The following is a 72,089-nucleotide window of genomic DNA, read 5'->3' on the forward strand; positions in this document are numbered from 1 at the left end:
TTGATTAACTCATAACATAGATTAAAACATTGTCGTATGACTTTTCTAAGTTTTTGTTAATCATCACATCTACCATTCTTCATGTTGAGTACAAACCCATAGTTGATGGAATAACATTTTCTTACTAATGTGATGAAACAAGTTTATATGAATTGATGAAGTACTTTTAAAAATCATTAAAAACAAAGTGAAAAATGAGTTGGTTTTTTTTTTTTTAAAAAAAATTAAAGGAATGCACATTTTTGTTAAACTAAATTTTTAAAATTTGTTTAAAAAAATTATAAATGAAAATTTAGTTTAATTTATTTTTATAAAATATTACATTAGGTATTTTATCCTTGATAATTATGGTCAAAATCAAAGGTTAGACATCCACATAGAAATTTAAAACATATTAAGATTAATTGAGATAAATCAAGACACACTGGTAACTATAATTAAAGGAGAGCAAAGTACCATATAAAGTGAAACTAATGAACCACACATAATGCGTACAAAAATCACACCAAAGAACAAAAAAGTGAAGGAAAAATAAAACAGAAAAATGTGTAATTGCAAGCTTCTCAAGCATAATTGGTTCTGATGAAGACAATATGGACATCAAGATTTCATAAAGGATGTGCAAAAAGAATTTCAAGTACTAAGCAAAAATACATCATTTCAAAGTCTTGAAGAAACAATAAAGATTCAAGGATCGAGCTAAAACGTCAAAGGTACAAACAATACTCACTTTGACATATAATTGTTCACAAATATATTTTCATTCATATCATAAACATAATACAAAGTGTCATCCCTCAAAAGTTCATTTAAAACCTCTTTCAAAGTTAAAATCCAAAATAAAGGTTTTAGGAACCGGGTTGTCCCTATGGGGGAACCGGTTCCCAGCATTCTACATTTTCAGCATTTTGTGTTTTACTACCAGGAACCGGGTTGTCCCTAGGTGGGAACCGGTTCCTCAGTTCAAAATTCAAATATTTCTGCTGTAACGTTCAGCAGGAACCGGGTTGTCCCAGGCAGGAACCGGTTCCTACTGAACCAGCAGTGTGTTTTTCCATTGTATGATTTCATTCAAACGAATTTGTTTTCATACCACTTAATCATTGCATTGCTTCATGGAAAAATAACCATTCAAAGAGGTGTTTAACACATTATAAATACTACATCTTTCATAATCATTAATCACCTTCTTCATTAACAATTCATAAACTATATATTCTTCATCTTTCAATATTTCCAAGTGTTCATCAAATACTCTTTCTCCAGTGAAACTTTCTATACACATTTTCATTGAAAATTCATTCAAAGTTTCATGCATACATTGTGAACACTTATATCCATTTTGAGAATTGTTTATTTGAAGAAGAAGATCAATCCAAGATTGATATTGCTATACAAACTTCATCCAAAAACTCTTGTAAAAATATTGTTTCCTTACTATCTAGGATTGTTGGAAGTAAGTGGTGTGTTTGAAGAGGATTGTTCTTCATCCACATTAGTGTTGATTGATCTTAAAGGTGTTAAGAACCTTTGATCACCCTATAGGTTAGATAGTAGGCATAGGCTTGTACAATAATTCTAACTATAGTGAAATCTCTTTCGTGTTTGAAAGGGGACTGGAGTACTCTCGGATTGTGAGGGGAACTAGTATATATCGTTGTGTTCTTTATCTTTTCGCTTTTATTGCTTTCATCACCATTACCAAGAAAAGAAAAGAACCTCTCAACAACCTTCATACATTCAACCAAAAATTATTAGAAATATTCTCATAAAACCGATAAAATTTTTGAAGGCCTAATTCACCCCCCCTCTTAGGCATATCTGATACTTACATTTGACATCAGAGCAAGTTATAGGTAACTTGTTCCTAAAGATCTAGAATGGCTTCCGCAAATCAAAATCCAGTTTTCAAAGATGGTGGTTCCAACAACAAGCCTCCATTGTTTTGTGGTGAATATTTTGACTTTTGGAAAATCCGAATGAAGGCTCATCTAGAAGCACAAGGAGAAGAAGTTTGGGAGGCTGTCCTACAAGGTCCTCATGTCCCTATAACGGTCGTTAATGGTGTTGGATCGGAGAAACCTAAAGCGTCATGGGATGATAATGATAGAAAAAGGGTTCTTGCTGACAAAAAGGCGGTCAATCTTCTTCAAGGTGCTCTTAGTATGGATGAATTTTTCCGAGTATCGGCATGTATAACATCAAAGGAAATTTGGGATACTCTTGTAGAAACTCATGAAGGTACTATTGAAGTTAAAAGATCAAGATTGAATACTTTAATCCAAGAGTACGAACTGTTTAGAATGAAGCCCGGAGAAACTATTCTCGATTTGCAAAAACGATTCGTACATTTGACAAATTACTTGAAGGCACTTGGTAAGACTCTTACTACCGAAGAACTTAATCTTAAAGTGCTCAGATCTTTGACAAGGGAGTGGCAACCAAAAGTGACGACGATATCCGAAAAGAAAAATTTATCAAAATTTACTTCTGCAACACTATTTGGAAAACTTCAATAATATGAGACGGAACTTGGAAGATTGGAAAAGCATGAGAACTTAGAGAAGAAATCCAAAGGCATTGCATTAAAGGTAGATTCAAAAGAAAGCAAAATGAAAGATGCATCGGATGAAGATGAAAACTTCTTGCTTCTTGTAAAAAGGTTAGGCAAATTTTTTGGTAATAAAAATAATATTGATAATACTAACTATGTCAAAAGAAAGAAATTCTCAAAGCATAAAGATAAAGAAGCATCCACTTCATCACAAGAAGTCACATGCTATGAATGTGGGAAACAAGGACACATAAAGCCGGAATGTCCAAAGCTTTCGAAGAAGAATGGATTCAAAGGCAAAAAGGAGTTCAAAAATAAAAAGGCCTACATAGCATGGGAAGATAATGAAGTAAGTTCCTCATCGGACTCTGATAGTGACGAAAGTGCAAACCTAGCACTAATGGCATTACACCACTCCGACGATGAAGAAGGCGAGGTTAGTTATGATGATTCTCTTTTTGATAATGGTGCACAAGGTGCAATAGATGAATTATTAAAAGAATGCAAAATTCTCTATAAAACTATCTCATCTCAAAAGAAAATCATACTATCTTTAGAAGAGAAGGTTAAGATAAGTGAAGTAGAACATAAAGATGACAAAGAAAAAATAATTAGTGTTCAAGAAGATAATGTTGCATGCAAGAATTGTGAATCACTTTCCTTCCAAATTGTCCAATTAAAACGTGTTTTAGAAAGATATGAAAAAGGGCAAATTGGATTGGAAAATGTTCTTAGCACACAAAGATACTCCAATGATAAGAGCGGACTTGGTTTCTCTAAATTTGATAAACCAAGATCCAACAAGACTATCTTTGTCAAGGCTAGTAACCAACTAATTCAAGAGAAAGTGATCAAGCCTAAAGTAATGCAACATTATCCTAAAAGGAAGAACTTTGTTAAGAAGAAATCTTTTCCTCCTAGATATAGAAGTAACTTTGAACCTACTTGTTTTTATTGTGGTATTATTGGTCACACACCCGATGCTTGTTATGTAAGGAACTTTAGTGTTCCTAGTGGACATTATGTATGGGTGAAGAAAGGAACTAACTATGATGGACCCAAAGCCACTTGGGTACCTAACAAAACTTAATTTGTTTTGTAGGCATGCTTGAAGACCACCTCAAACCTATGGTATCTAGATAGTGGTTGTTCAAAGCATATGACAGGTGACTTAAACCAATTTTCAGATCCAAGGTTAAAGGCCAAGGGTTTTTTCACTTATGGAGACAACAATAAGGGGAGAATTCTTGGCAAAGGCAAAGTTGGTGCACCACCTTTCACATCCATTGAAGATGTTCTTTATGTTGAAGGATTAAAGCATAATCTTCTAAGCATTAGCCAACTTTGTGACAAAGGCTTCAAGATCAAATTCACTAAGGAGGAATGCTTGATCATCGATGAAGTCACCAATGAGGTAAAACTCAAAGGTACAAGAATTAATAACATTTTTATGATTTCTTTAAATGATTTATCTTTGAAAGTAAAATGTCTTTTGGTAAACAATAATAATGATTCATGGTTATGGCATAAAAGAGCAGCCCATATTCATATGGATCATTTAAATAAGTTAACCAAACATGATCTTGTTATTGGCTTACCTAAGATAAAGTTTGTCAAAGATAAATTATGTGACGCATGTCAAAAGGGAAAGCAAACCAAATCATCTTTCAAACCAAAGAATGTGGTGACTACAACAAGACCACTTCAATTGTTACATATGGATCTATTTGGTCCATCAAGGACAAGAAGCTTCGAAGGTAATGTATACGCCTTAGTTATTGTTGATGATTATTCTAGATATTCTTGGACTTTGTTTCTTGTGCAAAAAAGTGATGCTTTTAAAGCCTTTAAGAAGTATGCAAAACAAATCCAAAATGAAAAGTCATTAAAGATTGTATCCATAAAAAGTGATCTTGGTGGAGAGTTTCAAAATGCATCATTTGAAGAATTTTGTGAAGAACATGGTATCTCTCATAATTTTTCAGCACCAAGAACTCCACAACAAAATGGAGTAGTTGAAAGGAAAAATAGGTTTCTAGTGGAACTTGCAAGAACAAAGCTTAGTGATGCAAATCTTCCTAAGTACTTTTGGGCGGATGCTGTTAGTACGGCTTGTTATGTTGGAAATCGAGTAATCATTAGACCTATCTTAAAGAAGACTCCATATGAACTCTTCAGAGGAAGAAAGCCAAACATTGCTCACTTTCACATTTTTGGATGCAAGTGCTTTGTTCTCAACAATGACAAAGACAATCTTGGTAAGTTTGATGAGAAATCCGACGAAGGTATATTTCTTGGTTATTCTCTTTCTAGTAAAGCATATAGAATTTATAATAAAAGAATTTTAACTATTGAAGAATCCATGCATGTATCTTTTGATGAGACTAACACCTCCAAAGAGGAAATAGTTGTTTGTGATGATGATGATCCTTTAGATTTACCCCCGGAAGAACTTTCAAATGATATAATTGTGAAGGCACCGGAAGTTCAACCAGAAAGTGTTCAACAAGAAAGTGTACAACAAGAATCAAACACCAATGATCTACCAAAAGAATGGAGAACTCATAGAGATCATCCTATTGATAAAGTTATTGGTGATATTAGCCAAGGAGTTGCAACAAGATTAAATCTCAAAGATGCTTGCTTACACATGTGTAGCAACCTGCCTAAAATTTAAACTTAGAGAGTCGCCACCTATTCTACTAAGGCGAATAGGAAATCTTTAATGGTTACGAGATTCAAGGTAAGATACTATATTCGGGTTAAGGGAAGGTATTAGGAACCCAAAACCCTTTCCTAAAGGTTAACATTCAAAGATTAGGGTTATGGCGAAAAACATAAAGAAAGGTGACAAATAGTTAATAGGGTTAAAGGCTAATTATTTGAACATGATTAGAATTTGGAAGAGGGGGACTCGCCTTGTTGCCAAGTGCCTACGTACCTCCTTAGGGAGGATCAGAGTCTACGTAGTTCGGGGAAGGGTTGTACGCCCTTATATTTGTAATTTGATTTGATATGGTTTTTAGAGGCTTTTTGAATGGCCTATCGTAGTTTGATAATTTGTAATTTTGAATGGATTTGAGAAGTATTTTAAGGTTTGGGCGTACAACCCTGATTTTGTACTATTAACCGCAATGATCAATAGATTTGATCACCGTAGTTAAAAGATTTGAAATTGCATCACTACCAATTTTAATCGATTGATTCGATTATCACTAATAATGAATTAAGGTATTTTTTAATAATTTTATAGTTTAGTTTATATCATTACCCCTCGCAATCGATTAATTTGATTAAAAAGAATAAAGAATTTGAAGAAAAGATTAATCATCACAACCAATAGGATAGTTGCAACCATTTAATCGAATATAATTTAATTTGCATTTTAATTAAATAGCATTTTAATTAAAAACATTGTTGACCATAGCGATTAATCGATTTAATCGGCACGAACAACAAATTGAAATTTTTAATATAAATATTATAAATTTATTCTATTTATGAAATAATTATTATTTAATTAATTATATTAAAAAGTATTCACATTAAAACAAACAAATAATTAAAATTTATTAAGTTTTATTAAGGTTTTGATTAGGTGTGGTTATTATTAGGGTGCATATCATGGGGAAACAGGCTGGGGCGTTAGATCTAAGGCTAGTGGGGATTAATGGTCAGATCTGAGGGATGCATGGTGTTCTATACACAGGCGCATGTATTGGATCAAGAAGTAAGTTTTTTCCAGAAAAATAATGAAGGAGGGAGGGCTCGAACCTGCGACTCTCCACTTCCAAACGCACTCACTAACCACTCCAACCAAACAACACTTTTGAAAATAAAATGCGCTCAGATCAATACATACGCAACTAAATGGGTGACTGGAAACGCGCGCTAAAATTCAAATGGACGAACCAAACGTTGACACGCCATCGTCTTCCTCCCCAGACCTGCAAAAACCTGTAAATATTGCTCCGATTTTGCTACGAAACCGTTCGTAGCAAACCCCCCCTACGAAAATAGCGATTAGGGCCTGCACGCCTATAAATCGTTCGCACCACCTGAAATCCTCTCATTTAGACCATGCGAAATCAGTCACGTATTCAATTTCCCTCAATTTTAATCCTAATAAAAACCCCCAAACTAAAACCCTAGAACTCGAATAGGGCTCTAATGGCAAAACATGTTTAAGGCACATAAACTTCAAACAAACGATTCAGACACGATCAGAGCATCAACACAAATCAGAACATATGATCAAAACATCATGAGGATGCATATAATGTGCTAATCGAATCAAGATGCAGAGCGACTTACTTTGACTTAATGGAGAAAAATCTGGGGGTGTTGATGCTATGCTATTGTCCAGACACGCTCCAGATTCCTCAGTGAACCTTTTTCCACCTTCAATTCTTGTTAAAAGCCTCACAATCGCCAAGTCCGAATCTGAGTTTCTTTGATGATTTTTTGGTTCCTTGCAAGTCTGCCTCTCTCTCAATTTTCGTCCCCTAATCCTATGCTTTAGGTTCAGTACTTATAGGGGAATGAATTAGGTTTAGAAAAAGGGTCCAAAAACCTTTGAATCCAATCTTGCCATGTTTGAGAAATTTGATTTTGTTCTTGAATCATAAGCTACTATATTTGGCCAAAATCTAATTATCACGAAAATTGCAATATATTTTATCATTAATATTGATTGGAATCAATCAATATATCTTCCTTACCAAAATATTTGATTTTTATTTTAATTAAATCATTAAAATGAAATAAAAAAATCATATTAAATCAAATATAATGCTAAATTTCGTGGCAAGTGATTTTAGGCATGCTAATGACTTGTGGACCAAGTTTGTATCATAAAACCATAGGCCCATTTGCAAAATTTTCAATTTGAACCTTCTTTTTTCACATTTGGTCCTCCAAAATCAACCAACTTTGATCAAGCATATCTCACTCAATTTTTAGGCTATGAGGGAGTTATAATACTTTTTGGAAACCTCAAAGTGTCCTCTACAAGCCACTTTGGAACATATTTTTCATTTGGAGCTTTTATCTTGATCATATTCTTTTTGACAAAAAACTGCTTTTGAAGGATGCTTGAAAAGGACCTGTAATCTTTTGCATCATACCTCTTAAATGAAGCATTTCTAGCCCTGGCTTGTGAGAGACAAAGTTGTAGAGAATCCCATTTTCTTCAAAATAGGCTTTGAGTGGGGAATTTTTGATGTTCCATGTGAAAGTTATGCCCAGTCAAAGTTGGGTTGACTTTTTCCTAGAGAAACCCTAATTTGAACCTTTTTGTACTTGTTCATTTCTGAGTTTCTACGGATGGAATCATGATCAAGCTTTGATCAAATGATGGATATACACCTCTATACTTGTTGTTTGATCAATGATCTTAGGTTTGAATCATGCTTTGATTATAGTTGACCTTTAGGTTTGGATCAGTTGATTGTGGATCTTGGGATTATTTGAGCAGGTAACCTTTGGAGTTGTGCCTTGACTTTTGCCATGGAGTTGCATTAGATCACTATAAATCATATACCTTTGATTGAGAGCCCTATCTTATTGATTCTCCTAAGAGAATCTCAAACCCTAGCTTTAGGGACCTTTGCTCAAGAGAATGACTTGATGAATCTCCTGAGCTTTTGAATAATTATGACTGAACTATGTAAGGAAAATTTTGGGGTATGACAACATGGCTTTTGTTTCTCAAATTGAACCTTCCAAAGTTGATGAAGCCTTAGGAGACGATCAATGGATAAATGCAATGCAAGAAGAATTAAATCAATTCGAGAGAAATCAAGTTTGGGAACTTGTTCCTAGACCAAGTAATAAACACATCATAGGTACTCGATAGGTGTTTAAGAACAAACTTGATGAAAATGGTATAATTGTTCGAAACAAAGCAAGATTGGTGGCCCAAGGTTACAATCAAGAAGAAGGAATTGACTTTGAAGAAACATTTGCTCCGGTTGCAAGGTTAGAAGCTATTCGTCTTTTACTTGCTTATGCATGTTCATTAAATTTTCAGCTTTATCAAATGGACGTCAAGAGCGCATTCTTGAATGGCTACATCAATGAAGAAGTCTATGTCAAACAACCCCCGGGATTTGAAGACTTCAAGAATCCTACACATGTCTTTAAGTTGAGAAAGGCTCTTTACGGCTTAAAGCAAGCACCAAGAGCATGGTATGATAGACTTAGCAATTTTTTGTGTGAAAAGGGTTTCGAAAAAGGTAAGGTTGATAAAACTTTGTTCATTAAGAAAATCAAGAGTAACACCTTATTGGTTCAAGTCTATGTTGATGATATCATTTTTGGATCGACTAACAAAGAAATGTGTGAGGAATTCTCATTGATGATGCAAGGAGAATTCGAGATGTCTATGATGGGAAAGATGAACTACTTTCTTGGACTACAAATTAAGCAACTCAAAGATGGAATCTTTATCAATCAATCCAAATATTGTAAAGAACTATTGAAGAAGTTTGATATGGATAATTGTAAAGCAATGAATACTCCAATGGGCTCCGGTACATATGTTGATCAAGATGAATCCGGTACTCCAATTGATATTACTAAGTATCGAGGTATGATTGGTTCTTTATTATATTTGACGGCAAGCCGTCCTGACATAATGTTTAGTGTTTGTCTTTGTGCTCGCTTTCAAGCAAACCCAAAGGAATCACATCTTATGGCGGTTAAAAGGATCATGAAGTATCTCAAAGGAACGACCAACGTTGGCTTATGGTATCCTAAAGGTAGTGTTTGCAATCTAATTGGCTATTCTGACGCGGATTATGCAGGATGTAAAACTGATCGTAAAAGCACAAGTGGTACTTGTCACATTCTTGGAAATGCATTAGTATCATGGGCTTGTAAAAAACAAGCATGTGTTGCTCTTAGTACGGCCGAAGCGGAATACATAGCAGTAGGTAGTTGTTGTGCACAAATTCTTTGGCTTAAGCAACAACTTCGTGATTACGGACTTGATCTCGGATGCATTCCTCTTCGATGCGACAATACAAGTGCTATAAATATCACAAAGAATCCGGTCATGCATTCAAGAACCAAACACATAGACATTCGACATCATTTTCTTCGCGATCATGTGCTTAAAGGAGATGTTGAAGTCACTTTTGTAGATACTCATAATCAACTTGCGGATATCTTCACCAAGCCTTTGATTGCTGATTGCTTTAGTTGCAAATAGGAATTGGCCTTTGATGCATCTGGATGTGAATTCTGCATTTCTGAACGATCCATTACAAGAAGAGGTATACGTGTTACAATCTCCTAAATTTGTGAAAAAGAATCAGGAAGGGATGGTGTACAAGTTACATAAAGCTCTATATGGATTGAGGTGAAGGTTAGCATAGTGAACTAAATATTATAGTCCATCATGGTGAACTATTAAAATACCTACTATAATAGGTTAACAAGTTTTCTAATAATTATACAATTATCCAATTGATTCTTTAATTAGATTTGTACTTTTATAATTTACATAAAAAAATTTATAAAATTGTCCACTAGCTCAAATGAATATTTAAATATAAATTATAAAATAAATATTTTTTAAAATAAATAATAAATTATTAAAATATAAAAGTAAAAATGTTAGAAATCACTGTCATTTCTCACATGAAAAAAAATTATCATTGTGAAACCATCTTAACCCATCTACAGTACAATAAAAATACGTCGAAGTTGAGGATCAACGAACAATCACTCTTCAATAAAAAATTTGGTTCATTTGCAGCAAATTATTACAATGAAATAAACTTGTTGACTTATAAGATAATAACAATGAATCTGACCATATAAATTATAAAAACAACAATAAAGGTGGCCATATGAATTATGACAACAATTTGAAGTTGTCGAACTTTTTTATCTTGTTTGCTAAAACAAACTTATATTTTAACACTATTTATTTTACTCGTTTTTCTAAAATACAGTTCTCTTTAAATAATAATGTGTAAATAATTATTAAGAAAATATTAAATTAGTAAAAATTAGTTTTAATAAATCATGAATAAAATATTTTGTTGTTCAATTATTTTTAAATATTTTAAATATTTTTTTAGAAAATCACTAATAAATATGTAACATTAAATCATGATCAATTCTTGTATAAAAAAATTATGATCTATTCTTGTACCCAAAAAAATCATGATCAATTAATATAAGTAATATTTAAAATTACTAATCAAATATTCAATACATAAACTATGGTTAATCAATATAAAAAAGTTTAAGAAAATCATTATTTTTAATTTTCATTCTGTTTTTTACTTTAATTGATGTTGCTTATTAAAAAAAAAATTTAATTGATGTTTATACATTTAATATAAAGTTATTTTTTTATTTTTTCTAATATTAAATTTATAATAAAATTATAATTGTAATTTATAATAAATATTGGTTTCAAGTTAAAAATACGATACCTTGATTTTTGCCGAGTGTGACTTGGCTAACTTGTGGAGTAATTTGTATGGGGTTAATTCCGGAGATTGGTTCATGGAAGTCGCGGCTAGTTTCCTCTCTTGCAAGGTAGGGTTGTTACCTTTCAAATTTCTCGGTGTTAGGGTGGGAGACAATCCGAGGAAACTATCAATGTGGAGTGATTTTACTTTGATGTTCAAAAAGAGATTATCGGTTTGGAAAGGTTTTAACCTTAGCATGGCGGGGAGGGTTGTTTTAATCAATTCAGTTATCAATGTGTCATACCCCAAATTTGCCCTACCCTTTAACTTCTAACTGGCTTAGGCTTTGCATTCATGTACATACATCACTTAGGTCATAATCCACACCCATGCATGCATATCATTGGTATCAATCAAAAACCAGCAGGAAAGAACTTTTGTGGCAAGGAATTTCCTACCAGATGTGTGGATCTGAGGTAATCATGTGGCTCTATGTTCATGGAAGTTCTCCTGGATTAGGTTTTTCTCAGCCTCAATCCAAGGTATTGATTGAAGGGTACAAGCTTGCAAATCATCTGGTTCCTTAAATCAGGGTTTCTTTGACCAAAGTCAACCAGTTGACTTTCTGGTCAACATTCAATCAGGAATGGCTTCTATGTGTGAAAAAGTTCTCATACTGACTATGTGGATGTGTTTGTTTGACTGGATTTGACCAAAGGAGATTTAATCGGGAATTTCATCAATAGTCGGAAAAATCAGAATAGTTGACTTTTGGGTCAAAATCAGAAGAATTACTCAAATATTGACTTTTGGTGGAAAATTAATCAAGAAAAGTCGAAGAATGGATAAAATCGGGAGTTCGACAAAAAGTTGCCAAAATAGCAAAAAGACAAGTTTCCAACACTTAGAAAAATTTTTGATGCTTTAAATCTTGTTGAGCAGTCCACTTCAGCACTAGATTACACGTGGCAAATGACATTTTTGAAGAAAATTCCAACATCAAAGTTGTTCCTCTCATGGAGGAGAACAACTTTGTAGTTGGACACTTTTTCATTTGAAGCTTGTATGAAGAGTTAAAGTGGTGTGAAGTTTCTGAAAATTCATTTAAACCAAGTCATAATCCAAGTCACAAGTCAGGTCATGACCTGGCATTTTAACAAACACATGGCATGCCAAATCTCCAGCCATTTTTAGAGCTCTACAGGAGTGCCATGAATGCAAACTTGGTATGTATCTCTTCCTTGCCATCCCCTCTATCCATTGAAACAAGAATTGGGTCAATTGAACAAGTATTGAGTGAGATGCAAGCTTCCAAAGTTGTGCCCCAACACTGACTAAATCTTGCATCCAGCCAAGGCAGATGTCCATGGCACACGCATGCATTTCAGCAAACACATGGTGTGCCAGATCTCAATGTGCTTTTCTCCCTCCACAAGCCTTCATTTTGAACAAGCTTGGTATTGAGGTACTCCTTGCCATGTCCTCTATCTATTAAGCCCAGTATCATTAATTTTGGACATGCATGGAGCAAGTTGCAAGGCTGCAAAGTCATCTCTCCATTCAATCACATTTCTGCCAGGGTATGTGCGCAAGCTCAAGCCACACGCCCAGGCATTCATATATTTTGAATCGGTATGTTTGCAAGCTCCCTCATTCCACATACAAACCTCATCTCAATGACTCTCAAACATCAAAACTCTTCAATCATACGCCCTCTTCATAATGCACTTGAGTTTGAAATGGATGGTGTTCTATGGAGAGAGATATAAGCACACAAAGTGGGGGCATGGACATGATTTCGTTGCTGCTATTATCACTACCAGGTATGGCCATGCACATGCTGCATTTAGAAAAGCTCATCAAAATACTTACTGTACATGCCAAAGCTTGTTCTTTAAGTTTGCTAAAGAAAGATACACATTCTAAGTCCCACAGTCAAGAAACAAAAAAGCTATGCTGCCAAAGTCTCATCCACTAAAGCCCCACATTCAAAAAAACCCTCCCATTCTCCTCACACTTGCCCTATATAAACACCCCTCACTCTCCAAATCCTTTCACGATTCACAAACCCACACACTCACATTTTTCTTCACTCCAAAAACCTCTCTTTTCACTCTCCCATTCTCCCCTCGGTTCTCTCTCTTCTTTCACTCATCCCACCACCACCTGCCACCACAACTACCTTCTCCGGCCGCCCTACCTAACCTCCGTAACTACCTCCGGCCACCACTCACTCAATTCGACTTTTCAACATCAATCACATTCATCGCTTGCCTTCATGACGCCATGCTGAACGAGATCATTATCTTCATCACGAGCACTGAGTCCTCAGCCAATTAAGCTCGCTCCTCGATCGTTAGAAGAACCGGTTAGTGCGTGCTCATTGCTACCAGTGGAGGTTCAGATCTGTGTGGCTTCCTCTCCATACTGAATCAAGGAGTGCTCAGGTAAGCATCTGAACTCTTCAAATCTTGCATTTCAACGCTTCAAAACCATATGCATCTGTTCACAATCTTGTAGTGTATGTTAAATCTTGATCATGAGTATATGATTCATTTTACGTGCCATGCTTGCTGCTTGAATATTTGGTTCACATGTTTGAGTTCAAAGAGGCGTAAGAGTCGTCTTGATGCTATTAGTATGAATTTTGATGAGTATGTTAGATGTTAGAGTTTTAGATTTGTATTCGGTTCTGAGGTTTGAGCAAGAATCAATGGAAACAGACACCGGATCCGTGTTCTGCGAGCAAAACCGAGGCGAACGGTGTTAGACTCATCGATTTCTGGAAAAAAAAAGCGCAGAGCGCCGCCGCGAATCCGTCAGAGAAGGTGGCCGGAGTAGTTTCCGGCGCCGGCGTTCAGTCTTTGAGATTGCATCTCAGGCAATCACGTGGCCTGCATGTACTGGCCACCTCCCTTATCTAAATAATTCTCTCTTTTTTGCTAATGATTAGTGGATGACTTGCTCAATTCTGATTGGTCCTTGACTTGTTTTTTGTTTTACATGACTTAAGTGACTGATGCCCTATTGATAAGTGTGTGCTATAATTTGTCACGTTACACATAATACACATGCTGATAAAACTGAATAATAGTATACTAATAATGAAACACAAAAATGAAATAAAAACAAGTGAAATAAAATGGAATTGAGGCGAAGTGCACATGTCTGGGCCACACGTTAGGGCCCAAGTTGGTTTTCAGGATTGCACATCCCCTTTCGCTAAACGCACACGCCTCATGTGGACTGGGCCCTAGCGCCCTTGCTCTTGCCACCTCCCCCCTTTTGGGCCCAGTCTTGGCTTGTACTTAATTTTAGTTCATTGCTAATTACTTTTGCACCCCATACTGATAATAAAAACAAATAATAAAAATTGATTTTCTCTTACGCTTTTAATTCTTTTTTTTGCAATTAGTTGAATTTTTCTTAAATAAAAGTTGATAAAAATTGTTTTCTCTCCAATTAGACTTTTTAGAATATTATAGTTTTTTTAGAATTTTTTTAATTGTTGTTTTTTTATTTCTAATTGGTTGATAAACCATAAAAATAATAGTTTTTAGTCTTAATTCAAAAAATAGCTTTAAACATGAATGAAAATGTAATTGCTTGTAAATAATCTTCATGGTTGATTTAGATCTTATTTCTTTTATTTTGTAAATATTTTCCTATGTTGTGAAATACCAAAAACAACTTTTCCCCATTCTATTAGGAATTAGAATTACAATAATAATACTAGGCTTAGAAATTAGGCTAGTCCCCCCACTTTCTCATTCCTTTTTCTTTTCAACCATAAAACATCTAAAAATACTTGAAAAAAAATCCCTTTAAAAAATACAAAGAAAACACCAAAAACATTAATAAAAAAGTGAAAATCATTAAAAAGGGAATGGAAGCTTGAATCTCCCTTGCTTTAGGGAATCATTCGAGTGATTGGATCTCCCTTGCTTTAGGGAACCATTCGGGTGTAAGTTCCCAAATTCTAAAAGACACAAACCAAAGAGTAACTCGAGTTTCCCTTGCCTTAGGGATTTCCTCGAAACACTCAAACTCTCTCTCTCTTCTCTCCTTTCTTAAGGGCATTGTTATCTCCGCTCTACTGCATCCTAGGCTGTCCCCTTATGCAAGAGCGCGAGCGTTAACTCCGCCCAACTAAAAAACACAAAAACAAACAGAAAATCTTGAGCCGAACTACGGCGCTCTGATTCCTGAAAAGGATACGTAGGCATTAGGTCGCGGGGCTTAAGCGAGCACAACTATTTATAAACCTTATTTTCCCCGTGTTTCTTTTCTTCATTTGCATGCATTCCCTTAGTAATTAAGCTTTAGATTTATACACACCCTTTAGATAGAAACAAACATAGGTGGATACCATCGAGTACGATGGGCGCGAGGGGTGCTAATACCTCCCCCTTGCGTAACCGACTCCCGTACCTTGATCTCTGGTCGCAAGACCCTGTTCTTATCCTTTGCTAGGTTTTCTGATATTCCTTTCCCTTTTGGGATAAATATATTGGTGGCGACTCTGTTCATTTTTCGCGAGCGTGCGACAGCTGGCGACTCTGCTGGGGACTACCTAAGCAAGTCGATCCTAGCCTTTGTTTGTTTCGTTTATTGGGTGTTTATTTATTTGTTTATGTGTTTACATCTTGTATATATGTTTGCATATCATGTTTACTTTCCGCATGCATCTGGACTATATTATGGGTCCCCGTGGGGGCCACATATTTTTTCTGCTCTGTTTTGCAGGTGGGGGGTTTTGTGAGGTAAAAGGCCCACTACCCAGGCCAGTGACACATAGGATTAGCGTGGATGCTCATGTTGACTCCCGTAGCGCTTGCTATGATCGAGCTTGACATGGGGTACCACAACTGGGCGAGGTTCTTTCATGGAACACTGTGTCTGGCACGCTTGTTGCCTCAAACACTTTGTACCCCATTGGAACCGTAGACCCTAGTGACCATTAGGGACCACTTGTCCGTGTCTAGACTACATACCTGTGAGATTGGGGTGGGACAGGAAACCTTGGCTCCTACATACCATTGCTTCTTCATATTTGAGATGGACCTTTATTTGGTCCGTTCTCATGGTGCTTGATATCCTGGTATTTCAAAAAGGCGTCGAACCTTTGATCCTGTGACATTTGACTTATACAGAGGCTTCACATCAGTTATCCAGAGATTGCACAGAGGTTACTAAGATTATATGGACCTTGATCCCATGCTTTTGCATTGCACAACATCATTGCTTCATCCGCTTCATTTGTGGGGGATCCTAAAGTCTATTTCCAAAAAAAAAAAAAGAGAAAAAATAGAAAAAAGAAAGAAAGGATACTCTATACAAAAAATGCTTTGATCTCAAAAGAAAAAAAACAAAAGTGTGTGGAAAGACTTTAGGATCCCTTGGAAATGAAACACATTGCATTCATACTATCATGCATTTCATGGTTCTCTCAGAAGCTTATGGGGCACTTTCTACTCAAGTTCTGACTTTAGCGACGAAGTTGACTTCTCACCGCTATGCGCTTGAAAGCTGACATTGGAACAACTCTGTGGGGTTTTGATTGAGATGAGAACAAAATGGGGGTTAACATGAATCAATCTATGGAGGCTCTTCAAGTTTTTCTTTTAGACATGAAGAGTTAAGACAAGTTCCTCAGAAGCCAAATGCAAATGTTAATCTCACCTCAAGAGAAAGTCCTATGAATCAGAATGATTGATTGTTGAGATTCTTATCACTCTTAAGGAGGAAACACATCATGAGAACAATTTGATCATTGAAGTCTTCAAGTTTCCAATTATTAAAACTGACAAAAGGTTTCACCTCTTGGAGATAAGTTTGGAAGCCATAAAAAGTCGTGACGCCACTGATTCAGATGTTGTTGGTTTGTGCCTAATGCCTGATATCAAGAACTGCAAGGATCATCCACTCTCGCTCCTAATGATGGATATTGAAGTAAAATTGGTAATCATCTTCTGTACATGTGTGGAAGTTGCTTGGGGCTCCCGATCGAGGGATAAGCCAGACCTGGTCTATCTTGAGCATTGCGCCATTTACTTTGTTCGAATCCCTTAAAAGCATTACAAATTTCTGGGTGACTTTGTCAGAATCTCTTTCCATGTGGTAATCAAAAGTGTTCTACACAATGCTTCTCATTCTCAAGGTTCTACTTCATATCTCAGTTGTCTCTTCTCAGAATTTCCTTCTCAGTGGCCTTCGCTTGTTAACAGAGACAAAAAGAATATGAGAAACAAATTGACGTGATTCTATTTCTTTTTGCCCATCCGCTTCCCTGTTTGTTGGAATTTCAATTGGTTAAAGATTCGAGTATTGGGTCTTCTTCACCACAAATAGATCTTTTCAATTTGATGACCATACAAGGTTCTTCCATTTCTGATGGCGATTACTACTCTAGCTACTATATTTGGGGCTCCCGCACGAGGGATAAGCAAGACGTACTCTTATCTTGAGCATTGCATCACTCGCATTGCTCGAATCCCTAAAGTGAGGCAAAAATTTACAACTCTTGGGTGACTTCGTTGAGGTTTTCTTTTGAAATAATCTGAAGAGTTTGGAAGGAACTGCAGAAAGTATTCAAGCAATAAGTCCAGACAGAGTCAAGTCTCCTCAACAGTGACATTCATTCAGTTCTTTATTGCATTCTCATTTGTAACATTTCATTGTGTTGTTTAAGCATTGTTAGCATGTAAAAACTTGTTAATTTCTGAATGAAAATCTTAATACATTATTTATGTTTGTCTTGAAGAAACCCATTCATTTTCACTCATAAAATGTTTTTGGCATTACGATACCAACTTTACTAATCGCTTGCTTAGGCAAGAAGCTGAGGGAGAGTGATGAAAAATAAAAATTCGAAATCTCTAATCGTGTGTTTTTGAATAAAACCCTACTGAGGATGTACAGGCATTATTTCAAATCCCCAAACACCGGAGATATAAGGGAGATAGACCCTCGTCAACCCCTTTGAGCCTTGAAGTAGGAGTTTATTTCCTAATCATAAAAACCCTTAATTTAACCTTGGGGCAGGGTAGTGTTCATTTAATTTGATCGAGCTTTCAAAACTCACCAAAAAGGTATGCATCCAAGGATACAACAATGGTTATCCTTCCAAAGGTTGAGGAATGTCAAAACCGCAATGATTATCCTTATTCCATCAAGAGATCAAGAGATGACGATACCACAATGGTAATCCTTCATCAAATCAAAGGAGCGAGGCAGTCGCAATCACCTCCAACGAATCAAAGACTATGCGAGGTCACACGACTTGTTCAAAAAAAAAAGAGCAAAAAAAAATGGCGAAAAATAATGAAAATAAAAAAAGATGAAAGAAAAATGGCAAGAGAAGCATGAGAAAAAAAGATGGTGAAATTGCAAAGCAAGAACAAAGTCATGTGACAACGAATCAGAAGAATAAAAGGTGAGCGACCGTCATGTCCAAAAGAACCTCATTGATTCTTCAACCATTTCAAAATTCCTTGTGAGGGATGAACGCTCGTATCAAGCTAAGTTGAACTTAGGACTGGATAACATCACGAAGGGGGTGGGTACAAATAATTTTGAGCCTAAAAATCCTTTGTTTTCTGAAAACCGTGAACCCGACCAAGTTACAACCCTTAAAAGTCCTAATTGAAGTAGGGTTTATTTTGAAAGCACACTTTGACGAGATAACGTTTAACTGACTCCCAATGAAGCGTAACACATATCTATGTTGGTATTGTATGCCTGCTTTGCATTTCGTTCACAAGAGGTGGCAACCTCATTGCATAAAAAGTTTCTTTAAAAACTTCAAGACTAACATAGGCTTTGCATTAGAATTATCATTCTTAGAATTAACATTCTTTTGCATACAAAATATGTGCTTAACATCAAGGAAATTTTCAAGGACGAGAATCGGTGAAGAGCTTGATTATGTCACAATAACAAGACTTGAGAACTCCGTGGAGTAAAAGCTAATCATTTCAAATGTCGACCATCAAGGGGCAGGTTCTCTAGATACTCTGTTGGGCATGAACAGTTAATGCTTCCTTTGATTACCCTGAGGGGAAGAGTTTGAAGACTCCGTTGAGCGTGGTAAAGTTGTTTCCATGTTCGTTTGACTTCAAAACAAGGAAAGCTTGAGGATTCTAGTAAGATGTACCTAATCAGGGGCAATTGAATCGAGGTTTGTCCTCTCAAATTCAGCATATCTGGGGAAATCATGTCGATGAATCTCTTCAAGCTTCGATCAATCTGGGGCAATCAAGTCGAGGAATATCTCTTGAGTTCAACCAATCTGGGGAAGTTACGTCGAGATTCGACAAATCTCTCCAAGGATCCTTTAGGGCAAATTCCTCCATAAGTCACGAAGCTTGGGGCACAATCTTCTGAGTTTTTGTCGCTGCATGACCATAGGAGTTTATTTCTCCTAGAAATTTGGTCTCCCCCCAAGCACAGGAGTTTATTTCTCCTGAGAGTTGTTCCATTTCTCCAACCTGGTGCCCTTATTCGGATAATCCCCAACATGGTGAATCGAGGGAATCTCCTCAAGCTAAAAATCCTCCGAGCAGTGGCACATGGTGAGAAGTTAGAAATTATTCTTCAAGTCAAAGAAGGTGCATCTTACAAATCAAAGTCCAATATTTATTGGCACCTCTACATGGTCCTTAACTCCAAGGGTATTCTCCCTGGTGTTTACCTCACTAATGCCTTTATTTGGCATCCTGCATATAGTGTTCACTGCATATAACATTGCATCCTCAAAAGCGTAGCATATCCGTCAAAGCGGATCATTACGCCATAGAAAAATTCAAACATGCATACAAAGCATAAGCCAGATAATACAAATCAGCACTCAATCAAGACGACGATACTTCCCCACATAAAATATTATCCTTACAAACTCCGATTGATATCTGCTACTACATTACAAATCTCCTTATGCCACGGTGCCGATACCTGATATCCTTAACCCCCAGAAGAAGTCTCATCTTCTCTCTCCAAGGTGGATCGGATACAATGTCTTTCTTCGTCAGAATCGTTGTCTCCGAGGTTATTTCCCGCATGCTGCGTGCAGATTAGAGCGTGAATGAGGGTGGGCATTCAACCCATCTCATTTTTCGATCGTTTGAATAACCATACTTGGTGTGTGGCAATTCGAACGATTGCCTCTCTTGAAGAGTTACACCCCGCCTTTTGGCCTGAGGGATTAATGTAATTCTTATGCTTCGTAAGCATCGATATTCCCGTAATCTCCAGTGGTTACTATCATCTTCTTGTCGAGTCTAGTCGTCTCTAGTCTTGTCATGGTTATTTCCCGTATGTTGCGTGCAAGTTAGAGTGCGAATGAGGATGAGCATTCAACCCATCTCATTTTTCAATCGTTTGAATGACCATACTTGGTGTGTGGCAATTCGAACGATTGCCACTCTTGAAGAGTTACACCCCGCCTTTGGCCTGAGGGATCAATGTAACTCTTATGCTTCGACAGCATCAATATCCCCGTAATCACCCGTGGTTACTGTCATCTTATTGCCGAGCCTAGTCGTCCCTAGTCTCTGTGATTCCTTCCCTCGTACGGGAAAATTTTTCAGATCCAACCCCCGTGTTGTGTATCCTTTGCCTTCCGTCCTGGCAAACCATTTCAAAACTAAATCCCAATCCCCGGTAAGTCCATCTACCAAGCTTCTCAAACACTCGTCTGTGTCATTCCTTTGGTACTCGTATGTATCCTCTTTTGATGCTCGTATGTGTCATTCCTTTGGTACTCGTATGTATCCTCTTTTGATGCTCGTATGTGTCGTTCCTTTGGTACTCGTATGTATCCTCTTTTGATGCTCGTATGTGTCGTTCCTTTGGTACTCGTATGTATCTTCTTTTGATGCTCGTCTGTGTCATTCTTTTTGGTACTCGTCTGTATTTTCTTTTGATACTCGTCTGTGTCATTCTTTCGATACTCGTCTGTATCTCTTTTTGATGCTCGTATGTGTCATTCTTTCGATACTCGTCTGTATCTCCTTTTGATGCTCGTATGTGTCATTCTTTCGATACTCGTCTGTATCTCCTATTGATGCTCGTATGTGTCATTCTTTCGATACTCGGCTGTATCTCCTTTTGATGCTCGTATGTGTCATTCTTTTGATACTCGTCTGTATCTCCTTTTGATGCTCGTATGTGTCATTCTTTCGGTACTCGTCTGTATCTCCTTTTAATGCTCGTATGTGTCATTCTTTCGATACTCGTCTGTATCTCCTTTTGATGCTCGTATGTGTCATTCTTTCGATACTCGTCTGTATCTCCTTTTGATGCTCGTATGTGTCATTCTTTCGATACTCGTCTGTATCTCCTTTTGATGCTCGTATGTGTCATTCTTTCGATACTCGTATGTATCCTCTTTTTGATGCTCGTACGTGTCATTCTTTCGATACTCGTCTGTATCTTCTTTTTGATGCTCGTACGTGTCATTCTTTCGATACTCGTCTGTATCTCCCTTTTGATGCTCGTATGTGTCATTCTGTCGATACTCGTCTGTATCTCCTTTAAAACACTTGTCTATCTTACCTTCCCACCAGACATACTTCTGCTCCGACCACTTCCATGTAGTAAACATTTCCTTTGAGAACCTTGTATTGGCACCTTGGGCTACGTTACAAGCTCTCACCATTCATCCAATGACTCACTGTAAATATTTCCATCAGAAAAACAAAAATTCTCTTTCCCCAGCAGATATCAAAATAAAAATAAAAGAATAAAGACCACTCCATCTCCTCGGGACAAATTTCAGGTCTTCGATATTTAATCTTCTTCTACTTCGAATGTTCGAAAGGCTGGCGCCAATCTCACCTTCGAGTATAAGACGATTAAATAGGGGCACCTGTCATACCCCAAATTTGCCCTACCCTTTAACTTCTAACTGGCTTAGGCTTTGCATTCATGTACATACATCACTTAGGTCATAATCCATACCCATGCATGCATATCATTGGTATCAATCAAAAACCAGCAGGAAAGAACTTTTGTGGCAAGGAATTTCCTACCAGATGTGTGGATCTGAGGTAATCATGTGGCTCTATGTTCATGGAAGTTCTCCTGGATTAGGTTTTTCTCAGCCTCAATCCAAGGTATTGATTGAAGGGTACAAGCTTGCAAATCATCTGGTTCCTTAAATCAGGGTTTCTTTGACCAAAGTCAACCAGTTGACTTTCTGGTCAACATTCAATCAGGAATGGCTTATATGTGTGAAAAAGTTCTCATACTGACTATGTGGATGTGTTTGTTTGACTGGATTTGACCAAAGGAGATTTAATCGGGAATTTCATCAATAGTCGGAAAAATCAGCACAGTTGACTTTTGGGTCAAAATCAAAAGAATTACTCAAATATTGACTTTTGGTGGAAAATTAATCAAGAAAAGTCGAAGAATGGATAAAACCGGGAGTTCGACAAAAAGTTGCCAAAATAGCAAAAAGACAAGTTTCCAACACTTAGAAAAATTTTTGATGCTTTAAATCTTGTTGAGCAATCCACTTCAGCACTAGATTACACGTGGCAAATGGCATTTTTGAAGAAAATTCCAACATCAAAGTTGTTCCTCTCATGGAGGAGAACAACTTTGTAGTTGGACACTTTTTCATTTGAAGCTTGTATGAAGAGTTAAAGTGGTGTGAAGTTTCTGAAAATTCATTTAAACCAAGTCATAATCCAAGTCACAAGTCAGGTCATGACCTGGCATTTTAACAAACACATGGCATGCCAAATCTCCAGCCATTTTTAGAGCTCTACAGGAGTGCCATGAATGCAAACTTGGTATGTATCTCTTCCTTGCCATCCCCTCTATCCATTGAAACAATAATTGGGTCAATTGAACAAGTATTGAGTGAGATGCAAGCTTCCAAAGTTGTGCCCCAACACTGACTAAATCTTGCATCCAGCCAAGGCAGATGTCCATGGCACACGCATGCATTTCAGCAAACACATGGTGTGCCAGATCTCAATGTGCTTTTCTCCCTCCACAAGCCTTCATTTTGAACAAGCTTGGTATTGAGGTACTCCTTGCCATGTCCTCTATCTATTAAGCCCAGTATCATTAATTTTGGACATGCATGGAGCAAGTTGCAAGGCTGCAAAGTCATCTCTCCATTCAATCACATTTCTGCCAGGGTATGTGCGCAAGCTCAAGCCACACGCCCAGGCATTCATATATTTTGAATCGGTATGTTTGCAAGCTCCCTCATTCCACATACAAACCTCATCTCAATGACTCTCAAACATCAAAACTCTTCAATCATACGCCCTCTTCATAATGCACTTGAGTTTGAAATGGATGGTGTTCTATGGAGAGAGATATAAGCACACAAAGTGGGGGCATGGACATGATTTCGTTGCTGCTATTATCACTACCAGGTATGGCCATGCACATGCTGCATTTAGAAAAGCTCATCAAAAGACTTACTATACATGCCAAAGCTTGTTCTTTAAGTTTGCTAAAGAAAGATACACATTCTAAGTCCCACAGTCAAGAAACAAAAAAGCTATGCTGCCAAAGTCTCTTCCACTAAAGCCCCACATTCAAAAAAACCCTCCCATTCTCCTCACACTTGCCCTATATAAACACCCCTCACTCTCCAAATCCACTCACGATTCACAAACCCACACACTCACATTTTTCTTCACTCCAAAAACCTCTCTTTTCACTCTCCCATTCTCCCCTCGGTTCTCTCTTGCATTTCAACGCTTCAAAACCATATGCATCTGTTCACAATCTTGTAGTGTATGTTAAATCTCGATCATGAGTATATGATTCATTTTACGTGCCATGCTTGCTGCTTGAATATTTGGTTCACATGTTTGAGTTCAAAGAGGCGTAAGAGTCGTCTTGATGCTATTAGTATGAATTTTGATGAGTATGTTAGATGTTAGAGTTTTAGATTTGTATTCGGTTCTGAGGTTTGAGCAAGAATCAATGGAAACAGACACCGGATCCGTGTTCTGCGAGCAAAACCGAGGCGAACGGTGTTAGCCTCATCGATTTCTGAAAAAAAAAAAGCGCAGAGCGCCGCCGCGAATCCGTCGGAGAAGGTAGCCGGAGTAGTTTCCGGCGCCGGCGTTCAGTCTTTGAGATTGCATCTCAGGCAATCACGTGGCCTGCATGTACTGGTCACTTCCCTTATCTAAATAATTCTCTCTTTTTTGCTAATGATTAGTGGATGACTTGCTCAATTCTGATTGGTCCTTGACTTGTTTTTTGTTTTACATGACTTAAGTGACTGATGCCCTATTGATAAGTGTGTGCTATAATTTGTCACGTTACACATAATACACATGCTGATAAAACTGAATAATAGTATACTAATAATGAAACAGAAAAATGAAATAAAAACAAGTGAAATAAAATGGAAATGAGGCGAAGTGCACATGTCTGGGCCACACGTTAGGGCCCAAGTTGGTTTTCAGGATTGCACATCCCCTTTCGCTAAACGCACACGCCTCATGTGGACTGGGCCCTAGCGCCCTTGCTCTTGCCACCTCCCCCCTTTTGGGCCCAGTCTTGGCTTGTACTTAATTTTAGTTCATTGCTAATTACTTTTGCACCCCATACTGATAATAAAAACAAATAATAAAAATTGATTTTCTCTTACGCTTTTAATTCTTTTTTTTGCAATTAGTTGAATTTTTCTTAAATAAAAGTTGATAAAAATTGTTTTCTCTCCAATTAGACTTTTTAGAATATTATAGTTTTTTTAGAATTTTTTTAATTGTTGTTTTTTTATTTCTAATTGGTTGATAAACCATAAAAATAATAGTTTTTAGTCTTAATTCAAAAAATAGCTTTAAACATGAATGAAAATGTAATTGCTTGTAAATAATCTTCATGGTTGATTTAGATCTTATTTCTTTTATTTTGTAAATATTTTCCTATGTTGTGAAATACCAAAAACAACTTTTCCCCATTCTATTAGGAATTAGAATTACAATAATAATACTAGGCTTAGAAATTAGGCTAGTCCCCCCACTTTCTCATTCCTTTTTCTTTTCAACCATAAAACATCTAAAAATACTTGAAAAAAAATCGCTTTAAAAAATACAAAGAAAACACCAAAAACATTAATAAAAAAGTGACAATCATTAAAAAGGGAATGGAAGCTTGAATCTCCCTTGCTTTAGGGAATCATTCGAGTGCTTGGATCTCCCTTGCTTTAGGGAACCATTCGGGCGTAAGTTCCCATATTCTAAAAGACACAAACCAAAGAGTAAGTCGAGTTTCCCTTGCCTTAGGGATTTCCTCGAAACACTCAAACTCTCTCTCTCTTCTCTCCTTTCTTAAGGGCATTGTTATCTCCGCTCTATTGCATCCTAGGTTGTCCCCTTATGCAAGAGCGCAAGCGTTAACTCCGCCCAACTAAAAAACACAAAAACAAACAGAAAATCTTGAGCCGAACTACGGCGCTCTGATTCCTGAAAAGGATACGTAGGCATTAGGTCGCGGGGCCTAAGTGAGCACAACTATTTATAAACCTTATTTTCCCCGTGTTTCTTTTCTTCATTTGCATGCATTCCCTTAGTAATTAAGCTTTAGATTTATACACACCCTCTAGATAGAAACAAACATAGGTGGATACCATCGAGTACGATGGGCGCGAGGGATGCTAATACCTTCCCCTTGCGTAACCGACTCCCGTACCTTGATCTCTGGTCGCAAGACCCTGTTCTTATCCTTTGCTAGGTTTTCTGATATTCCTTTCCCTTTTGGGATAAATATATTGGTGGCGACTTTGTTCATTTTTCGCGAGCGTGCGACACAATGCATTACCGATCTATACGCTTTCTTTTTATAAGGCTCCAAAGAAGGTTTTGAATGAGGTGTGTTCGATTCAACGCAAGTTCCTTTGGGGAGGTGGAGAGCTAAAACGTTCTATTAATTGGGTGAGTTGGGATACGGTTTGTAAACCTCGGGAAGAAGGTGGTTTGGGTGTTAAAAATATGGAGATCATGAATGTGGCTTTGCTAAGTAAATGGAAATGGCGTATCCTTACGGATAAAGATGCGGTTTGGCAAGATCTTTTAGAAGTGCGGTACGGTAACATTAAGCTTAAGGTTTCGGTAGGAGATTTATCGGTGATGCATAAAAAAGATTCTATTTGGTGGAGAGATTTAATTACTTTGGACAATTATGATAATCTTCTCTTGGACAATTTTACTAGTGCTATACATGTTAGTGTGGGTAATGGGGCTTCAACCCCTCTGTGGTATGCAGATTGGACCGGGCAGCATTCTTTAATGAAATGTTACCCTTCTCTGTTTTCTATGGCCCTCAATCATGTTCAACCTATTTGCTCTGCAGTTTTTTTTGTGAACAATTGCTGGAATTGGTCTCTGCCTAATCTCTTTGTGGCTGGAAGTGCAGCTAATACAGTGGCGGAGAACGGATATGGGGTGGAAGGGAATACTGACGGTGTTGCTGGCCCATGGACAGGGAGGCTGTCAGCGCAGGGAGGTGGAGAAGCAGCTCCAGCTGCGGCTGAATCCGGCAGAGCTGCTGTGCAGCCAATTTTCTTGGCTTTCCGGGAGTGGCTTCTTCTTCAGGTTTTGAATAAGGATGAACTTGATACTTTTAATTGGAGATTGGCTTCGGACGGGATTTACTCGGTTAAGTCTTGTTATGATTTTTTCAAAGTTAAGCTGTCGGGTCCGTCATTGAATGTGGATAAGGTTAGGGCTCTATCTCATCTTTGGAAAGTCAAGGTACCTTCTAAAATCCTATTCTTTTGTTGGAGATTTATTCAAAATCATATTCCTACTAGAGATCATTTGGTGAGTCAGAGGAAGAATCTCTTGTGCATCTTTTTTCGGATTGTGAAGTGACGCTTAGAATTTGGCGTCGTGTTTATATGTGGCTTGGAGTCGGGGTTTTTTTGTCTTTAGAGGACTTTATAGAATTCTTCTATAATTGTGTAAAGATTAATTGTCCTTCTAAGAGAGTTATCTTGTCGGTGGTTTGGCTAGCTACGATTTGGACCTTGTGGATTAAGCGTAACGCTATTATCATCAAAGATGAATCCTTTAGTTTTATAGAGTGCACGTCGAAGATTGTTATCATTTCATGGAATTGGCTAGGTTCTTTTTATAAGAAGGTGTCGTTGTGTAACTTTTATGGTTGGAATACCCAACCTCTTTTGTGTTTTGTCTTGTAATCTCTTTGTATTGGGGTGGAGCATCCCTTTTGCTCCCTTTAATCCCATTGCTTATTAAAAAAAGGGTTAATATTCATTTGCCCCCCTGCAATAGTAGCGATATTCGGTTTACCCCCCCTTTTAAAAAAAAATTTTGTTTTACCCCCCTATAATATTAAAATTGTAAGTCTTTTGCCCCCTAAGAGGGAAAATTACCCCCCTGTAAAATATATTTTTTTGATTTTACTCCCTGGTTTTTACACGTTTAGGGGGGTACCCAAATATTACAGGGGGGTAAAACAAAATTTTTTTTTAAAAGGGGGGTAAACCGAATATCGCTACTATTGCAGGGGGGCAAATGACTATTAACCCTTAAAAAAAAAGTAGGTCACCCACAATCAATCATAACCATTAAATTTGTTTACTATTAAATCAATGATTATTTTAGTAATTCACCATGATGGAGATGTAATTTAGCTTCACCATGCTATCCTCCACCATAGATTGAAGCAAGTGCCCAGAGCTTGAAATATGAAGATTGATTCATTTTTCAAGAAACAAAGGTTTTAGAAATGTAAGATGAAATATGGATTTTATGTAAAACATTCTGGAGGCAATATGTTTCGGGTGTGTCGCTATGTTGATGACATATTGCTGACAGGTAGCTGCTCAGAAGAAGTAGTCAAGTTCAAGAAGATTATGATGAATGCGTTTGAAATGACTGACCTAGGAAAGTTGTATACTTTTTACGGATGGAGGTACTATACTCTGAGATGAGTATAATTTTGCATCAGTTAAAGTATGAACTTGAGCTTTTGAAGAGATTTAAGCTGTGAAATTGTAAGGCTTCTATCACTCCATCAGAAACCAATCATAAATTGAATTTTGACTCTGATGGTGGGGATGTGGATGCTACAACCTTTAAGAAATTGGTTGGTTCTCTAAGGTATTTGTGTAATACCAGACCTGATATTTGTTATGCAGTTAGAATGGTTAGTAGGTTCATGAGTAAACCTAAGTGGTCCTATTACCAAGCTGCTGTGAGGATTATGGGGTATATCAAGGGAACTTTGTAGTTTGGAGTACTATTCCCTTCTGGAAGAAAGACATATTGAGAGTTGTTGAGTTATTCTGATTCTGATTGGTGTGGACATAGAGTTGATAGAAGAAGTACTTCTGGATACTTGTTTAAGTTTCTGGGAGGTCCTATTTCTTGGTGTTCCAAGAAGCAGCCTATTTTTGCACTATCAACGTGTGAAGCAGAGTATATTGCAGGTGTTGTAGCTGCATGTCAAGCTATTTGGCTTCTGAACCTAATGTAGGATCTGAAGATCAAGGTAGATAAGCCGCTCATGATTGATAACAAGTCTGCAATCAATCTTTCCAAGAACCTAGTGCTGCATGGGAGCAGCAAGCACATTGAGACAAAGTATCATTTCTTGACAAATCAAGTCCATAATGGAATAATAAAAGTTGTGCACTGTAGCACCCAGAAGCAGCTGGCATGTATTCTGACAAATGCGGTCAAGACGGATCAATTTCTCCACTTAAGGGATGAAATTTGTGTTATTAGTTTTGGTTAGGAAATCCTAAATTAAGGGATGGTGTTAAAGGGTAATTTAGTATTTTAGTATGTTGCCTATGTGACCGTAGTTTTCTGTATATAAATAGACTAGTAGAAGTTGCATTTTAACCTAATCATTTTCTTACAGCTTTTGTAGCCGTCATTGCAGAGCATTAATATGATATTCCTTTTGCTTTAATCACCTTGTGCACTAACAATGTTTAGTCTCAAGTGGTTGTCAAAGGATCACATTCTTACAAAGTAGACTTTATGATCAAGGAGTTTACGATCATTTAGTAAACAATACCTTAGTCATATTCATGACATCATATGCATCAAATAATTAGCAAGAATGATGCAAAATCCACATATCCCGAATACATGATGTATGCACTCATCTCACTTGGTTTAGACTTATGATTCTTGAGTTAAATTGACATGTTTTCATCAACTAGTAAAGTCAAACTTTAAACAAGGAACTAATTCATGGTCATCCATCATTCTTGATTTTGACTTTAGACTATGCTTTGTGATCCATCTAGATCTTGGTCCTTTATAGAATATAGATTTGACCATTCCATTGGAAAACAGAACCAATGTTCACCCTGTAGGAGTAGTGGAATATGCACTCGTTCAAAATAATGACTTGATTATTTCGGTGGATTTCTAAATTCTAGGCTTGTAAGGAGAAACTAATTCAAGCATGACACCCGTCATTTTAGGGAGATCATTTTTGAAAATTGTAAAAATATAAATTGATACGATGATGGAACAATGTCCATGAAATTTAGTGATATTACTACAAAATTAACATTTTTAATGCTATAAAACATCTCATCGAAGAGCATTTTGTTTATCTAGTTGAGCTGCTTTCTGAATTAGTTGACCCTCACTTTTATCAATAAAAAAAAGCTTTCTAAAATTTTATTGTTGAATTATGAAATAAATGAATCTTATATTAATAATAATTATTTAACAATGATGTTTTTCTTAAATTGACAAACCTAATATTTGGTATAATAATATAAATTAAAATATATAAATATTTAGTGCGAGAATATAAGGTAGAATGGATACTAAAGTGTCTATACCTACATTCATACCCATTTATTTTAGTTATTAATTATTCAACATGTATTATTTTGCATATTTTTACCTATTCATAGTAGATATTTTTGGCACTACCCACTGTGGGTTCATCACCCTATTCATATTGGATATTTTTGGCACTACCCACTATGGGTTCATCACCGTGTAAAATGCACAATGACATATGTCAAGAATATCTAAGCAGTAACCATATCCATAACCTTCTGCTCTACAAGACACATTGCATTCATCTTTAATGCATTTATCTCCTTCTGCATCAATCACCACCATCTCTGCATTTATCTTTAAGATTAATCAACATTATAATTAACATAAATATTTTAATTGTTTGCTTTCATTTACTCTCTTTTTTAAATTATAAATCATTTTTGAAAAATAATTTATGTTAAATTATAAGTTGTTTTACGTTTTCAATAAATCATAAATTTCCACTTTTTTAAATTTGTATTTCCCATATGATTAATGTAAAAAAGTTTGTTAAATCTTTAATAACTTTTTTGTTTATAAAAGAAATGATTACTTTACATAATACGTGTTAAATTGTTAAAACGATTTATAATAAATAATGTTCTGGGCTGGGCCGAGATTCGGCCCACCTAGTTTCAGCCCATTAGGCTTAAAGGCCCAAACCAACCTAAGCTACTGGCAGACGATGCTTCATGTTCGTCTCGGCTTTGCCCGGCACCGCTCTCCGTCTTCTAGCTGGTGCTCGGCACAGTGCTCTCCACGAGCAGGTGGATGCTCGGCACACAGCTTTCTACGAGCACTTGTCTGCCGAGGACCCTGCTCCGCGCAGTGGTCCTTCACACCCAATCCTCCGAATACTACGGAGTCCACGTGGCCCTTATAAGACCGCGTCTCCCTGGGATTCCGGAGCGGTTAACCAGGACAGAGGGCATCACGCACCTCCGATATTTCCGCCTAGGAAACCTGGCAGTCTCCTAGTTGGGCCTGGAAATCCAGTCCACTAGCGTGATCATGGCCCAGCGCTGGGGGCTATAAATACCCTCTCTCAGTAGAGGGTCAGGTATTCAATTCTTACTCACTCTTAGCTAGTACTTGCGCTCCTTTGCTCGTCAACTTACTTTGGCATTGGAGTACCTTGCAGGTACACCCCCCTTTTTTCTCCTTCCTAGAAGATCCAGTCCGAGCAGCCTACGACGATTCTTCTGATCAGGTACGATTAGTGGCGCCGTCTGTGGGAAACTTGCTTCCCCATCTTTAAAGAACGAAGATCAAAGCTAATCATCTCCAATCGTCATGGCTGACAACAACAACAACATCCCAAACGCTGACCCTTTCCTCCTTCACGAGCTGATCGAGGAATCCTCCCGCGAGCTAGCTAATCATCGTCGGGGGGATCGTCGGCGACAAAGGTCCGGGCATGAAACCCAGGACACTCAGCTGTTGCAGGTCCTACAACAGGTCCAGAATGTTGACCATGTTCCTCCAGAAGGGCACGTTCAAAACGGCGAGCAGATCCGAACGACCAACGTGCCGGAACATGCCCAGAATGTGAATGAGACCGACCTCCGAGACGGGCAACATGCTTCCTCATTCACCCACACCTCCGAAAGGCGGAGAGTCCGTCATGGAGAAGAAGAGGAACCGCTCAACATTCCCGAGGATGCTGACCCCATCACCGTCCGCTTGCTCAAAGAAATACAATTGACGAACAGCCTCCTCAGAATTCAGGACGACCGAATTCACGAACTGGAAAGACAGCGACGACGTCGCCCCTCTCCGCGGAGGCACTACAGGTCACGCTCCTATTCCTCCTCGCGCTCACCGCCGAGAAGATACCGTCGGCGTTCCCCGTCTTCTTCAAGGTCTCCCCCGAGAAGACATCGCCGCCGGAGGACTCGTTCCCGTTCTCCACCCAGAAAGAACAGGAAGAACCAGAAGCCTGAAACCACTGAACAAAGAAGCCCATCCCCCGAACAAGGCCGTCGGGGCCCCTCCAAAGCTGCGTTGGGTGACAACCAAGAGGATTCCCGACGAAACAGGCACTACCATTCACCAGGACCGAGCGACGAGGAGGACTTCCGCAGCCCCTTGTCCGCCAGTATCCGGAGAGCCCACCTCCCTCGGGGGATGGAAAAACCGCCAGTATTGGACCAATACGACGGAACCACTGACCCCGACGACCATATTCGGAGCATCGAAGCGGTCATGGACTATCACGTCGTCAGAGGCTCGATCAAGTGCCGCATTTTCCCAACCACCCTCAGGAAGGGAGCGATGAATTGGTACAGGAACCTCCCTTCGAACTCCATCCATTCCTGGACCGAGCTCAAAGAACTCTTCTTGAGCCACTTCACAGCCTCCCGACGACAACCGAAATCGGAAGCCAATCTCGAGGCCGTGGTACAAGGACCCAACGAACCTCTTCGAGATTACCTTGAAAGATTCAACAAGGAGGCCGTCCAAGTGCAGACAGAAGACTACATGAAGAGGTACATCTTGGAGCGAGGACTTCTCCCCGGCAGTGACTTCAAGAAGGCCATTAAGATTGAGAAGGTGCACTCGATGAATGCCCTCCTCCGCAAAGCAAAGGCATTCATCGATTTTGAGGAAGGCGAGGCAGCCGCGATCAAAGCCTCGAGGGGCAGTAATGCCGCTCGCAGCTCAAACCTCGAGGACCCGGGGTCACGCCGAGGACAAGACAAAAGAAGGGACGACAGGTCCCGAGATGTCAAAGAACGGCGAGGACCAGCAGGGCGTTTCAACGACTACACTCCTTTGAACACCTCCCGGGAAAAAATCCTGACCGACTGCCAGAACGCCGAGTTCAAGAAATCCAACATCAGGCCCCCGAAGTCAAATCCTACAAGGCCGGGGACGGACAAGTCCAAGTACTGCAAGTACCACAAAAGTCACGGGCATATGACCGACGAATGCATAAATCTCAAAGATGCCATAGAGACCCTGATCAAAGAGGGCCACCTGGCAAGATACACCAAGAAGGGAGAACCCCCCAGAAGAGACATCCCTCGAAACTCTGACGAGGGGAACTCACCAGACAGCAGACCGCTTCAAGTCGCACTGTCCGTAACCCGACCGGAAGACTTCATCCCTTCGGTCGGCGTGACGACCGCCCTCAGCACCTGGGAACATTTCCCCACCGCAATGGTCATCTCCAACGGCGGGGACCCCGGCTCTCTCACCGTCAGTTCAGTCAAGAGAAAGTTCGACGAGCTACTCAGCGCCAATGCCGACCTCGGCCCTACTCTGCGGAAATTCCGAGGAAAGTCAGAGCCAATCACTTTCTACCTTGAAGAACTGCCCGGAGGAGCTCCAAACGCCACCATTCCCCTCCTCGTCCGGGCCAGAATGGCAAACTTCGATGTTCGACGGGTCCTGGTAGATGAAGGTAGCTCAGTCGACATCATGTACTCCCACCTCTTCCAAACACTTCAGCTGGACGACTCGCACCTCACTCCCTATGTGGGTTCCGACCTCCAAGGTTTTAACGGAGCCACCACCAAACCATGGGGCTACGTCGAGCTGATTGTCACCTTCGGGGAAGGGGAAGCGTCCAGGCAAGTCAAAACCAGGTTTTTGGTAATCGACTGCAAAACATTGTACAACTGCATCATCGGGCGCCCAACACTGGCCGAGCTAACCGCCGTGCCCTCCACGGTCCATCTGAAGATGAAGTTCTACACGAGGACAGGGAAAGTGGCCACCATTAACGCCGACATTGAAGCTGCGAGAAGGATCTTCGATGCATCCGTCAAAGGATTAGAGCTGATCGCTCCTCCGACCAGCTCCAACAAAAAACCAAGAGCCGAAGACAAGCATCCTCGGGAAGATCAGGTTCCAACGGCCAACGTCAGCTCAGTCGACCTCGATGCAAGGTTCACACAAGAAGAACTGAAGACCGGGGAAGAAACACAATCAAAGGCCCCTCATCCCGTCCGGCCTGTCCCCGACGGAGATTTCGAGCTGATCCCCCTGGGGGACAACCCCGACAGAGCAGTGAAGATCGGCAAAGGCATCCCTGACCTACCAAGGAAACAACTTGTAGCCTGCCTTCGAGCCAATGCCGACCTGTTCGCCTGGAGCGCCGCAGAGATGCCCGGACTCGACCTTGAGGTCGCCTGCCACCACCTCTCCATCAATCCAACCGCCAAGGCCGTAGTACAACGTAGGCGTCGGCAGTCTCCCGAGAAAGCGGAGGCTGCCGAGAAAGCTGTAAAAGACCTCCTAGAGGCAAATTTTATTTCCGAGGCCAAGTATTCAACTTGGCTCTCAAATGTTGTACTTGTTAAAAAATCTAATGGAAAATGGAGAATGTGTGTTGATTATACTGATGTTAACCGGGCATGTCCAAAAGACGCCTACCCTTTACCTAATATTGATAGACTGGTCGACAACTCGGCCGGCTATAAACTGTTGTCCTTCTTGGACGCTTATTCTGGTTACAACCAGATTCCCATGGCGAAATGCGACAAGCAATGCACGGCTTTTATGACCGAATCGGGCAATTATTACTACAACGTAATGCCCTTCGGACTCAAAAATGTCGGGGCAACTTACCAGCGGATGATGAACAGGGTCTTCCGAGGAGAAATCGGCGACACGCTCGAGGTGTATATGGACGACATGATCGTCAAATCTCGAGAAGACTCCGACCACACGCTACATCTCAAGCGGGTCTTCGAGCAGGCCAGGTCCTGCAGGATGCGCTTCATTCCAGAGAAGTGCACCTTCGGAGTACGGGCGGGCAAATTCCTCGGCTTCTACTTAACAGAACGGGGAATAGAAGCCAACCCTGATAAATGCCGAGCATTCTCAGACCTCCCTACCCCCACCAATAAAAAATCCATCCAGGTACTAAACGGAATGCTCACGGCATTATCCCGCTTCGTCGCGAAATCCGCCCAGCATGCACTTCCATTCTTTAAGCTTCTTCGGAAGGAAGCAGCTTTCGAGTGGTCCGAGGAATGCGAACAAGCATTATCCCACCTCAAACAAGTGCTCTCCAAACCCCCGGTGCTATCCCGACCAGACAGCAACGAGGTTCTCTATCTCTACTTGGCCGTTTCAGGCGAGGCGGCCAGCGCGGCCCTGATCCGAGAGACGGAAGACGGGCAGAAGCCAGTGTACTTCACTAGCAAAGCCCTACAAGGGCCCGAGGTCCGCTATCAACAGATAGAAAAAATCGCGCTGGCCCTAATAACGGCCGCCAGAAGACTGAGGTACTACTTCCTCGCCCACACTATTATCGTCCGGACAGACCAACCGATCAAACAGCTTCTCAGCCGACCTGACATGGCCGGGAGAATGCTGAGATGGTCCCTCGAACTGTCCGAATTCGACATACAATACGAGGGCAGGAAAGCGTTAAAAGCCCAAGCACTCGCCGATTTCGTCGCCGAGATGACGACGATCTCCAACTCCCCAACACCCACCGAGAATAAGTGGACCATCTATTTCGATGGCGCCTCAAGCCACGCAGGCAGCGGAGCCGGTATCATCTTGGAGAACGACGAGGGGCTCGTCATCGAAGTATCCTTAGTCCTATCCTTCACCACATCGAACAACCAGGCCGAGTACGAAGCCCTCCTAGCGGGCCTACGCCTCGCCGAGGACGTGGGCGCTCGGGAAGTCATGATTTATACCGACTCACAACTGGTCGCGTCCCAAGTTAGCGGCGATTACCAGGCCAAAAACGACACACTAGCCGAGTATCTATCGCTCGTCAAAGAAAAGATGAAAGGATTCACAAAGGCAGACGTCGCACACATCCCTCGGGAACACAACTCGCGGGCCGTCCTCTTATCCAAGCTTGCGAGCACGCGAAAGAAGGGAGGAAATAAGTCGGTGATACAAGAAATCTTATCCGATCCAAGCATAGGCAAAAACACGCAAGCCATACAAGTGTTTGCCATCGGAGACGACCATTGCTAGATGACCCCGGTGTACAAATACCTCACAAACGGCGAGCTTCCCGACGACCCGAAGGAAGCATCAGCCATTAAGAGGAGAGCCTGCTCGTACACAGTCATCGAAAATAAACTCTATCGACGGGGCTTCTCCTTCCCCCTCCTTAAATGCATCGACAGCTCGCAAGCGCTGGAAGTACTGCAAGAGCTTCACGAAGGGATCAACAGCCAGCATCTCGGCGGCCGGTCGCTCGCGAGGAAAGCCCTCAGAGCCGGCTATTATTGGCCGACTATGCAGCAGGACGCCAAAGAGCATGTTCAAAAATGCGACAGATGTCAGCGGCATGCCGACATGCACCTAGCTCCCCCCAACGAGCTTAAATCCCTCTCCTCTCCTTGGCCTTTCTCCACCTGGGGAATGGACCTCCTCGGTCCTTTCCCGGTCGGATCATACCAGAATAAGTACCTGGTGGTCGCCGTAGATTACTTCACGAAATGGATAGAGGCCGAACCCCTCGCCAAGATCACGTCTCAAAACGTGCTACGCTTTTACAAACGAAACATACTCGCTCGGTTCGGAGTACCACAGGCTATAATCACCGACAACGGCACCCAATTCACTGACAGGAAATTCCAAGAATTCGTGGCCAAGCTCGGCACAAAACAGCACTTCACCTCAGTCGAACATCCTCAAACGAACGGGCAGGCGGAGGCAGCCAACCGAGTCATCCTCCGAGGACTGAAAAGGAGGCTCGGCGAAGCTAAAAAAGCCTGGGTCGAAGAACTACATAGTGTACTTTGGGCGTATAGAACGACGCCCCATACAAGCACAGGCGAGACTCCTTTCAGATTAACCTACGGCACCGAAGCCGTAATCCCCGTGGAAATCCGAGAACCTTCTCGGCGAACCGAGTCCCCCCTCGAGGAAGAACTTAACGACGAGGCCATGAGGGAGGAACTCGATATGGTAGAGGAGATCCGAGCAGGATCCTCCCTCCGAGAAGCTAAACTAAAACAGCAAATAGCTCTTCGCCATAACGCCAAAGTTATAAAGCGCGAATTTGAAATCGGCGCCCTAGTGCTCCGCAGAAACATGAAAGACTCGCGCGAAGGCAAACTAGCCCCAAACTGGGAAGGCCCATACCGAGTTTATGACAAAACCGAGAATGGCGCCTACTATCTCGAGAATCTTCTCGGCGAAAAACTTGCTCGACCCTGGAACGCCGAAAAACTCAGACGTTATTACAGTTAAAACATAAACTAAAATGCCCGGCACCTGGCCCAAACTCTGGTAACAGACGGGCACGGATCCACGTCGTCGGTACGGACGTGAATATTCCACGACAGCAACTGTCGATCCCCCTCGTCGGATGGACGGACCGGCCCCTCGGCGGGTTTTACACCTAGATCCTCCGTGGAAGTACCTGCATGGCAGAACCCCAGCTCGCGATGGGATCGTTCACGCCGCGAACGCTTGGCCGCAACCGCGGTCTCGCGCTCGCTAATAGCGCACACCTGCTCTGCGCCCCCGGATCGTTCCCCACACCTCCGGGCAACCAACCAGGGCCGAGCACATTTCCATTGTTATCAATTATATTCCAAGTATTAGAATATACCCCCGGGATGTCCGAGCATAACCAACAACCCTCGGATATTCTAAATATTGAGGCAGCTCCCCGGTATGCCCGACTGCGGCATATTGCTATCAAAACAATCAAGTGTTGGAGCAAGTCCCCGGAAAATTCGAGCACAACCGAACGCCATAAAATACTGTATAAAACATGCAATCGGAACGGACGATCATGGTCAAAACGCTGTAAAATATTCTAAGTATGGATTATATCCTCGGAGCATACGAGCATAGCCTACAATCAAAGACGATATACGGACATACAGCGAAAATAACTTAAAGCATACAATGCTAAAACAAACATAGAAAAATTGATGGACATTACTGCCGACCAAATTGGCTGACGATGTTCTAATATTACAACCAAAAACGGGCACGCAGGCCCCCAATATCCCGGGCTTCAGCCCAACAAATCACCATAAAATTAACGGCACGCAGGCCGAGAAAACAAGGACGCGCAGGCCCTAAAAACTCAATCATCTTCAGGTGTGCCGGGGATCAGCTGGCCATCCACAATCCTGCTCGACACTCCAATGTTGTCCGTCTTCAGGCCCGGATTCAGAAATTTCAACTGCTGAACGGCACATTTGAACCCCTCCTCGGCCATGTCAGCAAGCTCGATCTTCAAGTCGTCAATCTTCTCGACAAATTCGGCCCTCGACCTCAAGGCCGCCACATCCGAGGATTCTTCGGCGGTCGGCTCCCAAGCCTGTTCGAGTTCAGCGACCTTCTTCTTCTCCTCCTCCACCTCCTCGTTTTTCTGCTTCAAAAGATCCTCCATCTTTTTCTTTATCTTCTCCCGAAGAGATTTTTGCCGGGCAGCTTCCTCCTCGGCGGCCTTCTTATCGTCCTCCGCCTTCTGCAGGACCTCAGCAGAAGCAGCACCCCCTTGGGCAAACATTTGAGCCATCCCGACGACCCTCATTACAGCAGCACTGTCGCTGGCCAACTGCTTTAGCCGGGCCGGGGAAGACATCTCCTCAACTCGGCGAGACTCATCCGGGGAGAGGGATAGAGGAAACTTCTCGAAAAACTGACCCTCTTTGAAGCAAGGAGGAAGTACAAATCCGCGCTCAGCTCCCGTGACTGGTGGATCTTCCCGGGACATCTCCGACCGACGCTGCCTCTTCGGCGTCCCCCCTTCCGGGATCACCAGAGGAGAACCAGCAGAACCGGAATGTTCACCTGAACCCACCCCCCGATTCTTGTTTTTTAACGCCCGGATCCTCCTTCCATCCTGGGCCGCCTTCAGGACCTTGTCCTCCTTCACGGGCATAGCATCTGAAATACAAAACAAACAGTTAGCGAAGAACATTAACTGAAAAATTAAAATAAAGACTAAAAGTCCACCTAATAACGCCTTCGTTTCCGCCGTCGTCCGGCACATCAAAAGAGCCCGGGTGTTGATGGCTCTAGCTTCGGTCATCGGGACCCCATCCTCGTCACAAATAGGTTCCCCGGTCCTCGATACCCACGAACTAAGGGTGAAGCTGTCCACCCATTGGCAAAGACGAAGGTACGATGCTGCATCTTGCTCGTCCAAGTCCCCGTCTTCCCGAGCATAATGTTTGGGGGGAAAACTGAAGTGGGCCTTCCACCAGACAAAGGGGAACACACTGCAGAGTCTGGTATGAACATTCCCTTCCTCGTCCCTCTCCGGGGCCCCGTCCTCGCCACGCACTGTCACCATTTTCGACAGCGAGGTATATGCTGCCCGGCTGCGCAGACGGACGACATAATACCGGTCTTTGAAGTCCTTAACCGAGTCAACAAACATTTTGAAGAGCTTACGGTCGGCATTCTTGAAGGAAACCCAGCCATACCGCCCGTCGGCCACCTTCCGTTGGACTCTGAAACAACGGCAGAACAGGTCGGTCGTGGCCCCGATGCCCAGATACTCACAGACAATTTCGAAGGCTCGCATAAAAGCAAAAGCGTTCGGGTGTAGTTGAGACGGCGCCAGCGCAAGACGAGCCAGAAGCGAAACCTGGAAGCTGGTAAACGGCAGACGAAATCCGAGCTCCCGAAAAACATACTCGTACATGGCGAAACTATCTCCATGAAAGTGAGAGCAAATGCGCTCGTCGGCGGACGGGCATACCACCTGAAAGTTCAGTTCATCGCTCGGCCCTCGTTCTTCAACTTCACGGAACGCACCGGACAGCGACTCGGTGTATCGCGATACCTCCAGCTGGGGCTCCTCGGCCACCCAATCTAGGTCCACTTCAAAGTCATACTCAAACAAGGGGGTCACGGGGACACCCTCGTCGGACCCGACTTCCTCATCAGACCCAGCTTCCTCGTCGGACCCCGGGGACACCCCCTCATCGTCACCCTCTTCTATCACTGAAAGAGGTGCGCTCTCGGCCTCTACCTCTTCGACCTCGGAGCTGCTCGCACTCGTCTTTTGAGACTCATCCCACGAGCTCGAACTAGACCCTGAGCTTGACTCCGAGCTAGACCCCGAACCTGATTCACCTGCACGCAGAAGGAAAAAAAGAATTCGACCGGTCATCAAATCCACCCTTCCACCGCGAAGCAAGTGAAAGGGTGGAACAGCAAGCAGTCAAGCCACCGACCAAACCCCTTCAATGAATCAACCAAGACAGCGGCCAAGACGCTCGGGTCCACCTCGGCAAAACTCAAACTGGCCTCAATCAGGCCGGCAACGTTGAGGAATAAACCGATTAGAAACTTAAACATGCCGTCCGTTCCATGAATACGACGAGTTGAGACATGAAAAAGCCGGGCGGAAAACAAATATCATCCAACGTTTACATTGGTTCCCCCCGGGCATCGCATGAATAACCCGAGGAAGATACCCTACTCCGCAGCAATATGCCGACTTAGATGGCAAAAAAACGGCATAAACTCATAACTAAATTTATCATAAAAATGCAGGAAATCATTCAAAGTCCAGTAAGAACACAGTCGTACCTGATCCAGACATGATGTTGGGGAAACTCGATTGCTGGAAGAAATTCTTGAATGAGAGATTTAAAGATCAACCACAGACGCCGAGCACTTGAACAGAGGCGAAAAAATGCCCTAATGAGAAGCCTCGTTCCTTTTATAGGAGATTTTGCCCGGAATACGAAACGTCACGTCGGCTGACACAGATTCCCTAGGCGCCGCCTCCTACCTGTCATACCCTAATTTTTGACCCCCCTGAGATGACATATCTTCAGGATTTTTCATCAAGTCAAGACAAGTACCCAGAGCAGTCATTTCTCCATCTGGTACCTAATCAAGGATGCTCAAAGACAAGAAAGCTCAGGCAAAGGATCAATCAATACAAAGATTAGTCTCTAATACAATCATGGGGCTCAAAAAAACTTCACTTTTCTCATCTATGACTGATTAGACATCCAGTCATATGAGTACAGGTTTACTCAGGTCACCAGACTAGGGTTTTGAGCCTATCAAGGACTAAAATCAGGGATCACTTTTGGGAAACCCTAAAAAGCCCCAGGGAACCATTCAAAAACATCAATCATCTTCAAATAACTCATATGACAAGATCTACTGGACATCACACTTCAATTCAAAGTCTACAGTCATTATTTTCACATGGTCGACAAATTAGGGTTTTGACCTAATTCACCAAGATAGTTGACTTCTGATCAGGGCATGAATCCAAAACTCAAGACATGATTCAAGAGTCTCTACTACCTCAATATAATCCATTTATATCATCCATTTGGGGAGAAGATCTTGTTTCTACACAAAAGCCCAAAAATTCACTTTATCAGGAAAAAGTCAACTATGAAGGATCATCATTGACTTTTAAGGTTTTTGGTCAAAAAATGACTTTCAAAGATCAATATCATCAATATATGGATGTCAAAGTCATTTGACCAAAGAAATTCAAAGAAATTCATCAAAGAGCGAAAAGTCGGGAATTAGGGTTTTTGAGGGCATGGTGAGATCTCAAAATTTCACCTACACAACTCAAAAAACTTCCAACATGAAAGTTGTAGATCTTGCCAAATAAAACAACATCTTACAAGGGAACTTTTTTCAAAAGATCAACCATTTATGAAGTTTTGGAAATTTTGAAGTTTAGGTCATAAACACTTAGAAATTTTTCTAAGTGTTTTAACCTAGTTTTCTTCCAACTTTAGGCTCATTTTTCACAAATTTCCCAAAGGATTCTGAAGAAACTCCAAACTAATGATTTGAAGTAGATGTTTAGGGCTTTCCAAATTGTGTTCAACCTTCTTCAAATTCAATTTGAGCTAGGAGTTATGCTTGTTCAAAGTTGGCCTCATGAAGTAAAATTATAGGTCATGTACAATTTGGAACTTTGCAATTTTGTGCATTTTGCTTCACTAAGTGATGCTACACGACCTCTAATGCATCTGAAACCATACCATACATCAATTTCCATCATTGCATAAGGGTTAGAGAAGATTCCAAAAAACAAAGGCATGTGATTATGTAATGATTGCATTTTTGAATTTATGGCAAATTGATGATTCATCAAAGGAATCTTCTCCCAACCAATTGGAGCTCATTTCTGCAGCCATTTGGTCCCCTAAGATCAAGCAAAACCGATGGCTAGGGAGTGGTATCAAAGAGCTCATCATTGCACTTGGAATATTCTTTGAATTCCTTCATGGCTAAGAAAGCAAATCAACTTCACTAAGGAAGCTCACTCCTCTGCAGCTATACTGATCCATTTGCCTATAAATACAGATGCATTCCTCATTCAAAAACACACCAAAGCAACCATATTACTTGCTTTCTCTTTCTCTTCTCTTGTTCATTGTTTTTCAAAGTTCTTTGGCAAGAAGAATCGATTTCTTCAAACCAGAGCTTATCTTTGGGAAGTGAGCATTCTAACATCTCAAGGGAGGTCATTTGAGGTGATCCAAGCACCTGGATCACTTCTGTAGGTGGAGGAACACCATTGTTGCTCTCACTTTGGAGCATCTGCAGTTGGAGGTCCATGGAGTGATTCAGAAGGTTTCAAGGCAAGCCAATCATCCAGACACACTCCTCAGGTCATAGTGAAGCTAACCAGATGGCTGCAGCTCATCTGTAACTCGAGAATCAACACCCTCCATGTTCACTTGAAGCTGAAATCGAGGGAGGTCCATAGAACAATTCAGGAGGTTTGAGGTTATTACAAGCATTCAGTTAGCATCACTGAGCCACAAGGAAGCTTTTGGGATCATTCATACAAGCCCAGTTGCTCTCTATCATCCTCACGATCTCCATTTTCAGAGGTAAGTTTCTGAACTCCCTCTCTTTAATTTAAGTACTCTTTGTGAAATAGCTCGATTCTATCTTGTTCAGCATCATCAGAGGATTGAAAACCCTCTATCATCATCCATTTATCTTTCAGTATAGTCATTTAATTTAATTTTGAAATTTTAGGGTTCTTCACGATTTCTGGTAAATTAGTTAGATGTAGTTAATGATAGTCATTGTTAGTTACATACTTAGAATCGTGAGTGAATTTAGAGCAAGTTTCGTGTTTACATCGTTGCAAATGGTTGAGAAACGAGTAAGTTCAGAAATTCAAAAATGGAGAGCTTGAGGTTGAAGATGAAGATGGTGGTGGCGCGCAAATTTGAATTCTCAGGGGAGAGTTTATTTTATTTTGAATGGTGTGCGTTTTATTAACGACTGAATAACTTGCCCTAGTGGCCACACATGCGCTCTTAGTCTCCTCGTGCCCAAAGTCTGGGGTTCGAATCCCCCTCGCCCCAGACTTTTTGATTATTTTATTTTTCAAAGATTTACAACTTGTTTTGAAACATAACCAAATGAAGGCAAGTCACTAACACTGAGCGCGCGTTGGCCCAGTGGTGTTGTTTTGGATTGGTGACCTCAAGGGCGTGGGTTCAAACCCTCCAAGGGCCAAAACTTATTTTTTAACACTAATTTCTTTCATTTCTCTTCACAACTTCACATATTTATTTAACCTATCAAAATAAATTATTTTCACTTCATTTTTCATACACCTATTATTTAATATACCTATTTTGTGAATAGTCAAAAAAATCATAAAAATATTATGTATTTCTTGAATTTTAATTAGGTTTAAAATAGTATGTTTTTAAGTGTTTTCTTAAATACTTTAAATATATATATTCACTTTGATTTAACCTAATCATTTTATAAATAATTTTTATGATAAAACCCTATTTGTTTAGGTCTTAATTAAGTAAAAATCTTTATTTTTACTTTAATTAAGTTGACTTTTGTCAAATCCCAAAACTGTTTTCAATCTCTGATAAAATCAAATGATTAAGGTTTTCAAACAACAAAACCTTGTATCATTCCAAGTCATTTTTTTAAATTGTTTTTACACCAGTACTGCAAAGTACTGGGCCTCTAATAGAGTGTAAGTCCCAAAAACCTTCTCTTCTTAGCTTGTTTTCAAAACTGTATTTTCAAAATCTTCTTTCTGTTTTCAAAACATTCTTCTGGTATTTGAAGGGCATTATTCCCGGTGAAACTCTTCAGATACCTATGTGACCTTTGTCCATCTTCACTTCTTCTGTTTTCAAAAACCATTAACTGTTTATCATATATATTCAACTGTTATCAACAAAACAACAAAAATACTGTTGAGGCTCTGTACATACTTCTTCAATGGCCTCCACTCCATCCAGGTTAGGCTTTACAAGTTTTCAATTTACAGTCTTTGTTTAAATTACTGTCAAATATAGAACCGTGCATATATTAGTTTAGAACTACGTTTGAGTATAAACCCTAGGACAGTTAAACTATATATATATTATAGGAATATGACCTAGGATTGAGAATGTCTTCCCGGTGAAGGCTCTTTCCTAATTAGAGATCTGTAGTTCAAACCCCCAAGATGAATTATTCCCGGTGAAACATCTTGGCAAAAACCTTAGAATCCAAAAATATAGGACACATCCACCCAAAGAGGAATTATTCCCGGTGAAACCTCTTACCCATTTGCTTAGAGCCAAAATAAGTTCAAAACTACATAGCTTTCTCTTGTGCTATAACAAGGACCCTCGATTAGCCTCCTCTTGGGCTTTGTACAAGGACCCACAGGCTTCTTAAAAGCATTTCCAGCTTCCTCTTGAGCTTGTATACAAGGACCCATCAGGTTTCTTATAAACATAGGAACAGGTCTTTAGTCACCTTTTAGCCTACCCTGGTGAGTTTCTTCCAATTTAAACCAGACTTTAAACAAGCTAAGTTTGTCTCAATTTTGCATTGAGTACACCTTTTGGAATGAGAGACATGGACAGTCTCTGTCACCCTTATCTTCATCAATCTTCCTTAGTAGAGTCTAGGATCCATGTTTGGTCATCCTCAGCATTGAGTCAGCCTTCATCTTGGGCTTTAAACAAGAAGTCTCCCCTAGATAATCTTTCTGCCAATCCTTTCATCCTTTAATAATTAATGGAGAGCTACCCAAATCATTTCACAAAACCCCTGGAAAGGGTTAGCCTCCAAAGTCAATTAATAAAAATGTCAAAAAAATAAAGATTCATTTCTCTTGGGAGATAATTTCCCCAAAAGAGTCAAAATCCCTGGAAAGGGTCAGCCTCCAAAAAACATGATAAAAGTCAGTCTTTTAACAGACAAATTCACCAGCTGAGTCAAAATCCCTGGAAAGGGTTAGCTTCCAAAGAAAAACAGTCTTTTAATAAATAAAATCTCCTCAGTAGAGTCAAAACCAACAAAAACAGTTAGCCTCAACCTTGGGCTTCATACAAGGCACCCAAACAATAAAACTCCCCTGTCAAGAGTCAGCCTCAACCTTGGGCATTGTACAAGGCAGATAATAGAGTCTCCCCAGTGAGTTCTTCATCATTCAGCAGCCACAACCTTGGGCTTTGTACAAGGCAGATAAACCATACTTTCATGTGTCAAAGATTCCTAACACTTAGGATCTTTCCCCATATAGTCATCCATACTTAATTCATTTAAGAGTCCGCCACAACCTTGGGCTTTGTACAAGGCAGAAAATAATGTTTTTTCCCTAGCTAGAGTCAGCCACAACCTTGGGCTTTGTACAAGGCACATAAAATAGAGTCATTCATTCAAATTACCCCCAACAGTTAGCCACAACCTTGGGCTTTGTACAAGGCACATAAATAGAGTCTCCCTAAGTAGAGTCAGCCTCAATTCTGGGCTTCGTACAGGACACAAAAATACCCTGTAATTAATTCCCAATGGAGTCATCTCCCAGAGTCAATAATAATTAATTAATCAATCAAAAAGCCTCAAGCTTGGGCCTCATACAAGCCAGCTAAAGTCAAATCTTTTATACAGTAGATAGACATAGCTTATCTCTATAGAGAGATATTTTTACTACTCTACCACATTCAAACAAACAAACATTTCAATTTCAATTTCAATCAAAGTCTCCCATTTAGGACTCTGAAAGACATGCTCTAGCACATCCCCAGACTTGTACACTTTCCCTAATTTGGACGAGCAACTTTCTTTCATTTAAGAGGCATCTGACTGGCATACTTGCACACACAAGTAAGGTCCCCCTCTTGAATGAGATGAATCCAATTATTCTGTCACTCCTTTAAATGTTTGTGGTAGAATAGTACAAATACCTCTCTGTAGAGATAATTTCATGTCTCTTTACTGTAAACAGAGATTTAATTCCAAGCTTCAACCTTGAGCTTCAAGCAAGGCACCAAAAACATTTAATTTCCCTAGTTAGTTCCCCGAACTACATTAAGCTCTGACTTCCACTAGGGATATGTAGGCATGAGGTTCACAAGGAATCTCAGCGAGCTAATAAAATACCAAAAATAGTCAGTCTGTCTGTCTGTCTGTCTTTTCAAATCAATTCAATTCCTTCTCCTAACACAAAGGAGAAACTTTCCCAATCATTAGCAGCAAACACAATCACAATGACACAGAGAAGGTTCCTGTAGAGTACTACAGATATGTAGGGTGTTTAAACACTTCCCTATGTATAACCGACCTCCCGGACTCCAGAATTTCTAGTCTAGGTGAAATCCCCACACTTAGCAAACTCCTAGGGTTTAGTTGAGATCTTTTTTTTCCCTTTCCTACTCGTAGGACAATAAGAAAGTTCGTGTGATATCGTAGGAAGAACTGAAATAAAATTCATCCCACCACGGGCGCATTCTCCTTCCAAATTTCGCGTGAAGGGTTTAGCGTGCCGTCCTCCCAAGTGAAACGGGGAGGTAAAAGAAAACGACACCACACTACCCCTAGGCAATCATTACACTGCCACGTCAGCGCGTGCCCTCCACGCGCGACCTTCCGACTTTTTCCGCGAGGCGACGCTGCTCGGGGCAAAACTCGAAGCTCCTTCCTCGGAACTCCGACTCGGGGGGCTCCTGTTCTGGGCTGGGCCGAGATTCGGCCCACCTAGTTTCAGCCCATTAGGCTTAAAGGCCCAAACCAACCTAAGCTACTGGCAGACGATGCTTCATGTTCGTCTCGGCTTTGCCCGGCACCGCTCTCCGTCTTCTAGCTGGTGCTCGGCACAGTGCTCTCCACGAGCAGGTGGATGCTCGGCACACAGCTTTCTACGAGCACTTGTCTGCCGAGGACCCTGCTCCGCGCAGTGGTCCTTCACACCCAATCCTCCGAATACTACGGAGTCCACGTGGCCCTTATAAGACCGCGTCTCCCTGGGATTCCGGAGCGGTTAACCAGGACAGAGGGCATCACGCACCTCCGATATTTCCGCCTAGGAAACCTGGCAGTCTCCTAGTTGGGCCTGGAAATCCAGTCCACTAGCGTGATCATGGCCCAGCGCTGGGGGCTATAAATACCCTCTCTCAGTAGAGGGTCAGGTATTCAATTCTTACTCACTCTTAGCTAGTACTTGCGCTCCTTTGCTCGTCAACTTACTTTGGCATTGGAGTACCTTGCAGGTACACCCCCCCTTTTTTCTCCTTCCTAGAAGATCCAGTCCGAGCAGCCTACAACGATTCTTCTGATCAGGTACGATCAAATAACATAGAGTGTAAAAAGTCTTTTAAAATGAATTTATTGTTTCAAAAAATATTTTTTTACTCTTTTAAAATGTTTGTCTTTTATGATAAAATAATAATAAAATAAGTGTTAATTATGAAACTTCATTAATAATTAAAATTAAAATTGTACTGTAAACTACAGATGACATTAAAATAACACTTAGTTTGAAAAGTTGGAGTAAGACTTACCAAAAGGAAGAAGAATAAGCAAAATGAACAAACCCCCAACCCCAAAGTGTTTTTTGTTCATGATTACCACACACTTAACTGAAATTTGTAGTTATCTATTTATTAAAAGTGTGATGTAAACGCTTAATTCTATTTTTATTTGAAAATTTGTCTTTTAATTACTCATTTTGTAGCTGGAGTTTCTTCGGCTAACATATTAGTTATAAGTAATGTATTTATTAAAAGTATGATTTAAACGCTTAATTATATTTTTATTTGAAAACTTGTCTTTTAACCTCATTTTGTAGCTGTGTTTCTTCGGTTAACATATTAGTCATAAGTAATATTTTAAAAATTGGACCCCTAATTTAAACAAAAATAAAATAAAATTCAAAACAATTTAGAATGATGAATATAATTCAAGACCAAATATCACATTTAATATATATATATATATATATATATATATATATATATATATATATATATATATATATATATATATATATATATATATATATATATATATATATATATATATATATATATATATATATATATATATATATATATATATATATATATATAGACGACTCAAGTGAGAACACTTTGTTATTATGAGAAATGAGAACAATGAATCACCGCCATTAAATTTTGATTTTGTTGATTTTAATGGATTAGATTGGTTTCTCTTTCTATGTTGATTTAAAATATATATATATATATATATATATATATATATATATATATATATATATATATATATATATATATATATATATATATATATATATATATATATATATATATATATATATATATATATATATATATATATATATATGGCATATCATTAGAGAATGTCATTTTTATATGAGAATATGAGAATGAATCTGAACCATTGAATTTTAAAATAAATGGTGGAGATTATGGGTGAATCTTTTTTCCTACATCATTTATTTCAAAATGTAGGTGAGAGAAAAAAAAGATTCATCCATAATCTCCACCATTTATTTTAAAATTCAATGGTTTAGATTCATTCTCATATTCTCATATAAAAATGGCATTCTCATATGATATATATATATATATATATATATATATATATATATATATATATATATATATATATATATATATATATATATATATATATATATATAAATTAAACAAAATTAAAACATATTTAAAATAAAATTTTAATGCAACTCTGGTCCTTAAATTTAAATTTTGATTCTTCTATTTTAAAAACTTATTTATGGATCTCTCCATTTCAATTTTTATGGAGTTGAATCCCAACTTTAATTGAGTATATTTTTTAACATCTGGCAACTAAATTGATGAGATGACAGAAGTTAGGTAACATAATTTAAATTTAAAATAATTTATAACTTACCTTTATTCTAATTATAAAATAAATTAATATATCTTAAAAAAATTAATTAAATTATTTAACGTAATTTTCATTTTTAATACGATAATTTTTTAATTTTAACTATATGTAATTTTAAAAATTATAATATTTAATAATATTTAAACAAAATTACAATAGAGGTCCTTTAAGTGATTTATTTATAATAGGTTGATCTTTTAAAAAAAAAATTGTAACAACTTGGTACTTTAAGTAACGAAATATATGCACGGTTACCTTTTTTAACAAAGTGAAGGTTCTAATTATCGATACAAATATTTTGAGTGATATGACAATAATAAAGTCCAATTAAAAATATAACAGTCACAAATTTTTAAATGTTCAAAATATAAAAAAAAATGTAAACCGATTTATTAAATAAAAATTTAAAGACTAACATGTAAAAAAAATAACTTAAAAGGACCTCAGATATAATTTTACTTAATATCTATATCTTAAAATATTTTTTTAATTATATCAACTTTGAAGGATTAATTAGTTAATTTTCATTTATAAAACAAATTTTGGTGGTACTCGGGTTTGGAACTTTAAAAAAAGAACAAACATAATATATAGATAAAGATACACTAAAGACCAATAGTATAAATAAGGAGGTTGGAGAGGTATAATAAGTACAGAAACATGATGAATTTAACTAAATTATATAGATACAAATTATAGCATATTATTTTATCACAAAATAACTAAGAATAAATAGAACGGTGTACCTTATAGGATTTGAGAGAGTGTCGTTTATCAAAGTGATATGAGAGGATTACTACCCTCATTGTCGTTTAGGTTTTCCACAGTATCTTAACTGTTTAATGGGGCAATGCTTAAATAGATAAACGGTTGAGGGCAAAGACCTCTCATTGGGCTTAATTGAATGGTCCAACCCATCACGATCCATTCGGGCACAAAATCCAATCAAACAATTCATCAATAATTAGTGTTTAATAACATTTGACCATAATATAATTAATTAATAATTAATTATTTCAATCCATATTTGATTAATTAAATAATTAATCTAACAATCTCCCACTTGGATGACAATAATTAATTATTAAAAATATCGATTCTAATATTAGAATATCAGTAATGGTCGAAACATTAATCAATCCAAAGAGAAGTAAATTTCAACGCTGTAGAAATTGTATCTGATAGGGAAGACAAATCATACAAGTTAAAACTCACAATTTATATCAACGATGAATTTAGAGTAACATATTTAAGTTAAGAGTAATATGTTATGAACAATGGCCCAAGCATATGAAAATTCTATTGATAAACTCCCACTAATCCAAAATATCATAAGACTTACTCATGTGTATAAGTCTTGGGAAGTGATTATACTAATAAGTTTTAAATTATAGGTCATAGAATATCCACATAGGTCTACGAATAGTAATTACATATAGGAATATTCTATTACAAGAGTAATTACATTTAACCATAAGTACCTTCATGATACAATATCATACTCGATAGGAGTGTGAATATTTACTTGTACTTTCATATTATGATCTGACAAGAGTGGACTATTGAAGATAGAATAACACAATATTATTGCATGCTAAAGAATTATTGTGTCTTTTCAATATCGACCTAAACAACAAATTATGATGTTTTCTGAGATTAAGAGAACAATATATACAAGGGTTAATAGTAATTCACCCCCTGTAATATTAGCGAATTTTGCTTTTCCCCCTCCCTACCTTTTGGCAACGTTTTTTTCAAAAAAAAACCGTTGGCAAAACCTGCTTTTGGCAACGGTAGGGGGTAAACCAAAACACGCTCATATTACAGGGGGTAAACTACTATTAACCCTATATATAATTATATGATTTTGTACACATGTACTCCCACTGATCCAACATGATAAAGATTTATCAAAGCCCATTAGTATTAAATTAATACTCTGATTATACAATGGGATACTAATTTTATTTTTAGTGCAAATCTACACAAAGAAGTGGTTGTATAATATATCATCACTAGAATTTCACAAACTCAACTATATTTTGCACATAAACAGAATATATCATTATAGATATAATTTCACATGAAACAACATGATGGTCATACAACCATCATTTGAGTGACATCAAATCCCTATAATTTTAAATATAGGATTATATACAACATTTTAATAATTCACTCAAAACTCAAATGCTACAATTATAACTATACACATTTGAGAAACATATTATGTTATACACAGCAGAAAGATATGAGACTTTAATTCAATTAATATTGAGGATATAACACAACTAATCATGAATTTCCATCAATAACATAAGACTACATTATCCTCAATATAAGTCTCCATAAAATAAATATTAAATTCATAATGTTTATTTCTTTTTTTAATAGGCAATCGAATATAAGCTCGCACTAGGGGTGCAACCCTTACAAACATTAAGAGATACTATTACAAGAAAGAGGAAATTTAAACCAATCATAATAGTTTGGTTTAAATTTGGAGTGTCTCGAGAACATCCATCTCCAAGAAAGAAATAATTATTTCTTATTTCTATTTAATTGACATGTAAAACTCTCCCACTTGATAGAGAAAAATAGTTGAATCATTAATATAAGAGTTTTAACATATTTATACAAATACTCAACTATTTTCTCTATCACAACTGATCATGTCAAATAATCCCACAGCGATAGGGTATGTCAATCACTTACATAATACAAAGATAATTGAAATATATTTTTAAAAAAAATATATTTAAAATAAATTATTGAATTTAATAAAATTAAAATATTACATGTCTTTAAAAGGAAATATAACAACAATGTACAAATATTATGTCACCAAAATTCTAATACCGATAGGGTATTCGAACCATAACTTACATAATCATAAATCACAAGTACATTGAACAAAACAAATTATATTAATAATAACAAACCCGATAGAGTATAAATATAATAAATATAATATTTAATATAATTAAAATAAAAATAATTTTAATTATTTAAGTAAACAAAATTTGTACAACTGTACCCACGATAGGTGAGTTACAATCATGCAAATTAAGATTGATTATATTTTATTCAAAATAGAAAAATTTGTATAATTGTATCCATAATAGTTGAATTACAATTATACAAATTAAGTTTTATTATCTAGAATAAAACTCTCAAATTAATAATATTTCAAATATACTCATAAGATTACATCTTATTTATTTGTTTGAGTATATAACAAGAAATCAATTAGTGATAAATTATATAGAGTGTTGATTTCATAATACTCAATATATATATATATATATATATATATATATATATATATATATATATATATATATATATATATATATATATATATATATATATATATCACTTTTATATAAATGCATATTTATATTTTTCAAAAGGAGTACATAATATTAGCTAGAAACAAATTTCTCCTTATTTGCAATTATATAATAAGTCACAAGAGATTAAAAAATTAATCAAATTATGACTAACCTTAGAGATTGCGACTTTCATTCTTGCAAATTTTGACGACGTGCAGAATATTATAGTGTCATCCAAAATGCATAAATCAACGATAAATCGTGATATCAAAATATAAAACAATAATTTAAATTAATATAATGCAAGGATAAAATTATTTAAATTGTCTTTATAATAATTATTACATTTTAATATGAAGACAATTTAAATATAGTAATAATTATTATAAAGACAATTTAAATAATTTTATCCTTGCACTATATAAATTTAAATTATTGTTTTATATTTTGATATCACGATTTATCGTTGATTTATGTGTTTTGGATGACACCATAATATTCTGTACGTCGTCAAAATTTGCAAGGATGAAAGTCGCAATCTCTAAGGTTAGTCATAATTTGATTAATTTTATTGTTAAAGGTTTTAAAGGCTTTGATCCATCATCACATATATTGTATACTGAGAAAGGTTTTGTGATTTGATCTTTTAAAGGAGATAATATGTAAAATCATGTAATTGTACTGATTATTCTTATGGCTTCAAAACTAAAACTCATTTTAGGAACAGTATTCGATTTAGTCAAACTAAACTTTTGAATTCAAGAATTAAAAATTGCTAGCGTTCCTGATCTATTAATCCATTAAAATTAGGATTCATATAAAATAACAAATAATAGCTTTATAAAATGTATCTAAGAGGCTCTGATACCAATTGATGAATTTGACTAAATTATATAGATACAAATTATAGCATATTATTATATCACAGAATAACTAAGAATAAATAGAACGGTGTACCTTATAGGATTTGAGAGAGTGTCGTCTATCAAAGTGATATGAAAGGATTACTACCCTCATTGCCGTTTAGGTTTTCCACAGTATCTTAATCGTTTAATGGGGCAACGCTAAAATAGCTAAACGGTTGAGGGCAGAGACCTCTCGTTGGGCTTAACTGAATGGTCCAACCCATCACGGCCCATTCAGGCACAAAATCCAATCAAACAATTCATCAATAATTAGTGTTTAATAACAGTTGACCATAATATAATTAATTAATAATTAATTATTTCAATCCATATTTGATTAATTAAATAATTAATCTAACAAAACATGCAAACAAAATAGAAAACTGAAGAAAAAAAATGACTATACAACATAACAACCAATACAATCCATCAAAATTGGATCAGTAAAAAAAAACTAAGGATGCGAAAAAAAGCATTAGAAAGAAGAAACAAAAGCTAGAGCTCACAAGCCAAAAACCACCGAAAAAACAACGAATCACCACCGAAGCAACAAGAACAAACTAAGAGGAGGCCGAAGACACTCATGTCGCTATTGGCGCAAAAACCAGATAGGGTTCTTGAGCCATGTCGAGAAAGAAAAGGAGTTCCCCATAGACCTATCAATATACCATTTTCAAGTCAATTCAAAGTCCTCCGCAGTTATTAATTTACCTGAGAACACTATATCATCATGAGATTTCCAAATTAATCTGACCACATCATGCCAAATCATAAGACATTGTTTCCTAAGTCTATAAGTACCACCAAGAGATAAAAACATCTAAAAAAGAGTCAGAGGATCTTTAGGTAAAACTACAAACCAACCCATCCATCTAAAAATTGTATACCAAACAAATAACAGTACATCACAAGTCATAATTAAATGATCAGACAACTCTAGGATTCTAGAGCAAAAGGACAAAAGACACCTTATGACATTGGAAATCCAATATGTGGCAGAGCATTGTGGGATCTTGGAGCAAGTATCAACCTTATGCCTTTTTCTATCTTTAAGAAGTTGGGAATTGGAGCTCCTAGACTAACAACCATTACTCATCAGCTATATGACACAAGTATTTATTATCCTTAAGGAAAGATTGAAGATGTGTTAGTAAGAGTTGAAAAGCTTGTGTTCCTTGTTGATTTTATTATCATGAGCTTTAATGCTGATGAGGAAACACCCGTTCTGTTGTGAAGGCCTTCTCTTGCTACTGAAATAACATTGATTGATGTGGAAAGAGGAGAACTGACCATGAGAGTTAATGGACAACAAATGTTTTTAAGGTACCGAATACTTTACAATACCCAGAAGAAGAAGAAGAAGTTGATTGTTCAATGATCTCAAGTTAGGAAAATATCATTCACAAGAAACTCCTCAAGACCAACAATGTCTTTGAGCAAGAATTGGGAAAGTTGAACAAAGAGGATGATAAGAAATAAGGCATTACAAGTGGACCTATGTGAAAATCACTTGTAGACGAAGAGCCTGTGGAAATGTTGAAACTATCTGCTAAATTAAAAAAGAAGAACACCACATCAATGGAGGACCCTCCAAAAGTGGAACTTAAGCAACTGCCTACTCACTTACAAATATGCGTAGCTTGAGGTAGTACAAAAGTTTCTAGTTATTATTCCCACTAATCTATCTAAAGAGAAAAGGTGTTAACTCCAGACACTTATGAAAATACACAAGAAGACAATTGCTTGGCAAATTTTTGACATTAAATAAATCACTCCCACAATTTGCATGCACAAAATCTTATCAGATGAAAACTCCAAAAGAAACATTGATAGTCAAAGAAGGTTGAACCAATCATGAATGAAGTGGTAAAGAAGGAGATTATTAAATGGATGGATGTTGTGTTCAAAAAAATGCACAATAAGGTTTTCCACATTATTTATTATGATAGTAGAATGTTTATTGAAGCACAAATCCACTATACTACCACTGAGAAGGAGCTGTTAGGTGTTGTGTTGCATTTGACAAGTCTAGATCTTATCTAGTGGGTACCAAAGTAATAGTGTACACACACTATGCCGCAATAAAGTGCCTCATTGCAAATATGGATGCAAAACCAAGGTTAATAAGATGGGTACTATTATTGCAAGTATTTGATTTGGAGATTAGAGATAAAAAGAGTGAAAACCTAGTAGTTGATCATCTGTCAATATTGCTAGAAGATGTTTAGAGCAATGACAATGAGGAAATTCAGGAAAGCATTCCTGATGAACAACTTCTACTTATCACCTATGGTGTGACACCTTGGTATGCAGATATTGTCAATTACCTAATTAGTGGGTATATCCCACAATAATTCAACTCTCAAAAGAGAAATAGGTTTTTCCATATGACCAAAAGTTATTTTTGGGATGAACCCTTTCCCTACAAGTGTTGTGTTGAGCAGTTACTAAGAAGGTGTGTAGACCAACCAGAGGCATGACAGATCTTGTCAGCATGTCATGATGCTCTTTATAGAGGACACTTTGGAGGAACTAGGACTATTGCAAAAGTTCTCCAATCTGTTTATGGCCCCCTCTTTTTAAAGATACTCATGAACTAGTTAAGGCTTGTGATAGATGTAAGGGAGTTGGGAACGTCTCCATGAGGCAATAAATGCCCCTCAAATATATCCCTGAAATTGAATTTTTTGAAGTGTGGGGCATAGACTTCATTAAGCCACTCCCACAATCTTTTGAAAATCTGTACATTCTAGTTGTTGTTGACTATTTTTCTGTCATACCCCAATTTTTGACCCTAAGATCATACATTGGTTGTAGTTTAATCATCAATCAAGAGCACCATTGTGAGACTCCATTATTGATATTGTGTTTATCTCTGAGGGGAATCATCAAGCACTTTTAGTTTTTTATTTGTTTTATACTAACCAAAATCCAAAAATATGTATTTTGTCTCTTGTGTTTATATTTTACAGGTAAAAGATCGGGCAAAAATCAAAACAGTGCAAGAAAGAAATTTTTGAAGATGGAAATCGATTTACCCATGGGGGAAATCGATTTCTCTGGGGCGAAATTCAAAAAATATAAGGAGGGAAGTGTGCCATTATGAATATCTCCATGGACATTATGAATATCGTTCTCCCATTTGGACGGGTCTGACCCGTAGATCGATGATCCTCTAGTAGCTTCATTCAAACACGGGCCAGAAAGAATTGGACCGGAACAAGAAAGCTTGGATCTTATAATGACGAGTACATTTCTAATATCGAGTCAAACCATCAAAATGTATTTTAAGTAGCTAAGCCAAAACAAACATTACTAACGAAGAATTCATCAATATGGAATCATAAGAAGAATTACATAGAATGCCATTTTCACAACCTATACATGAGTATTAGCACGACAAGATCTAACACCCAAAAAATAGAGAAATTAGCTATGCTTACTCATTATCACTTTATAATTAAGACCTAGAAAAAAGACATTGAAAAGCATCCATGACGATTCCTCAAATAGTGCTTATTCCCTCAATCTTCCTCTTCTTTTCTTTTTTGTTTTGTTTTTGGGATAAAATGGACTTCTCTCAGTCTCTACTTAGAAAACCACTCCATCATCCTTCTATAGTGATTGAAAATTCTATTTATTGGATTCTGATATTCCTTTCTCGCTAGGAGAGACTTGTATCTCACTTAGTGTTCCTACTCTATTCGCCAATAAGATATGCCAGTTATACCACATGTTCATAATCAACGTAATAGGTATCTATAGACTATATTATGAAGATGAAAAACTTTCTTTATCCAAAGCATGATTTTAAAATCATGTTTATATCAATAGTTAATTATTCATCGGAATCATGTTTTCACTAAGTATTGTAACACCCTAAAACCCCGAAAACATTTTTTTATAGAAGATAAACAATTATTTCTTCAAAAACTGGTGTTACACTTGTTCAACAAACAATACTCTTTCAAATAAAAAATAATATAGCAGCGGAATTCAACTTAAACATGCTTTATAAAATCTCAATAAAACAAAATAGTTGATTAATTAAATAATCCAACAATAACTCAAAACATTGATTAAAACTTCCCAAACCTAATGTTACAGATTAAAGCACCATCAAAACTAAAGAACACGCAAAAATAGTAAATAAATGAAGATGCCTCAATTCCATCCTTCAAGTCTATAGCATCTACTCCTCTACCTGATTATATGCACTCTAGGAGAGTACAGAGCACTACAAATAAACAAACAGGGGTGGAAATAACTTTACTGATGTTAACGGTGTATTAAATAGCAAGGATAGTTTCACGTGGAAAGTAACATCAAATATCATTCTCACACAATCATATACACAATAACAATAGTCACAATGCAAATTAATGATGCAATGTAGTCCTCCTTCAAGAGTGCATGTGGTACCAAGTTTTTGAATGTCAGAGTTATTTTACTAAATTATCCATGTCTACGATTCCTCTCTAGAAAATATTCTCTCTGAACAATGAGACCGCTATTGTTTCTCTCTAAACACTTGATCTCGTTTACCTTTCTCTAATATACATGAATGCATGAACATGGAAATGACATTCATAACTCAAAATCAACAGCAAATAATATTCACAACTTGTAAATAATACTCGTATTTCGTACTCAATAAGATTTCTCTCTAAACCCAAAAATCGCCAATGTAGATTAATACCGCAACTCCTCTATGAATTACTCATCCCAAAATTACATCTCAATAACTATAGTAATAATCCCAAATAATCACAACAAAGCAAAAATATATTATTACTCAATAAAAACAAATTATTCATCACCTCAAAAAAATACTCAAAACACATCAACAGAGTAATAATTATTTATATTTTCTCACAACTCGTTAAAAGGGTAACAATCTTTGTCATTCAATAGAGTTCTCAAGGAGAACTCTAAACAACTCTAACAATCTCCACAACTCTAAATAACTCCAAAAGACTTTAAAGTATTTCAAAGTACTCTAAAGTACTCAATTGACAGATCTTATATGATTGATAATAACTCAAATTAAACTCTATTGGATGACATCTTGACTAAAGTAATAATAATCAAAACAAATCTAAAGTAACAAATATGTCTCTTAAACTCAAAATTGTTGAAAACTCTGGGCTAACTCTAAAATTGTCCCACTTCAAAATAGCACCAAATATTATAGAATAATGATAAAATTAGAAACTCTCTAATTTAAAATCTCTTTAAACCCTCTTTCAAATGCAATTGATTGCATCTCAATCAGAATATTTTAACTCGAGTTTGATAAGTTTAAGTTCAGTCATATCTCAATATTTCCTTCATAAACTCTACAATAGAAAGTCTAACTTCAAAATAGCACAAAAAATTATAGAATTATGATAACATCATGAATATCTCCAATTTAAAACCTCTTTTAAATACAATTGACTGCACCTCAAACGGACTCACGAAACCTAAGTTACGCGTGAAACATGATGACCAACACAAGACTGAAATTGACTACGCCTCTGGTATAAAAGCTAACAAACTGCTTCTGTTGTAGAATTTCAAAACCTAATTTCTCCATTTCAAAAGAAAAAATATATATTGTTAGCTTTCTAACGCAACTAACATCACCTCAAAAGAAATTACACAACTCAAGTTATTCATGAAATAAGACGGTCAATGCCCTTCTGTGTCTACCTGCGATTTCTACATTTTTTTTCTCCCCATTGAACAATTCAAAAACTCGCATATTTTACCTATTTGAGTTCTAACTACCCCAATACACACTGATAAACACAAATATGACTCAAACATCACATATTCAACTATCATCTAATCATAAGGTAACAATATAATTCATCAATTACTCTCGCTTATCATCACAACTCTAAACATGTCAGAGTTACTCAAATTTTAACTCTAATATTAGAACCCAATCGTCGACCTTTTCCCCATTGGAACCCAATCATCCCAAAAACATAGATCTACAATCCTAGATAATTATATACCATAATCCAATTAATATAATTTTGCTACAAGACACAACTACAGATTATCATACAGTAATAATGCATCAATAAGGTAAAACAGTTTACAAATTATACAATTTCATATTTCATGATAATAAAATAAAACCTTATCAATCGATGCCTCAAAGGCTTTTGCGCAAACCCTTTTTGGCCACAAACACAACAATCACAAACAAAGGAGAAGAAGAATATATAAGGGCAAGGATCTCTCACTATCCGACTACCTAAACACCCATATGTAAAGAGTTTTCCCCTACATCAAAATTATCGATCATTAAAAACCTTTTCCTTTGAGATCTACCGATCTCTTTTTTCCCACGATCGCTTAAAGGTTCTTACCTCTTTCTCCAAAAATATCACGATCTACCTCACTTCTAACTTTTGCAAGTACTGTACAAAAGTCTCCTCACTTGATATATTTATTTAAACTAAAATCTCTATCACTTATTTCACTCCCAAACTCTCCTCACACTCTCATTAACTCTCTATTTCTATTATTTTATTTTTAATTTAAATAACACTCTAAATTAAATAAAAAATAATTATCTAATTATCTTAATAACTCAATTATCTCTATTAACATAATAATTATATTATTTCCACTAAATCCAATCACACCCTCATCTTTTTACTCAACACACCTCTTTCTCTTTATTTTTAATAAAAATTCTATTTTTTTCTCAACTCTAAAATATATATATAATTTTTCTAATAAACTTGATCATCCCAATAAGTTTACTAAATATAATTAATTAATTAAAATATTCAAATAATTATTTTAAATACTCGAAATCCCAAATAAAATAATTAAAAATATTAGTAATAATAATTGTAGAATATTATTAATACTATTAAAATAAAATTGGGGTGTTAGAAGTATCACCCAAATGGTTAGTTTTTTCCTCAATATCAAACAATACATCAACATATAAACATTTTGCACTCCATCTAAGTAATATCACAAGATACATAATGATTCATGGATCACTAAGATCTTTATTTTTGGTTGTAACGTTGTTGGGCAACAAGAATCTTGCTTTTTTTTTTTTGGATTCAAATATGCGTAGAGGATAAGAGAGCAAGATTTATGTCTTCCTTTGTTTTTCAAAATTTCTTTTCTTATTCACTTACAACCATTTCTTTTTGGTGAATTTTTTGTGTGTATTTTTTGACATTTTTTAGTTTTTTTTTCCTTCTTTTTCTTATTAAATTTCAAAGTACATTCTTTTTATTTTTTATTATAATCATCATTAACTACTTGATTTTGTTCCTTTTCAAAACATTTCCTTCTCTGAAATTTTATCATTTGTAAACTGTTGAATTATTAATGCTCTCCTATCTTTAAGACAAAGATAGAACATTATTTTTCTTTTAAAATCTACTAAGGGTTGTAATTTTTACAACAAACAAATTATTTTCATGTTTACTCTCAAAGTGGTTGTCAAAGGATCACATCCTCACAAGGTAGACTTTTTGGTCAAGTTGTTTTCAGTCATTTAGCAAACAATGCCTTCATCATATTCATGACATCATATGCATCAAGTACTTAGCAAGAATGATGCAAAATTCACATAACCCGAATACATGTCTACTCTCATTAATTTATCTAAAACATGAGGTATGCACTCATCTAACTTGGTTTATACTTATGATTCTTGCCTTAAATTGACATGTTTTCACCAACAAGTAGTAAATTCAAACATTAAACAAACAACTAATTCATGTTTTCAGTCATTTAGCAAACAATGCCTTCATCATATTTGTAACGCCCCGAATTTAATTAATTATTTAATTAAATTGATCGAGGATTTATTCGTTGGAATTAGTTGAAGTTGGGATTTATCGGTATTATTCTAAAGGCGTAATTTGGATTAATATGTTGATTTGAGCAGTTAAGTTGTGGTCGGATTTATTAGTCGGATTAGTCGGAGGATTATGAATTTGCGAGTCGGTATATGTAAGTTATGGATCGATGGTAGATGCGTAATATTATTGGAAATAATATTTGGGTATGTTGTGTGGTTAATTATTTATGTGTGTTATTTGGCTTAATTGAGTAATTAAAGAGATATTATGAATTGGGCCTAAGTTGAAAGAATATAACACAATGGATGGGTTATGGGTTAAGCCCATTAGTGAGAAAAGATAGTAAGAGTTAGGGTTTTAGAGATTAAACCTCATAACTCATTTTGTGGAGAAAGAAGAGAAAGAAGAAGAGAAAGAAGAAGAGAAAGAAGAGAAAGAAGAGAAAGAAGAAGAGAGGAAGAGAAGAAAGCTATGGCATGAAGAGAGGGATGACTCCATTGAAGATGAGGATTTTGCTAAGGTAAGGGTGGGGTTCTTACTCTCTAAGCGTTGGCATGATGATGTTTATGGTGGGTTAGATTGTATGTTATTCTCCATGGATGTGTGAGTTTGAAATTCTTAGGGTTTATGATTGAATCTATGGAATTGTGCCATTAATCATGTTGATGTTTGTGTATGAACCCATGATTAGAAACATGTTTAGGAACCTTATATGTGTGCTAAATTTGCTTTTAATTGATGTATGGATTTGGTTTGGGTTAATGGGTGTTGTATGAGGGGAATGGGGAAGAAATTGGTGATTTTCTGAGTTTTACGCAGCATAGGTCGACCTACACAGAGGTTTCCGTCGACCTGTGCAGCCTAAAAAGGCAAAAATCTGGGTTTCTGATGAATGCGTCGACCTATTGGGTCAGCATGCGCATACCCGAGGGGGACAGAAACATTTTTGCGTCGACCTATGCATTCCTTTGCGTCGACCTGCTGATGTCCATTTTTGACAGATTTTGTAAGGACCATAACTTTTGATCTGTAACTCCGTTTTAGGGGCCATTTGAAGCGTTGGAAAGCTAACGCAATGAACTATACCATTATGCAATAAAATGATTCATAGGATCTATTCTCCTATTATGTTTATTGGGATTAAGTGATGAACTGTGTTGTGTTAACATGTGAAGTATGTTCCTTGCTATGAATCAATGTAACCATGTTGCGGTATAACTTGATGTATGTTTTCCTTATGACGATACAATGTTGTTGAAATGATAATATGTGCCTTCCTTATAATGAGATAATGAGATATGTGATGATATGCATAATTGATAAAGATGTTGTATGCTATATGTGCTTAATTGTGCGTATTTGATATGTATGAGTCGACGATGATGCCATGTGATGAATTAAGAATATATATATCTTTATTAGGAAGTTGAATATAACGTGTTATGATGATTACTTGAATTAAGGAATATGAAGAATTTGTTGATGTTTGTTGTTGTTGTGTAATATAATAAATTATTGTTGTTGTAACATGATGAATCATTGTTATTGTTGTATTATGTTGATAAGAATGAAGTTGAATAGAGGTTGTATGTCAATATGATGTGATGATATGATTGAGATGTGGTAAATTACTATGATACGGTTATTGCCATAGAACCTTGGCATTGAGGTGATGTTGTTTAAGTTGATTATGTTGTTTAAGTTGATTATGTTGTTCAAGTTGATTATGTCATTTAAGTTGATTAAGTGGTTTAAGTTGTGTTTATGGATGTGCATCATTTGAGTCGCATCCATTGCATTGTTTGAGACGGCCCTTGTGGCAATTGTTTGAGACGGCCCTTGTGGCAAATGTTTGAGACGGCCCAATGGCAAACTGTTTGAGACGGGAGTTTTACTCCAATGGTACCACATGCATATGCATAAGTTTGAGTCACATTCGAGTCGCATTTGAATTGCATTTAAATTGTGTTTGTATTGTCGTGATGATGAGATGTTTGTCGTGATGTGTTGGAATCTTACTTGTGAATTGCATAAATTGTCATGGTTGATTGTTGACATTGTTGCCATTTCATGAGTTGATTATGTGATTGGAATTGTTGAGACGATGATATGTTTGCTGTGACGTGATGATAGTATAATTATGAATTTGAATATGTTGTCCTAATTGATTAATGACATTATTTCCGTTTTTGAAAGCTGTATTATATTGATAAGTTGTTTTGCGATGAAAACATGTTGTGATATGTTATGTGATGCGAAGTGGTGAAATTATGTATGATCTATATCTCCTATATTATTTATCATGCATTCCTTTATATTGTAAGATATCTCACCCCTTTGCTGATATTTCCCCTACCATGGGAAATGGGAAGGTACTCAAGATTAGTCGTGGTTGTTCGAGTTCGTTTATGTGGGTCTTGATGTTGCTTTATGGCAAGTCGAGTCAGTGTCCATTGCTCTGATACGTAGCACTCGGGGGGATTAGTCGTTATTATATGATTATTGTATTCCATGATGACATTTGTGTTAAGTTGAATATAAAGATGTTTATAAGTTGTAAGTGGTGAATGAAGTTTTGTTCCGAATGCTATGTATCTTTATTAAATGAAATATAAGTATGTTTGTTTGGTTAAGTCGAATTGTGACATCCCATCTGTCATACCCTAATTTTTGACCCCCCTGAGATGACATATCTTCAGGATTTTTCATCAAGTCAAGACAAGTACCCAGAGCAGTCATTTCTCCATCTGGTACCTAATCAAGGATGCTCAAAGACAAGAAAGCTCAGGCAAAGGATCAATCAATACAAAGATTAGTCTCTAATACAATCATGGGGCTCAAAAAAACTTCACTTTTCTCATCTATGACTGATTAGACATCCAGTCATATGAGTACAGGTTTACTCAGGTCACCAGACTAGGGTTTTGAGCCTATCAAGGACTAAAATCAGGGATCACTTTTGGGAAACCCTAAAAAGCCCCAGGGAACCATTCAAAAACATCAATCATCTTCAAATAACTCATATGACAAGATCTACTGGACATCACACTTCAATTCAAAGTCTACAGTCATTATTTTCACATGGTCGACAAATTAGGGTTTTGACCTAATTCACCAAGATAGTTGACTTCTGATCAGGGCATGAATCCAAAACTCAAGACATGATTCAAGAGTCTCTACTACCTCAATATAATCCATTTATATCATCCATTTGGGGAGAAGATCTTGTTTCTACACAAAAGCCCAAAAATTCACTTTATCAGGAAAAAGTCAACTGTGAAGGATCATCATTGACTTTTAAGGTTTTTGGTCAAAAAATGACTTTCAAAGATCAATATCATCAATATATGGATGTCAAAGTCATTTGACCAAAGAAATTCAAAGAAATTCATCAAAGAGCGAAAAGTCGGGAATTAGGGTTTTTGAGGGCATGGTGAGATCTCAAAATTTCACCTACACAACTCAAAAAACTTCCAACATGAAAGTTGTAGATCTTGCCAAATAAAACAACATCTTACAAGGGAACTTTTTTCAAAAGATCAACCATTTATGAAGTTTTGGAAATTTTGAAGTTTAGGTCATAAACACTTAGAAATTTTTCTAAGTGTTTTAACCTAGTTTTCTTCCAACTTTAGGCTCATTTTTCACAAATTTCCCAAAGGATTCTGAAGAAACTCCAAACTAATGATTTGAAGTAGATGTTTAGGGCTTTCCAAATTGTGTTCAACCTTCTTCAAATTCAATTTGAGCTAGGAGTTATGCTTGTTCAAAGTTGGCCTCATGAAGTAAAATTATAGGTCATGTACAATTTGGAACTTTGCAATTTTGTGCATTTTGCTTCACTAAGTGATGCTACACGACCTCTAATGCATCTGAAACCATACCATACATCAATTTCCATCATTGCATAAGGGTTAGAGAAGATTCCAAAAAACAAAGGCATGTGATTATGTAATGATTGCATTTTTGAATTTATGGCAAATTGATGATTCATCAAAGGAATCTTCTCCCAACCAATTGGAGCTCATTTCTGCAGCCATTTGGTCCCCTAAGATCAAGCAAAACCGATGGCTAGGGAGTGGTATCAAAGAGCTCATCATTGCACTTGGAATATTCTTTGAATTCCTTCATGGCTAAGAAAGCAAATCAACTTCACTAAGGAAGCTCACTCCTCTGCAGCTATACTGATCCATTTGCCTATAAATACAGATGCATTCCTCATTCAAAAACACACCAAAGCAACCATATTACTTGCTTTCTCTTTCTCTTCTCTTGTTCATTGTTTTTCAAAGTTCTTTGGCAAGAAGAATCGATTTCTTCAAACCAGAGCTTATCTTTGGGAAGTGAGCATTCTAACATCTCAAGGGAGGTCATTTGAGGTGATCCAAGCACCTGGATCACTTCTGTAGGTGGAGGAACACCATTGTTGCTCTCACTTTGGAGCATCTGCAGTTGGAGGTCCATGGAGTGATTCAGAAGGTTTCAAGGCAAGCCAATCATCCAGACACACTCCTCAGGTCATAGTGAAGCTAACCAGATGGCTGCAGCTCATCTGTAACTCGAGAATCAACACCCTCCATGTTCACTTGAAGCTGAAATCGAGGGAGGTCCATAGAACAATTCAGGAGGTTTGAGGTTATTACAAGCATTCAGTTAGCATCACTGAGCCACAAGGAAGCTTTTGGGATCATTCATACAAGCCCAGTTGCTCTCTATCATCCTCACGATCTCCATTTTCAGAGGTAAGTTTCTGAACTCCCTCTCTTTAATTTAAGTACTCTTTGTGAAATAGCTCGATTCTATCTTGTTCAGCATCATCAGAGGATTGAAAACCCTCTATCATCATCCATTTATCTTTCAGTATAGTCATTTAATTTAATTTTGAAATTTTAGGGTTCTTCACGATTTCTGGTAAATTAGTTAGATGTAGTTAATGATAGTTCATGTTAGTTACATACTTAGAATCGTGAGTGAATTTAGAGCAAGTTTCGTGTTTACATCGTTGCAAATGGTTGAGAAACGAGTAAGTTCAGAAATTCAAAAATGGAGAGCTTGAGGTTGAAGATGAAGATGGTGGTGGCGCGCAAATTTGAATTCTCAGGGGAGAGTTTATTTTATTTTGAATGGTGTGCGTTTTATTAACGACTGAATAACTTGCCCTAGTGGCCACACATGCGCTCTTAGTCTCCTCATGCCCAAAGTCTGGGGTTCGAATCCCCCTCGCCCCAGACTTTTTGATTCTTTTATTTTTCAAAGATTTACAACTTGTTTTGAAACATAACCAAATGAAGGCAAGTCACTAACACTGAGCGCGCGTTGGCTCAGTGGTGTTGTTTTGGATTGGTGACCTCAAGGGCGTGGGTTCAAACCCTCCAAGGGCCAAAACTTATTTTTTAACACTAATTTCTTTCATTTCTCTTCACAACTTCACATATTTATTTAACCTATCAAAATAAATTATTTTCACTTCATTTTTCATACACCTATTATTTAATATACCTATTTTGTGAATAGTCAAAAAAATCATAAAAATATTATGTATTTCTTGAATTTTAATTAGGTTTAAAATAGTATGTTTTTTAAGTGTTTTCTTAAATACTTTAAATATATATATTCACTTTGATTTAACCTAATCATTTTATAAATAATTTTTATGATAAAACCCTAATTGTTTAGGTCTTAATTAAGTAAAAATCTTTATTTTTACTTTAATTAAGTTGACTTTTGTCAAATCCCAAAACTGTTTTCAATCTCTGATAAAATCAAATGATTAAGGTTTTCAAACAACAAAACCTTGTATCATTCCAAGTCATTTTTTTTCAAATTGTTTTTACACCAGTACTGCAAAGTACTGGGCCTCTAATAGAGTGTAAGTCCCAAAAACCTTCTCTTCTTAGCTTGTTTTCAAAACTGTATTTTCAAAATCTTCTTTCTGTTTTCAAAACATTCTTCTGGTATTTGAAGGGCATTATTCCCGGTGAAACTCTTCAGATACCTATGTGACCTTTGTCCATCTTCACTTCTTCTGTTTTCAAAAACCATTAACTGTTTATCATATATATTCAATTGTTATCAACAAAACAACAAAAATACTGTTGAGGCTCTGTACATACTTCTTCAATGGCCACCACTCCATCCAGGTTAGGCTTTACAAGTTTTCAATTTACAGTCTTTGTTTAAATTACTGTCAAATATAGAACTGTGCATATATTAGTTTAGAACTACGTTTGAGTATAAACCCTAGGACAGTTAAACTATATATATATTATAGGAATATGACCTAGGATTGAGAATGTCTTCCCGGTGAAGGCTCTTTCCTAATTAGAGATCTGTAGTTCAAACCCCCAAGATGAATTATTCCCGGTGAAACATCTTGGTAAAAACCTTAGAAATCCAAAAATATAGGACACATCCACCCAAAGAGGAATTATTCCCGGTGAAACCTCTTACCCATTTGCTTAGAGCCAAAATAAGTTCAAAACTACATAGCTTTCTCTTGTGCTATAACAAGGACCCTCGATTAGCCTCCTCTTGGGCTTTGTACAAGGACCCACAGGCTTCTTAAAAGCATTTCCAGCTTCCTCTTGAGCTTGTATACAAGGACCCATCAGGTTTCTTATAAACATAGGAACAGGTCTTTAGTCACCTTTTAGCCTACCCTGGTGAGTTTCTTCCAATTTAAACCAGACTTTAAACAAGCTAAGTTTGTCTCAATTTTGCATTGAGTACACCTTTTGGAATGAGAGACATGGACAGTCTCTGTCACCCTTATCTTCATCAATCTTCCTTAGTAGAGTCTAGGATCCATGTTTGGTCATCCTCAGCATTGAGTCAGCCTTCATCTTGGGCTTTAAACAAGAAGTCTCCCCTAGATAATCTTTCTGCCAATCCTTTCATCCTTTAATAATTAATGGAGAGCTACCCAAATCATTTCACAAAACCCCTGGAAAGGGTTAGCCTCCAACATCTGTCTAAAAATGTCAAAATCCCTGGAAAGGGTTAGCTTCCACACATTCCTCCATTTTTAATATAAAAAAACCCCTGGAAAGGGTTAGCCTCCAAAGTCAATTAATAAAAATGTCAAAAAAATAAAGATTCATTTCTCTTAGGAGATAATTTCCCCAAAAGAGTCAAAATCCCTGGAAAGGGTCAGCCTCCAAAAAACATGATAAAAGTCAGTCTTTTAACAGACAAATTCACCAGCTGAGTCAAAATCCCTGGAAAGGGTTAGCTTCCAAAGAAAAACAGTCTTTTAATAAATAAAATCTCCTCAGTAGAGTCAAAACCAACAAAAACAGTTAGCCTCAACCTTGGGCTTCATACAAGGCACCCAAACAATAAAACTCCCCTGTCAAGAGTCAGCCTCAACCTTGGGCATTGTACAAGGCAGATAATAGAGTCTCCCCAGTGAGTTCTTCATCACTCAGTAGCCACAACCTTGGGCTTTGTACAAGGCAGATAAACCATACTTTCATGTGTCAAAGATTCCTAACACTTAGGATCTTTCCCCATATAGTCATCCATACTTAATTCATTTAAGAGTCCGCCACAACCTTGGGCTTTGTACAAGGCAGAAAATAATGTTTTCCCCTAGCTAGAGTCAGCCACAACCTTGGGCTTTGTACAAGGCACATAAAATAGAGTCATTCATTCAAATTACCCCCAACAGTTAGCCACAACCTTGGGCTTTGTACAAGGCACATAAATAGAGTCTCCCTAAGTAGAGTCAGCCTCAATTCTGGGCTTCGTACAGAACACAAAAATACCCTGTAATTAATTCCCAATGGAGTCATCTCCCAGAGTCAATAATAATTAATTAATCAATCAAAAAGCCTCAAGCTTGGGCCTCATACAAGCCAGTTAAATTCAAATCTTTTATACAGTAGATAGACATAGCTTATCTCTATAGAGAGATATTTTTACTACTCTACCACATTCAAACAAACAAACATTTCAATTTCAATTTCAATCAAAGTCTCCCATTTAGGACTCTGAAAGACATGCTCTGGCACATCCCCAGACTTGTACACTTTCCCTAATTTGGACGAGCAACTTTCTTTCATTTAAGAGGCATCTGACTGGCATACTTGCACACACAAGTAAGGTCCCCCTCTTGAATGAGATGAATCCAATTATTCTGTCACTCCTTTAAATGTTTGTGGTAGAATAGTACAAATACCTCTCTGTAGAGATAATTTCATGTCTCTTTACTGTAAACAGAGATTTAATTCCAAGCTTCAACCTTGAGCTTCAAGCAAGGCACCAAAAACATTTAATTTCCCTAGTTAGTTCCCCGAACTACATTAAGCTCTGACTTCCACTAGGGATATGTAGGCATGAGGTTCACAAGGAATCTCAGCGAGCTAATAAAATACCAAAAATAGTCAGTCTGTCTGTCTGTCTGTCTTTTCAAATCAATTCAATTCCTTCTCCTAACACAAAGGAGAAACTTTCCCAATCATTAGCAGCAAACACAATCACAATGACACAGAGAAGGTTCCTGTAGAGTACTACAGATATGTAGGGTGTTTAAACACTTCCCTATGTATAACCGACCCCCCGGACTCCAGAATTTCTAGTCTAGGTGAAATCCCCACACTTAGCAAACTCCTAGGGTTTAGTTGAGATCTTTTTTTCCCTTTCCTACTCGTAGGACAATAAGAAAGTTCGTGTGATATCGTAGGAAGAACTGAAATAAAATTCATCCCACCACGGGCGCATTCTCCTTCCAAATTTCGCGTGAAGGGTTTAGCGTGCCGTCCTCCCAAGTGAAACGGGGAGGTAAAAGAAAACGACACCACACCATCGTTTGATGAATAATTTTAAATGTACTCTGATTTTCGCTTATAATTGCGGGGTAGATTCGGGGTGTTACAATATTCATGACATCATATGCATCAAGTACTTAGCAAGAATGATTAAAAATTCACATACCCCGAATACATGTCTACTCTCATTAATTTATCTAAAACATGAGGTATGCACTCATCTCACTTGGTTTATACTTATGATTCTTGCCTTAAATTGACATGTTTTCACCAACAAGTAGTAAATTCAAACTTTAAACAAACAACTAATTCATGGTTATGCTATTAATTTGAAGAAAATCACAATATTAATCATGAATGAATGATTTAAAAGAATAAACATTTTATCATGCCAATATTCACTATACCAAACAAGCACATAGACAACGCTTTTTTTGGCCAAAGACAACGCTTTAAATCGCTGCCTAAATCACCGCTGCTATAAGTAAATGCAGCGCTTTGGATTAATGTAAAAGCGCTTCTATATGTCCCCTTTAGGAAGCGCTTTAACTTTAAAGGTGCTTTCTTATGCACCACTTTAGACAGCGCTTTCTCTTTAGACAACGCTTTGGAAAGTACCCCTTTAGCAGCGCTTTCTCTTTAGACAGCGCTTTTGGTTATCTTTTTGGCATCGCTTTAGATAGCGCTTTTTTAAAAGCGTTGTCTATTCCCCACTTTTAGGCAGCGCTTTCCCACTTTAGACAGCGCTTTTCCCAACTTCAGACAGCGCTTTTCTCTTTAAGTGTTGTCTAATATTCACGAATTTTTTTAAATATAAGACTTATTTTCACTTACAAAAAGCGCTGTCCAATATATACAATAATTTTTCACTTGATTTTCACCATATTTTGCACCAGGTTTTCAACATATTTTGTACCAGATTTGGTAGCTTCAATCCAATAAATATGCACCAAATTTGCATATACAAAAAATTAACACACACACACACACACACACACACACACACACACACACACACACACATATATATATATATATATATATATATATATATATAATTGATGATATATACAACAACAACTTGAAAATTGATGATACAACTTGAAAATTCTAAAATGCTAAATTGATGTTAAATATACATATTACTATCTTCGAGAATTACTAAAAAAACAACAACAATAAACTTGTTAGCTCTATCTTCTACATCTGCACCTGTAACCTGAAACAAAACCAAAAGTTCGAAATTTATACCATGATAAAACAAAACTTTATTAGAATTTATACTCAAAACTCGAAATTTATACTCCAAATTCTCATCAATGAAATAAGGACAATATACCTTATAAATTTCTCAACTCCATAATGAATTGACACCATTCCTCCAAAAGTTCATTCAATTGATCTTTTAAGTAATGAGCACACTTGAATTTGTCAAAGTACTACACAATAATATAACATAATATGTGATTAAAATACCATTGAAGTGATCTCTATTATCAGAGTAATTACAATATTAACCTTTTATAGCGAATAAAGGATGTCGAGACTTACTGAAAATGCGGCCAGACGTTGAGAAGAAATAGAGGGTGTATGAATGGAGTGACCGGATAAAATAAACAGCGACAGAGGGAGGAGCTGACAGAGGGCATGTGAACAGAGCGACCGAATAAAATGAACAAAGTCGGAGGAAGATTTCGCGAATGGATGTGAACGGGGGGAGGAGGGAGAACGAATGGTTGTGAACGGAGGCATGATGGAGTTCGTGCGACTGTTAACGGAAGGGGAGGAAGTTCGTGTGCGGTTGTGGAAGAGAGAAGAGGGAAATAGACTGAATTAGGGATTTGGTCGTTTTATTTTAATTTTTATAAATTAATGACCTAAGGCAGCGCTTTTCCAAAAGCGCTTTCTAAAGAGGTCTTTTAGCAGTTCTTTTACAATGGCCTAAGGCAGCGCTTGTAGAAAGTGTTTTCTAAAGTGGGCCTTTAGCAGCGCTTACCTAAAGCGCTTTCTAAAGAGGGCCAGTAGCAGCGCTTTTGAAAAGCGCTTTCTAAAGTTGGCCCTTAGACATCGCTTTTCCTGAATTTCGTATATAGTTTTCGTTTTTTATTTTATTTTTTATTTATAGCAATACTTTGGGAAATAAGCGTTGTCTATGGTGTACTGCCTAAAACCATTTTTGGCGTAGTGATTCTTTATTTTTTTCTTTAAATTATGCTTTGTGATCCATCTGGATATTAGTCCTTTATAGAATATTGTTTTGACCATTGAATTGGCAAACACAAGCAATGAATGCCATGTAGGAGTAGTGGAAGATGTACTCGTTCATGTTAATGTCTTGAGTTTTCCTGCAAATTTTTACAGTCTAGGCATGGAAGGA

General features: G+C 37.5%; 1 protein-coding gene across 4 annotated transcripts; it reads right to left on the minus strand.

Annotated features, from left to right (window-relative positions):
* Positions 1 to 29,228: 29,228 nt before the first annotated feature.
* On the minus strand, positions 29,229 to 47,684 carry LOC131661054 (uncharacterized). Of its 4 annotated transcripts, none has more exons than XR_009301094.1 (3): positions 47,501 to 47,684; positions 40,278 to 47,257; positions 29,229 to 30,091 (listed from the first exon to the last, which is right to left on the minus strand). XR_009301094.1 is itself a non-coding variant. In XM_058930457.1 (3 exons), the coding sequence occupies exons 2-3, from the start codon at positions 39,853 to 39,855 to the stop codon at positions 37,813 to 37,815; spliced, it is 1,974 nt and encodes a 657-aa protein (XP_058786440.1). In that variant the 5' UTR covers positions 39,856 to 47,257; positions 47,501 to 47,684; the 3' UTR covers positions 30,098 to 37,812. The 4 variants fall into 4 exon arrangements, 2 of the variants coding, with proteins under 2 accessions (XP_058786440.1, XP_058786441.1); XM_058930457.1 differs by lacking the exon at positions 29,229 to 30,091 and adding an exon at positions 30,098 to 38,621 and having other exon boundaries at positions 38,691 to 47,257; XM_058930458.1 differs by lacking the exon at positions 29,229 to 30,091 and adding an exon at positions 30,098 to 38,621 and having other exon boundaries at positions 38,691 to 47,271.
* Between the last annotated feature and the right edge of the window lie 24,405 nt (positions 47,685 to 72,089).

The sequence above is a fragment of the Vicia villosa genome, linkage group LG3, assembly GCF_029867415.1.
Source record: "Vicia villosa cultivar HV-30 ecotype Madison, WI linkage group LG3, Vvil1.0, whole genome shotgun sequence".
Classification (NCBI taxonomy): domain Eukaryota; kingdom Viridiplantae; phylum Streptophyta; class Magnoliopsida; order Fabales; family Fabaceae; genus Vicia; species Vicia villosa.

Coding starts and splice junctions, on each gene's coding strand:
- LOC131661054 (XM_058930457.1), bottom strand. CDS start 39,855: ATGACCGGTCGAATTCTTTTTTTCCTTCTGCGTGCAGGTGAATCAGGT. Junction 38,622..38,690: donor GGAAACGAAGGCGTTATTAG/GTGGACTTTTAG, acceptor TTTGTATTTCAG/ATGCTATGCCCGTGAAGGAG.